Genomic DNA, 58,306 nt, shown 5'->3' on the forward strand with positions numbered 1-58,306 from the left:
AGTCCCCATCTCTGGCCCAGCCCCAGGGTAGCCTGCACCCCAAACCCCTCATCCCCGGCCCCATCCCACCCCACCCCAGAGCCCACCCACCCAGCCGGAGCCCTCACCCCCGGCCCAGCCCCAGGGTAGCCTGCACCCCAAACCCCTCATCCCCGGCCCCATCCCACCCCACCCCAGAGCCCACCCACCCAGCCGGAGCCCTCACCCCCCCACCCCCACCCCAACCCCCTCATCCCCAGCCCCGCCCCGCCCTGCCCCAGAGCCCACCCTCTCAGCCGGAACCCTCACCTCCCCCACCACAATCCCCACCCCCACCCCACCCCAGAGCCCCCCCTCCCAGCCGGAGCCCTCACACCCTAACCCCCCACCCCAAACCCCTCATCCCCAGCCCCGCCCACCCACCCAGCTGGAGCCCTCACACCCCAACCCCCACCCCAAACCCCTCATCCCCAGCCCCGCCCCGCCCTGCCCCAGAGCCCACCCTCTCAGCCGGAACCCTCACCTCCCCCACCACAATCCCCACCCCCACCCCAGAGCCCCCCCTCCCAGCCGGAGCCCTCACACCCTAACCCCCACCCCAAACCCCTCATCCCCAGCCCCGCCCACCCACCCAGCTGGAGCCCTCACACCCCAACCCCCACCCCAAACCCCTCATCCCCAGCCCCGCCCCGCCCTGCCCCAGAGCCCACCCTCTCAGCCGGAACCCTCACCTCCCCCACCACAATCCCCACCCCCACCCCACCCCACCCCAGAGCCCCCCCCTCCCAGCCGGAGCCCTCACACCCTAACCCTGACCCCAAACCCCTCATCCCCGCCCCCCCGCCCCACCCCAGAGCCCACCCTCCCAGCCAGAGCCCTCACACCCCAACCCCCACCCCAAACCCCTCATCCCCAGCCCCGCCTCGCCCCGCCCCAGAGCCCACCCTCTCAGCCGGAACCCTCCCCCCCCACCCCAACCCTCACCCCACACCTGAGCCCCCCCTCCCAGCCGAAGCCCGCCCCCCTTACCCCCTGCCCCACCCCAAAACCCTCATCCCCAGCCTGCCCCACCCCAGAGCCCGCCCCCCCGCACCTCAACCCTCTGCCCCAGCCCTGAGCCCCACACCACCCCAAACTCCTCATCCCTGGCCCTGCCCCACCCCAGAGCTCACCCTCCCAGTTGGAGCCCTCACCCCCACACCTGGAGTGCAGGACCTGGTCCAAGAGGTAACTATAACAGGACAGCTTGGAAATAGTGACCATAATATAATAACATTTAACATTCCTGTGGTGGGAAGAACACCGCAACAGCCCAACACTGTGGCCTTTAATTTCAGAAAGGGGAACTATGCAAAAACGAGGAGGTTAGTTACACAGAAATTAAAAGGTACAGTGACTAGAGTGAAATCCCTGCAAGCTGCATGACACTTTTCAAGGACACCATAATAGAGGCCTCAACTTAAATGTATACCCCAAATTAAAAAACACAGTAAAAGAACTAAAAAAGAGCCACCGTGGCTTAACAACCATGTAAAAGAAGCAGTGAGAGATAAAAAGGCATCTTTTAAAAAGTGGAAGTCAGATCCTAGTGAGGTAAATAGAAAGGAGCATGAACACTGACAAATTAAGTGTAAAAACATAATAAGAAAAGCCAAAAAGGAGTTTGAAGAACAGCTAGCCAAAAACTCAACAGGTAATAACAAAATGTTTTTCAAGTACATCAGAAGCAGGAAGCCTGCTAAACAACCAGGGGGGCCCCTGGACGATCGAGATACAAAAGGAGCACTTAAAGATGATAAAGTCATTGCAAAGAAACTAAATTAATTCTTTACTTCAGTCTTCACGGCTGAGGATGCGAGGGAGATTCCCAAACCTGAGCCGTTTTTTGTAGGTGACAAATCGGAGGAATTGTCACACTGACGTGTCACTGGAGGAGGTTTTGGAATGAATTGAGAAACTGAACAGTAACAAAAAGAAAAGGAGGACTTGTGGCACCTTAGAGACTAACCAATTTATTTGAGCATGAGCTTTCGTGAGCTACAGCTCACTTCATCAGATGCATACCGTGGAAACTGCAGCAGACTTTATATATACACAGAGAATATGAAACAATACCTCCTCCCACCCCACTGTCCTGCTGGTAATAGCTTATCTAAAGTAATCTTCAGGTTAGGCCATTTCCAGCACAAATCCAGGTTTTCTCACCCTCCACCCCCCACACAAATTCACTCTCCTGCTGGTGATAGCCCATCCAAAGTGACAACTCTTTACACAATGTGCATGATAATGAAGTTAGGCCATTTCCTGCACAAATCCAGGTTCTCTCACTCCCTCACCCCCCTCCAAAAACCCACCCCCATACATACACAGACTCACTCTCCTGCTGGTAATAGCTCGTCCAAACTGACCACTCTCCAAGTTTAAATCCAAGTTAAACCAGAACATCTGGGGGGGGTATCCATTTTTGAGAGCTCATTCTTAATCTTTCCCTGTTTGCTGTAGAGGATGTTGATCAGGTGATTCCGCAGTTTCTTTGAGAGCGTGTGGCACAAGCTGTCAGCATAGTCTGTGTGGTATGTAGATTGTAATGGATTTTTTACCTTCAGTCCTTTTGGTACAACGTCCATAAAAAACCAACCTTCCACATAAACTTCCTCGTGGCTGGATTTTACTAAAACTAGACAAGCCATTTACAACACACACTTTGCTTCTCTACAAAAGAAAAAGGACACTAAACTTTCTAAACTACTACATGCTACAAGGGGCCACAGCAATGGTTCCCTCAACCCACCTAGCAATATTGTTAACCTCTCCAACTATACTCTCAGCCCAGCAGAAGCAGCTGTTCTATCTCGGGGCCTCTCCTTCTGCCCCTCCACCCCCACGAACATGATACAGTTCTGTGGTGACCTAGAATCCTATTTTCGACGTCTCCGACTCAAGGAATATTTCCAAAATACCTCTGAACAACATACTAATCCACAGAGGTCTCCCTACCAACACTACAGAAAGAAGGATTCTAGGTGGACTCCTCCTGAAGGTCGAAACAGCAGACTGGACTTCTACATAGAGTGCTTCCGCCGACGTGCACGGGCTGAAATTGTGGAAAAGCAGCATCACTTGCCCCATAACCTCAGCCATGCGGAACGCAATGCCATCCACAGCCTCAGAAACAACTCTGACATCATAATCAAAAAGGCTGACAAAGGAGGTGCTGTTGTCATCATGAATAGGTCGGAATATGAACAAGAGGCTGCTCGGCAGCTCTCCAACACGAGTTTCTACAAGCCATTACCCTCTGATCCCACTGAGAGTTACCAAAAGCAACTACAGCATCTGCTCAAGAAACTTCCTGAAAAAGCACAAGATCAAATCCGCACAGACACACCCCTGGAACCCCGACCTGGGATATTCTATCTACTACCCAAGATCCATAAACCTGGAACTCCTGGGCGCCCCACCATTTCAGGCATTGGCACCCTGACAGCAGGATTGTCTGGCTATGTAGACTCCCTCCTCAGGCCCTACGCTACTAGCACTCCCAGCTACCTTCGAGACACCACTGACTTCCTGAGGAAACTTCAATCCATCGGTGATCTTCCTGATAACACCATCCTGGCCACTATGGATGTAGAAGCCCTCTACACCAACATTCCACACAAAGATGGACTACAAGCCGTCAGGAACACTATCCCCGATAATGTCACGGCTAACCTGGTGGCTGAACTTTGTGACTTTGTCCTTACCCATAACTATTTCACATTTGGGGACAATGTATACCTTCAGATCAGCGGCACTGCTATGGGTACCCGCATGGCCCCACAGTATGCCAACATTTTTATGGCTGATTTAGAACAACGCTTCCTCAGCTCTCGTCCCCTAAAGCCCCTACTCTACTTGCGCTATATTGATGACATCTTCATCATCTGGACCCATGGAAAAGAAGCCCTTGAGGAATTCCACCATGATTTCAACAATTTCCATCCCACCATCAACCTCAGCCTGGTCCAGTCCACACAAGAGATCCAATTCCTGGACACTACAGTGCTAATAAACGATGGTCACATAAACACCACCCTATACCGGAAACCTACTGACCGCTATTCCTACCTGCATGCCTCCAGCTTTCACCCTGACCACACCACACGATCCATCATCTACAGCCAAGCTCTGCGATACAACCGCATTTGCTCCAACCCCTCAGACAGAGACAAACACCTACAAGATCTCTGTCAAGCTTTCTTACAACTACAATACCCACCTGCGGAAGTAAAGAAACAGATTGATAGAGCCAGAAGAGTTCCCAGAAGTTACCTACTACAGGACAGGCCTAACAAAGAAAATAACAGAACGCCACTAGCCGTCACCTTCAGCCCCCAACTAAAACCCCTCCAACGCATTATTAAGGATCTACAACCTATCCTAAAGGATGACCCAACACTCTCACAAATCTTGGGAGACAGGCCAGTCCTTGCCTACAGACAGCCCCGCAACCTGAAGCAAATACTCACCAACAACCACATACCACACAACAGAACCACTAACCCAGGAACTTATCCTTGCAACAAAGCCCGTTGCCAATTGTGCCCACATATCTATTCAGGGGACACTATCACAGGGCCTAATCACATCAGCCACACTATCACAGGCTCGTTCACCTGCACATCCACCAATGTGATTTATGCCATCATGTGCCAGCAATGCCCCTCTGCCATGTACATTGGTCAAACTGGACAGTCTCTACGTAAAAGAATAAATGGACACAAATCAGATGTCAAGAATTATAACATTCATAAACCAGTCGGAGAACACTTCAATCTCTCTGGTCACGCAATCACAGACATGAAGGTCGCTATCTTAAAACAAAAAAACTTCAAATCCAGACTCCAGCGAGAAACTGCTGAATTGGAATTCATTTGCAAATTGAATACTATTAATTTAGGCTTAAATAGAGACTGGGAGTGGCTAAGTCATTATGCAAGGTAGCCTATTTCCTCTTGTTTTTTCCTACCCCCCCCCCCCCCCCCCCCCAGATGTTCTGGTTTAACTTGGATTTAAACTTGGAGAGTGGTCAGTTTGGATGAGCTATTACCAGCAGGAGAGTGAGTCTGTGTGTGTATGGGGGTGGGTTTTTGGAGGGGGGTGAGGGAGTGAGAGAACCTGGATTTGTGCAGGAAATGGCCTAACTTCATTATCATGCACATTGTGTAAAGAGTTGTCACTTTGGATGGGCTATCACCAGCAGGAGAGTGAATTTGTGTGGGGGGGTGGAGGGTGAGAAAACCTGGATTTGTGCTGGAAATGGCCTAACCTGAAGATTACTTTAGATAAGCTATTACCAGCAGGACAGTGGGGTGGGAGGAGGTATTGTTTCATATTCTCTGTGTATATATAAAGTCTGCTGCAGTTTCCACGGTATGCATCTGATGAAGTGAGCTGTAGCTCACGAAAGCTCATGCTCAAATAAATTGGTTAGTCTCTAAGGTGCCACAAGTACTCCTTTTCTTTTTGCGAATACAGACTAACAGGGCTGTTACTCTGAAACCTGAACAGTAACAAGTCACCAGGCCCAGATGGCATTACCCAAGAGCTCTAAAAGAACTCAAATGTGAAATTGCGGAACTATTAACGATGGTTTGTAACCTGTCCTTTACATCAGCTTCTGCACCCAGTGACTGGGAGATAGCGAATGTGAGGCCAATATTTAAGAAGGGCTCGACAGGTGATCATGGCAATTACAGACCAGTAAGCCTAACGTCAGTACCAGGCAAATCAGCTGAGACAATAGTAAAGAACAAAATTGTCAAGAGACACAGAAGAATACAAATTGCTGCACAAAAGTCAACATTGTTTCTGTAAAGGGAGATCATGTCTTACCGATCTATTCAAGCTCTTTGAGGGGGTCAACAAACATGTGGCCAAGGGGGATCCAATGGACATAGTGTTCTTAGATTCCAGAAAGCCTTTGACAAGGTCCCTCACCAAAGGCTCTTACCTAAATTAAGTTGTCATGGGATAAGAGGGAAGATCCTTTCATAGATTGAGAACTGGTTAAAAGACAGGGAACAAAGGGTAGCATAAATGGTAAATTTTCAGAATGGAGAGGGGTAACTAGTGGTGTCCCCCAAGAGTCAGTCCTAGGACCAATCCTATTCAACTTATTCGTAGATGATCTGGAGAAAGGGGTAAACAGTGAGGTGGCAAAGTTTGCAGATGATACTAAACTGCTCAGGACAGTTAAGACCAAAGCAGACTGTGAAGCACTTCAAAAAGATCTCACGAATCTTGGAGTCATCGTGGATAGTTCTCTGAAGACGTCCACGCAGTGTGCAGCGGCCGTCAAAAAAGCAAACGGGATGTTAGGAATCATCAGAGAATAAGACGGAGAATATCTTATTGCCCTTATATAAATCCATGGTACGCCCACATCCTTGAATACTGTGTACAGATGTGGTCCCCTCATCTCAAAAAAGATAGACTGGTGTCAGAAAAGGTTCTGAGAAGGGCAACTAAAATGATTAGGGGTTTGGAATGGGTCCCATATGAGGAGAGATTAAAGAGGCCAGGACTTTTCAGCGTGGAAAAGAGGAGACGAAGGGGGGATAGGATCGAGGTCTATAAAATCATGAGTGGTGTGGAGAAAGTGAATAAGGAAAAGTTATTTACTTGTTCCCATAATATAAGAACGAGGGGCCACCAAATGAAATGAATGGGCAGCAGGTTTAAAACAAATCATAGGAAGTTCTTCTTCACACAGCGCAGTCAATCTGTGGAACTCCTTGCCTGAGGACGTTGCGAAGGCCAAGACTATACCAGGGCTTAAAAGAGAACTGGATAAGTTCATGGCGGACAGGTCCATCGATGGCTGTTAGCCAGGCTGGGCAGGGAGGGTGTCCCTGGTCTCTGTTTGCCAGGAGCCGGGGACGGGCGACGGGGGCTGATCACTGGGCGACTCCCTGCTCTGGTCACTCCCTCTGGGGCTCCTGGCCGCTGTCGGCCGACAGGACACGGGGCTGGACGGACCCTTGGTCTGACCCTGTCTGGCCGCTCTTATGGTCAGAGCCCCCCTGCGAGCCCCCCCAATCCCCTCCATGAGCCCCTCAACCCTCCGCGAGCCCCTCACCCCCCCCGACCGCCCCGCGAGCCCCCTCACCCCCCAACGAGCCCCCAACCCCCTCCGCGAGCCCATCACCCCCCAACGAGTCCCCAACCCCCTCCGCGAGCCCATCACCCCCCTGAAAGCCCCCCAACCCCCTCTGCGAGCCCATTACCCCCCAACGAGCCCCCAACCCCCTCCGCGAGCCCATTACCCCCCAACGAGCCCCCAACCCCCTCCGCGAGCCCATCACTCCCCCCACAAGCCCCCCAACCCCCTCCACGAGCCCCCTCACCCCCCAGCGAGCCCCCCCACCCCCTCCGCGAGCCCATCACCCCCCTGCAAGCCCCCCAACCCCCTCTGCGAGCCCCTCACCCCCCCGACCGCCCCGCGAGCCCCCTCACCCCCCAACGAGCCCCCAACCCCCTCCGCGAGCCCATCACCCCCCTGCAAGCCCCCCAACCCCCTCCACGAGCCCCCTCACACCCCAACGAGCCACCCCCCAACGAGCCCCCAACCCCCTCCGCGAGCCCATCACTCCCCCCACGAGCCCCCCCAACCCCCCGACCGCCCCCGGGGCGGTGCAGGCGGCGGGTGACCGTTCCCGGCTCCATTTTTACATTATTTTATGGCGGGGGGGGGGGGAACCGTTCCGGCCCCGCCGACCATGATACAGACCGGCCGGGGGGGCGTGTCGCGCTCCAGGCCCCGCCCCCGCGCTAGGGGGCGCTGCGCCTCGGGAGCCCCCCGCCGACAGAGCGGCCCCGCCCGCCCCACAAGGCACCGCGCCGCGGCCGGAAGTCGGGCAGCCGCCGGCGAGACCTGTCCGCAGGAGCCGCAGCCTCCGCGTGAGTGGGGCGGGGCCACCCCGGGACCCCCCAGGCGCCCCCCGGGGACCCCCCGACCCGGCCCCTCCCCCCCGGGGACCCCGCCCCCTTCCCAGGACCCCCCAACCCGGCCCCTTCCCCCCGGGGACCCCGCCCCCTTCCCGGGACCCCCCTCCCCTCCCCTCCTCCCCCCGGGGACCCCGCCCCCTTCCCTCCCCCCCGGGACCCCCAGCCCCCCCCGGGGAACCCCCCGCCGCGGCCCCTCCCCCCCGGGGACCCCGCCCCCTTCCCGGGACCCCCGCCCCGCCCCGCCCCGCCGCGCTGACCCGTCCCGCTCCCGCAGGATGATCACCGACGTGCAGCTCGCCATCTTCGCCAACATGCTGGGCGTGTCGCTCTTCCTGCTCGTGGTGCTCTACCACTACGTGGCCGTCAACAACCCCAAGAAGCAGGAGTGAGGGGCCGCCCGCAGGTAACGCCCGGCCCGCAGTGCCCCCCTCCTCCCGCCCCGCCCGGCCCCGCCCCGCCCTGGCACCGCAGCCCTTGGCAGACCCCGCTGGGCACTGGCTGGGGGGGGGGGTCTCGGCCCCCCGTGGCACAGACCCCGCTGGGCACTGGCTGGGCGGGGGGGGTGTCTCGGCCCCCCGTGGCACAGACCCTGCTGGGCACTGGCTGGGGGGGGGGGGTCTCGGCCCCCCGTGGCACAGACCCCGGTGGGCACTGGCTGGGGGGGGGGGTGTCTCGGCCCCCCGTGGCACAGACCCCGCTGGGCACTGGCTGGGGGGGGGATCTCGGCCCCCCGTGGCACAGACCCCGCTGGGCACTGGCTGGGGGGGGGATCTCGGCCCCCCGTGGCACAGACCCTGCTGGGCACTGGCTGGGGGGGGGGGGGTCTCGGCCCCCCGTGGCACAGACCCCGCTGGGCACTGGCTGGGGGGGGGGGGTCTCGGCCCCCCGTGGCACAGACCCCGCTGGGCACTGGCTGGGGGGGGGGGTCTCGGCCCCCCGTGGCACAGACCCCGCTGGGCACTGGCTGGCGGGGGGGGGGTCTCGGCCCCCCGTGGCACAGACCCCGCTGGGCACTGGCTGGGGGGGGGGGGGTCTCGGCCCCCCGTGGCACAGACCCCGCTGGGCACTGGCTGGGGGGGGGGGGTCTCGGCCCCCCGTGGCACAGACCCCGCTGGGCACTGGCGGGGGGGGGGGTCTCGGCCCCCCGTGGCACAGACCCCGCTGGGCACTGGCTGGGGGGGGGGGTCTCGGCCCCCCGTGGCACAGACCCCGCTGGGCACTGGCTGGGGGGGGGATCTCGGCCCCCCGTGGCACAGACCCCGCTGGGCACTGGCTGGGGGGGGGATCTCGGCCCCCCGTGGCACAGACCCCGCTGGGCACTGGCTGGGGGGGGGTCTCGGCCCCCCGTGGCACAGACCCCGCTGGGCACTGGCTGGGGGGGGGGGTGTCTCCGCCCCCCGTGGCACAGACCCCGCTGGGCACTGGCTGGGGGGGGGGGTGTCTCCGCCCCCCGTGGCACAGACCCCGCTGGGCACTGGCTGGGGGGGGGGGTCTCGGCCCCCCGTGGCACAGACCCCGCTGGGCACTCAGTCATTAGAACCGTGCAGCTGGTGAAGTCTCCCGGGAGCCAAGGACCAAGATGCCCCTTCCCCTAGCTGGCCAGCGAGCCTGGCTGCAGCTGGCCCCAGTGGGTCTGGCTGCAGCTGGCTTCCCTGGCTGCAGGGCCTGCCGGGGGGCACGCAGCGTAGGGGGGGACTGGCTCTCCTCCTGACTCACCCTTGTAGCCTGAGCTGTTTGTTCTTGTTTGCCCCAACAGAGCCGAGCCCTGAGCGCCGCCTGCCATGGCCAGGAGCAGAGCTGACAGCCGCGCTGGGCCCCGCAGCCTGCCCCCGCCTCGCACCCTGCCCTAGCTTTGTACAGAGCTAACCCACTGGACACAAATAAATGGCTGGAACCTCCCCCGTGCGGGCGCCTCGGTGTCACTCTGGTGCCAGCAGAGCCCGACCTGTGGGCAGACAGCATGCTGCTCCTGCCGATAGGAGAGGGGGGGCCCTTCAGCTGGGGGCCCAGGTTAGACTCCTGCGCCAATCACAACAAGGGGTGGGACAGGGAAGCCATTGGCCCCACCCCCAGCTCCCCATGTTCTCTTGCAGAGAAATCTGGGCTTGGCAGCCCCCCAGGGGGAGAGGCAGGTCCCCTGGTGACTTGTGTCAGAGCAGCCCTGGGTACGGCCAGTGCCAGGTAGATCCCAAGGCCAAAAGGGACCCTAGTGATCATCTGGTCTGACCCCTGCCTAGCATGGGCCCCACAGTAATGACCCAGAGCAGAGCTGGCAGACAAATATCCAGCCTGGATGTGAAATTTCCAGTAATAGAGAATCTCCCACAGCCCTCAGCGAATTCTTCAAGTGGTAATTACCCTCCCTGCTAATTATTAACACCTTATTTCCAGTCTGATGCTGCCTAGCTTCAACTTCTAGCCCTTGGCTTGGGTTAGCCCTTCCTCTGCTAGACTGAGGAGCCGGTTCTCTCCCCCTCCCACACACACACAGCCTGGGAGCCCTTAAATCTCCTTGGGAAGCTAATTAGACCCCAGGAGCTCAATCTCTTACTGTGCGGCTTGTTTTCTAACCTGTTAACCATTCTCATGGCTCCAGCAGAGGTCACGCCAGTGCCAAATACAGAAGGAAAATAACTGCTGGCTTCCTACTCAAGCTGCCCCGGTTCATGGCCCCCAGGGCCACACTGGCAGCTCATGTTCAGTCTCCCGCAGACTCTCGCTCACTGACTGAAGGCTGGGGCTGAGCAGGTGTTAAGCCTCAGAGCTGTGCTTATGCGATTCCTTCCTGGTGCCATGGGCGAGGGGGTGCTCACGCAGAGCTTGCTGCAGGCTTTGCCAGCTGAAAACTAGTGTTCTCCACACGAGTGGTGGCTCCTGGCGGTGCTGATGGTCGTATTGTGGGCACAGCATGCAGGCTGCATTAACCCCTTCTCCTCCAAGGGGGCAAAGCTGGCCCATGGCTCTCTTGCCCTTCCTCCATCAGTCCAGCCTTTGCTTTAGGCCTCCCCCGTTGCTCCTGAGCAGCCTGCCAGCTCCTGCTGGTGAACACAGGGGGTTCTACTCCTGCCTTCCCCTGCCCTCCTGCTGCTGCTCTGGGTGTGGCAGACTCCTAGCACAGTTCAGAGGCCTGCACCATAGCTGGGGGCAGTGCCCGGCCCAGACTACAGAGCTCAGGGGACATTTCTTCCAAACAAACTTTAATAGAAACACGTTACAAGACAAACCCTATCTCATAAAAATAGCTTCAAACCCATGAACAACTCTGTAGCCGCTCAGCTGAGTGGGAGGTGGCGAACGGCTGCAGCCGCAGAATGGCTCTGCCTTGGTGGGTGGCTGCAGGGCTCCCCAGCCCTGACCCTGCCCACACAGAGTTGTGGTTAACATGGAGGCGGCTGGCCAAAGCCGCTAGCCTGGGGCCCAGGCACCCAGGGATGGGAGCTGACCTGCAGCTCCGGGGCCTGATTTGGTTCTGCTCATGAAGCAGCCTTTGCAAGAGTCTGCCCAGCTTACAAGCTGTTCCCATGGGGTGCACCGGGGAGAGCCCTGACTGGAGATACCCGGCCTGGGACCCTGGAGCCCACTGAGGTTCTGCTGGCACCGTGCTTTGCCCAAGGAGATGCCCACAGACCCTCCCTCAAGTTGCCTCCACAGCCCTGCTGGGTGTGGGGCAGGGGCCAATCCCTGAAGCAGGACAGCTACTGTGGGGAGACAACACCCCAACTAACTGTGCTTCACTCCAGCAGGCCAGCTCCCCCTAGGCCTCACTGTGGCACAGGGAGCTGCCCATGGGCCGGGTTGTGAGACACACCATGGGAGCTTTGGCTTTGTGGAAGGGGAGTAGGGGCCATGCCCACTGGGCCTCCCTGGCACCAGCTGGCCCCCTGCTAGAAAGCCCTTTGCCTGGGGTTGATTCTCCTGCACCTCAGCACAGGGGCTAGTGCAGCAGCCTGACCCAGGGCCTCGCCCTGCCCAACCCCCTCCACGGCCCAGGGAGAGACACAGAGTGATGATGTCTGCAGCTGCTCCCTGGGCATCACCTCCAGCCCCTGGCACTGTGGCTGCTGTTGGTGCCCCCAAGCTTGTGACCTAAACCAGTCAGCTGGCTGCACCCAGTGCCCTCCACATGGCCATGGCTGGAGGTTAGCAGGGAAGTGGAGGGAACTGCACAGGGCTCTGGGACTAGCTGGAGAGCCCAGCAGGGTCCTGCTCTGCTTAGGCCATGGGCTGTGCAGAGCCCTGGCTGCTCAGCAGGGCAGCTCCGTGCTTACAGGCCAGAGCTCAGCTAGAGGCCAGGCAGGGAGGTGCTGGGCACAGGGAGCCTGCAGGGTGAACAGGGCTGGGTGGAGATTCACCCTCTATCACCCAGCTTTGCAAGGGGCGGCTGGACTCTGCCCCTCTTCCCCGGCAGCAGGGCAGCACGGGGGCAGGTGCTGCAACCAGCTCGAGACGGATGCGAGGGCAGAGGTGGCAGCTGGAGCTGGTGGCTGCGCTCAGGCTTCAGTGCAGAAGGACAGGATCTTGTGGTACGAGCTGAGCTGGGGCGAGTCTGGGGCCCGGCCTGGCAGATGCTGCGACAGAGAAGAGCAGGCTCAGGGGGCTGGGACGGGCTCTGCGGCGGGCCGTGTGCTCGCCCTTAGCGGCGCCAGTCTGAGAAGCCAGCACAGCTCAGAGCGGGGGCAAGGGCGGTGCATGGCCACCCACCAGTGATCTCCCCCAGCTGGCGAGGGAAAGGCCACACTGCAGCTCTGGTGCCAGGGCTGCCTGCCCCAGGAGCAGGGGGGCAGCATCGGAGACATGGGCCCTGCTTGGAGTGGGTTCCCCAGCCCCCTCCCAACATCTATGGGCCTGGTACCTCGCTGAGCAGGCCCTCGGGCTCGTCGCAGATGAAGAGCGGCTCTGTTGTCTGCATCCCCATGCCGAGTGATGCAGTGTCCTCTGGGAATGCTGCAGAGGAACAGAGCCAGTGTCAGCAGCCCAGCCCAGCCCCGCCCCGCCCCCCAGTGCCAGCCAGGGAGTGGGGAAAGTGCCACCCGCTGGCTGGCCCAAGGCCTGAGTGAACTGTGGGTCTGGGCACAGGGGCTGTGCTCCCAGGCAGGCTGAATGCCCCCGGAGGGGTGGCGTGGGCTCAGATGAGGCACCTAGGCAGGAGCTGCTCCTGCTTTGGTGCCCAGGCCTGAGAGTAGCATCAAGCAATTGCCATGCAATGGCTCCCACCCCCAGGTACAGTGCTGAAAGCGGGGGCCAGCTGAGCACCTGCACTAAAGATTGCAGCCACCTGGCTTCCAACCTCAGAGGCAGCCCAGCCCAGCATGCTGCTGGGGCCTGATGCCTGGCAGCTAGTCTGGGGGCCCCAGCTGTGGCAGGGCACACAGCTGAACTTGCCCCCTGCCTAACCCGGTGTATGCTTGCTGCCAGCCTGGGTGCCCGCAGCGCCCTACCTGGCAGAGACCTTTGGGCCAGGGCTCCAGCATGGGTGTATTTCCAGACCTTGAGGGCTGAGGTGCTCTCGCTGCTGAGCCCCAGCAAACTCGGGGTGCACGCTGCTGCCTTCTTGCGGACGGGGATTCTGCTGGGCCGCAGGCTGCAGAGAACCAGAGGCAGTGCTTACAGCAGGAGAGCCAGGGCCAGGACAACGGGCCCCAGGGTGCTGTCGGGACCATCTCTCCTCGGTTCTGTGCCCCTCACGCCTGGCCTAGCTGGAGCAGAGGGTGCCTGCAAAGTTGCTGCTCTATTCCGCTCTCCCAGCGCTGGGACCAGCAGATACTCCAGGGAGGGGCTCAGTCCAGGCTCACTCCAGCCATGGGACAAAGAAACCCCACTGCGACCCCCAGAGCTGGGCCTGGCCACAGGATGAAAGCAAAGGCACATGCCATGACAGGAGCCAGCTGGTGGGGCTCCCTGGGGCCCCAAAATGGACAGCAGTTGGGGCAGCTGCTGTTTAAACACTCCTGGCATCTTGCCAAGGAGGGGCCAATGGACCTGATCTGAAACCCACCCCCTGGAGCCGCATCCCCTCCCTCTGGGCAGTGCAGCACTCAGCAGCACCCCCGGCCCTGCCCCCAGCCAGGGCTAGCCAACTGTGACCTATTGCTGGGTGAGGGGGAGATGTCTGAGTCTGCCCGTGCCAGTCAGTCCCTCCCCAGGGGGGCATGCTCGGCAGGCTGGGAAGGGGCGGTGTCTTGCAGGAGCCCCTGGGAGCCAGACACCTGATTCTGCAGCTGCTCCCGCTGGGCCCCACAGAAAGTGCCGGGGGCGGATGCACCGCAGGCTCCAACAGGTTCCCACCCCAAGGCTGGTACCAGCCGCTGGCCAGGCCCTGCCTGGGAGCACGGGGGCAGCAGTGCGCAGTGCTCCTGGCTGCAGCTAGTCCCCTTGGGCTGAGGCCGCAGGGCAGTATCTGCCGGAGCAGAAAGGAGGAGCCTGAGCAGGTGGCCAGCTCTATTAGCCAAGGTAGGGCAGCAGGGGAAGGGCTAGGTCTCCTCCTGCAGCAACATGCCCTAGCCTGGCACCCGCATCCACACAGCAGGAGGGAGCAAGGGCCAAGCCCTGCTGCGTCACTCAGTTCCCCAGGGTGCGTTACGGGAGTAGCTGAATCCCCCAGGGGAAAGGGCACACCATGGGTCTGCCCACAGAGCGCTGCAGGGTCCAAGGCAGGGCAGATGCTGCCAGTGGGAGCCAGCTGGGCCCTGGGGATGGTCTCTCCAGCTCCAATTCCAATTCCAGGGGCTCCAGGACTTGCTCTCAAACCATAGAAAGTACCTGCAGTGGAAGGACCCAGCCATGGGCGCAGCTGGATCCTCAGCACAGGAGCAGCCCAGCATTCCCAAAAGCCCCCTCTTGCTCAGCCCCCAGGGCAGGACAGAACATAAGAACGGCCACACTGGGGCAGACCAAAGGCCCATCTAGCCCAGTATCCGGTCTTCCGCCAGTGGCCAATGCCAGGTGCCCCAGAGGGAATGAACAGAACAGGGAATCACAAAGTGATCCATCCCGTCGCTCATTCCCAGCTCCTGGCAGAGGCTAGGGACACCATCCCTGCCCATCCTGGCTAATAGCCTCATGTAGTCTGATGGGCTCCCATGTGCCCAGAGGGGTGGAATGAGACACCAGGGAGCCAGAGCTGGGAACATTCTGCCTGGCCAGTGCTTGGTGGGACTCGGCTCCAGGGCGTTGCGGTCAGGGAGCTGCCCACAGCGCCTGCTCCCCTGCCGGAGCCCCTGCCCTGCAGCATTCCCTTCCAGTGCCCTCCCCCAGCGCAGGACACACGGTACCTGGGTGGTTCTAGGACTTTCCTGGGGCTCAGCCTCTTCGGAAGGTTCTAAGCAGAAAGACAGGAGACAATTGGAGAGGGCGGGGGGGGGGGCGAGTTCCAGCCCAGCCAGCTTGGAAATGGGGTGATAGCAGCCAAGTACCATGCTAGGCTCCCTGCCCATCCCCTGGGGCTCTGGCCACCTGCAGCATGAGGGGGCCACCCCCTGTCCATTGGCTTCCAGGGCAGCTCCAAGCCCAGGACCCACACACAGCACAGACAGCGAGTGCTGAGGGGAGCCCACAGGGACTGATGGGAATCCACGGACCCAGCCAGCCCTGGAGCCAGCGGGAGTTGCACTCATCCCAGGGAGGAATCCATTCACTGGGCACAGCTGGAACCCAGAGCTCGGGGAGTGGGCGACCCCTCAGCCTCTCCCAGGGGAGCCTGGGGCCAGCAGAGCCATACAGCAACTCACATGACTGCCAGCCAGAGGCCGGCAGCTTCCTCACCGGCCCAGGCCCAGCCCCAGCCGGCGTGGGGGCTAGCTGGAAGGAGGAGAGGAGCAGGGTTACAGAGGAAAATGTTAATTTCAAAACATTTCCCTTTGGAAACGCTGCCCCGGTGCCCCATGTACCCCTCTCTGTTACAGGCAGGCGCCTGACATCTCCCCTCGTGCAGAGTCCCTGGCCCATCATCAGAGCTGTAGTCTGTGCAGCCCACCCCATCAGTTCCCGGGCGCTGCAGGGGTCCCGGGCACTGGTGGCGCCTTAGACTCTCCTGGTCTCTGCCTGCTGCGGCCAGAGAGGCTCTGGGGGGCCGAGTTCCTGTCTCGGCATGGAAGGGGTTCAGACGGCCATGGCGAGGAGCAGACAGGCTGAGACCGGGTGAACTAATGGGCCCGTCGCCCAGCCCAGAGAATGGGGCCATGAGGGGCCTGGCTCCCAACCCCAATGGCAGGAGACCCACCTCGAAAGGGGCTGTGGGGGGATCCCAGAGAGCAGGCATGTCATAGAATATCAGGGTTGGAAGGGACCTCAGGAGGTCATCTAGTGCAACCCCCTGCTCAAGGCAGGACCAATCCCCAACTAAATCATCCCAGCCAGGGCTTGGTTAAGCCTGACCTTAAAAACCTCTAAGGCTGGAGATTCCACCACCTCTGTAGGGAACCCATTCCAGTGTTTCACCACCCTCCTAGTGAAATTGTGTTTCCTAATATTCAACCTAAACCTCCCCCACTGCAACTTGAGACCATTGCTCCTTGTTCTGTCATCTGCCACCACTGAGAATAGTCTAGATCAATCCTCTTTGGAGCCCCCTTTCAGGTAGTTGAAAGCAGCTATCAAATCCCCCCTCATTCTTCTCTTCTGCAGACTAAACAATCCCACTTATCTCAGCCTCTCCTCATAAGTCGTGTGCTCCAGCCCCCTAATAATTTTTGTTACCCTCCGCTGGACTCTTTCCAATTTTTCCACATCCTTCTTGTAGTGTGGGGCCCAAAACTGGACACAGTACTCCAGAGAGGCCTCACCAGTGTCGAATAGAGGGGAACGATCACGTCCCTTGATCTGCTGGCAATGGCCCTACTTATACATCCCAAAATGCCATTGGCCTTCTTGGCAACAAGGGCACACTGTTGACCAGCTTCTCATCCACTGTAACCCCTAGGTCCTTTTCTGCAGAACTGCTGCCAAGCCATTCGGTCTCTAGGCTGTAGCAGTGTGTGGGATTCTTCCGTCCTAAGTGCAGGACTCTGCACTTGTCCTTGTTGAACTTCATCAGATTTCTTTTGGCCCAATCCTCTAATTTGTCTAGGGCCCTCTGTATCCTATCCCTACCCTCCAGCATATCTACCTCTCCTCCCAGTTTAGTATCATCTGCAAATTTGCTGAGGGTGCAGACCACGCCATCCTCCAGATCATTAATGAAGATACTGAACAAAACCATCACCACAAGGCGCAGGGAGGGGCTGGCTTAGAGGCTTCAGGGGGTAGCAGCCAGGTTGGTTTCCACCTTCTTCCCAGCTCTGGGCATTACCTGCACCAGCGCCATGCCATAGGGGGGCTTCGGCTCTTCCCGGCCGTGATCTGCTGCCTGAAGTCCACGGCTGGTAACCACCAGAGCCCCGGCCTTAGTGTCTGTGGGCGAGGTCCCTAGGTGACAAACAAAAGAGAGCTGAACTCCATCAGCCCCATGCACCAGGAAGGACACGTTGTGGGAGCAGTGCTTACGGGCTTTGCTGGCTGTACCTCCATGGTACCAATGGGCCGCCGTGCGGGCAGAGGTGGTACGTGTGCACAGGGAAAGCAGTGTGACACTGTGTGACGAGTGACCAGTTCTTGGGAGTTGAAAGGGAAGCAGAAAGCCCGCAGAGTCCAGGCCCGAGTGTCCCCAGGGCACACCCAACTGGCTGGACTCCAAGGATCTAGTCACTGGGAAAGTCCGGTGCCCCCCCTCAGCCATAGAGCAGTTCCAAGCCCTTGTTCACCAGCTGGGCTCTTGGCTTGGGTTGCTCACGCCACGGAGCCATGAGCACAGAGCGCACGGTCACTTCCCTGGGACGGGAGCAGGACATCCTGGTTCTGACCTGTGGGCACTTCCCGGGGCCCCACCCCACCCTGCCAGGGCCAGAGTGGTGCAGTCACTGCACTGACAGTCAGAAGCAGCAAAGGCTAATGGCTAGAGAGCACTGCTGGGGAGCTGGGCTCGATCCCTGCCTCTGCCCTGTCTCCCCCACGGGGAAGTCACCCCCTGGCTGAGTGCCTCAGTTTCTCTACTGGCAGCATGGAGCAACGCTGGGGTGCTGGGAGATTTCGCTGTTTGGCCATTGCTGGCTGGAGAGCCCCTGGTCACTCACCTCACCCCCCTGCCCACCAGGAGCCAAGGGCCCCAAGCCCACCTCCAGGCAGAATGCAAGTGCCTGGACTGTCCTGAGCGGGAGGCAGGGGCCGTACCCTGATCGGTAGCCTCGCCCGCTGGTTTCCCGGCAGTGCTGGGCCAATGTGCTCGGCCAAGAGTCTAGCCGCAGGGGGCCAGCAGCAGGGCTGCCCAGCTGCCAGTGTGCTTAGAGCACCCTGGGAGTGGCCCTGGCATGGAGCTGCATGGGGACCTCTGAGAGGAGAGCCCAGACCCACCATCTTTGGAAAATCTTTATTCCTCCCACCAGTGTGGCTAACACAGGAAGGCCGGGAAGCGCCGCCCCAGGCTCCGGCAGCAGCAAAGTACAACCGCGCCCCAGGGCAGCCACACGGACCCTCCCATGGCCCCGGGAGGCAGGGCAGGGTAGAGTGTGGGAGGGAAGAACAGGCAGCCAAGGCACAGCTGGGCTCAGATGCAGGAGCTCCAGGCTCCCAGCTCCCTCCATGGCCTGTGGGGGCAAAGCCAGGTCTGGCATCTCCTTGGGCACTTCACTTCCTGCAGCGCCAGAGCATCCCCGCTTCCCGCCCTGCCTCGGCCCCAGAGCAGCGTCTGCCTGCACGGCCCCGGCTCTAGCCCGCAGGCTGCTCTGCTCTGGGGCGTAGCACAGGCTCACAACACGCTGCACGCCCCAGGCCCGTGGAAGGGCCACCGGTGCGCGTCACAAGGAGGCTGTTTCAGACGGGGGCCCCGCCGCTCCTGCCACGCAGGCCACTGCCTTGAGAGGGTTGGGCCCGTCCTGAGCCCGGCGCTGCCTTGCCGGGCTGGTTCTGGCCGGGCCTGGCCCTGCTAGCATAGGTGGCATATCCAGCTGCCTGAGGGAGCCGGGAGGAGCCTGCAGCACAGGGCCTGGGGACAGTACCAGCCCACGCAGGCCTCGCTGGGGAGCACGGTCACTAGGACAGAGGCCTGGGCACAGGCCTGGGCTGGCGAGAACAGTCTGGGCGCAGAGATGCTGGCATGCACGGGGGGTGCATGGAACAGGAAGGACCCCTTGGGCACCAGAACCAGCCTCCCAGCAGAGCTCGGGGACCGGCCCATATTTCCATGGTGTCCCACACAGCAGGGTGCAGCGCGCACTGTGTGAGCTCCATGTCCAGGCCTCCCTCTGCTAGCACGACTGCCAGGCGACCTTGGTCCTCCTCGGGCGGGGAGAGCCTCTCGCCTAAGGCCTAGGCCTGGGCCTGGAGAGACGGGCTGAGCGTGGAGCGGGCAGACACAAACCTGACGTGAGGAGGGAGGCTGGCAGGGAGCAGGGGCGCAGGCTGGCGGGTGGCGCAGGCTGGGACAGGCGCCTGGCACAGGGAGGGAGAGGCGCTGGCGGCTGGATGCTGTTGGCTGCTGCTCGCAGCAGAGTCAGCTGCTGGTGGCGCTGCTTGTCCTGCACGCAGGGCTCTGGGAAGGAGGGAGTTGGAAAAGGAAGTTCAGGAAGGGGCTGGTGGTATTGCCCCCTCAAGGCTCCCTATGCCCAACCCCTCCCTCACACAGCACCCCAGGCCCCCCGTCAGAGCGCTCTCCACACCAGTACTCCCGGGTCCCACAGCCTCCTGCCAGGCAGAGCGACTCATCTCCCTGCTGCAGGCTCTGCCTGATGCCAGCCCCTCCAAACCGTGGGGGCCCGGCCCAGGCTACACCATGCCACACGAGCAGGGGCTCGGCCCATTGAAGAGCAGAAGGCGTGAGCAGCCCCCTTGGGGACCCCCAGGGACAGGACAGTCTGCAGCCGGGTCCATCAGCCTACTGGTCAGGCTGTCCCCTGACTCCAGATGGCCCTGGCAGAGACACCACTCCCACGAGGCGCTCAAAGCACAGCCAGGCCGCCACACCTGGGTGCTAGAGCTAGGCTCTGGAACAGGAGTGGCCGGATCTGCAGCCCCAGCTGCCGCTGGAGCCAGAGGCGTAGGCACCAGTCAGGGCACGCCTAGCTCGGAGCCTGACTAGAGCACCAGGCTGGGCCATTAAGTCAGCTCAAGGCAGCCACTCGTGTACGGCGCCTTCAGTCACCTAGCATGGCAGAGAACAGGAGCGACAAGCCTCCCTCCCCCTCCAGCTCTTTCCACACTCTGCAGCGAGGCCCTTGGGGGAGAGCAGCATTGAGCACACAGGTCACCCTTACACACCACCGGAAGGGAGGAGAGGGATTGCTTCACCAACCACTGAGAAGCAGCCACCTCTGGGGAGGAACACAGCAGCTGCTAAGCAGCACATGGCAACCCCCCACAGCAATTTAGGCCAGGAAGTGAACAACAAGCGGCGAGGGAATTTTAAGGTGACAGTTTAAGGATCAAGTAGGAACCAGGCCAAGGTACTGGGGTTAAACTCTTCCCAAACGCCATGGCATCAGGCCGCCCTTTGACATCTGCTGTGACCACGAGCACAGCGCCTCGCACACTGACTGGCTCACTTGCTGGTAGGCCACACCCTGGCCCTGACCCTGCAGGCGCGGTCTCTCGCGCTGGTGAGCTCTTCGGGTAGGTCACACAAACGGGCCCTAATCCCATTTGGTGCCTTTGGGCACATGTTTTTGCTGCCCAATTCCAGTGCCACAGCTGGGGGGCCCTGGAGCCCACTGGGAATGAAATGGAGCTGGCAGCAGCCCCGACTTGGCTCCACAGGGGCAGCAGGGCTCAGCACACAGCAGGGGGAGGCCTCCCAGGGACTCACCCTATGGGCTGAAGGGTGTAATAGGGGAACAGTTGGCCCGGCAGGAGGCTCCTGCCTGGGGGAGCCCTCCTGCGTGGGTGCTCTGGGGGGAAGCTGGCTGGTGTTATTTCTGCAGCAACGTCTTATGGGGAGATAAAGGAAATCCTTGGCCCTCCCCCAAGGAGCCTTGGCTCTGAAGTCAAGCGCACGGAGATGCATAGCAGAGCGAGGTCACGCGACGAGACTTACAGGCCTCTCTCCTGCTCAGTTCCTACAGCCCCTGGAGAAGGAGCAGCAGGCAGCCGCCTAGTGAACATGCAGGGGCTTGCCAGAGTCCCACTGGCAGTTCACTACTGTGTCACCAGCTTGTCAGGCCTGGCACACTCACTACACCTTGCACACTGTTGTCCATCTGTATCCGAAAGGCGTGATGTAAGGCATACACAAACTGGTGACACTCTGACGGTTAGAAGCTGGGAATGGGCGATGGGGTGGATCACTAGATAATTGCCCTGTTCTGTTCATTCCCTGTGAAGCACCTGGCACTGGTCACGGTCAGAAGACCGAATACTGGGCTAGATGGACCGTTGGTCTGACACAGTGTGGACATTCTTTTGTAGGACATGAGCTCCCAAACTGGGGGTTGTGGCCCCAAATGGGGTTGTGCCATAAGCAGATGGGGCAGCAGGTCCAACGGGCCTGAGAGATGATACTGGCAGCCCCTGAATGTGTCTGGACCAGCTCCACAAACGCCATGCCAGGTGGCGGCAATGTTGGTCTACAAACTAGCAGCCTCTGCCCAGTGTGATCTTGCACATGCTGTACAGGTGAGGCTGCGCTGTGCGGAGGCCACCGGTTTGTAGATCAAAACGGCAGCCTCCTGGCGCAGCGTTTGTGGAGCAGTTCCAGACACACTGGCTGTGCAGATTCCAGTTTGGCCATTTGCACCATTCCAACTGTGCAAGCATCCAGCTGAAGGACTTTGAATGCAGAAGATCCTTAGCTATGGGCATCCTCTCTGCTTGAGCTGGGAGGAGCTTGTGCTGGCCTCTCCTGGGATGGGAATCTGCAGTGGTTCGTTAGCTTCTTAAGGCAGGGCCTGTATCTTCTCGCACCCCTGTTGGCACGCACGGAAAGAGAACCATTGTGAGTCACTGTCTCCATACTGCCCTAGTATCACCACACAGGGCCTTTCTACGTCCTGGCCTCACTTGCTTAACGGTGAACTGTTATGGTAAGAGACCTAGTGAGCTCATTTTTATGCAAAGCATCTGCATCTCCAGCGGAGAGTCTAGTGATGCAATTAGGAACAAAAGACAAGAGTCCAAGAAATGTGCTCCCAAATTTGACGGGCTTTCTTTGATAATGGAGACAGACTACACCAGTGTTTTGGTCAAGAACGAAGAAAGGCCAGAAATGCCTGCTACATCCCACAGTGCTATCTAAAGACACCATGACACCTAACAAACTTAAATGACACTTGGAGACCTCTGACAAGGAACGCAAGAAAACCAAGGTCATCTTTCCAGTGCTGGAAAGAAGAACTTTTGTATCAACAAGTGCAATTCAAGAGAGCCAAGTCTGGCTCTGACCAAGCTCAAAAAGCATCATTTGAGGTGAGTGGCTGCATTGATTTTGCCAGCTGCAATCAATATGGTGAACACAGCATGTGGGGAACCGGACAGAATGGATTTCCCTAATTCTTCCTCAGACGGAACCCTCAGGGGCCAATTGTTTAAGTCAGGGGAAATGAAAATCCCTTGTCGGCTCAGATCTACTGCTGCTGGAGCCAGACACTGGCTATGAACTCTGGGTGTGGTGCTCTGAACCAAGAGTAAAAGGTGGGTATTTGCAATGGGAAGTCTTATGGAAATACGCATCTGAGATCGAGAGCAGTGAACCAAACCAGAGTAGACAGGGAAGGAATAATCACAGCCAGGGTTAGCATTTGGAACTGAATCTTCCTAATGTGCCTGTTTAAAGCTCTGAAATCAAGAGTTGTTCTGAGCCCTCCGTTCTTTTTGGCGATTAGAAAGTATTGGGAGTACGACCCTTTGTTTCTGGAAGTTAATCATACTTTTTCTATAGCTCCTGCTTGCAACAGAGCTTGTATTTCTGTCCTCAATAACCTCTCCAGGAAGGGTCCCTGAAAAGGGTGGGGAGGGGCATTTGAACGGGATAGTATCACCTTCCTTTACTGTGTCTAAGATCCATCTGTTGGAGGTGACAGTTGTCCATGCAGTGCAGAAATGGGACAAGTCTCCAATAATGGTGGTAGGATGGTCTGAAAGGGAAGCTCTCAATCTTCACGTCAAACTGTGGCCTGACATTAGGCAGAGAGGATAGCCGAGGCATTTTATCCTCATCCAAGGCTTATAGGCTTTCTTCCTCTTCTGTGGTGGAGAGGACCTTTGGCCGTGGTGGTGCTGCCGACAGTGTGACTGTCTCTGTTGATTAGAAGCCAAAGAGGAAGAGGGTGCAAAGTATTTCCTGTGACACCTGAACACAGGCGTAGGTGCTTTCCTTCTATAATGAGGCAGTAATCCCAGAGATCTCGCAGTGGAACGGGTCTTTTCCAATAGCTCATCAGTTTTCACACTAAAATATCCATCCCTTTCAAAGGGCAGATCCTCTATTTAGATTTTGTTTCCATTGGAAGAGAGGATGACCATAGTCATGCATGCCTATGGAGAGCTACTGCTGATGCTACAGATCTTGAGGTGGCATGGGAGACATCAAATGCTTGACGGCATGCTTTAGCCTTGGCCCTTTAGTTGAGAGCTGCTGTTAACTTTTTCTAATCCCCTGGAAGAATCTTGGTGAAGACTGATATCATCTCCCACAAGGGTGAAATACCTGTGGCCACAACTGCTTGATAATTGACCACATGCATGTTTAAGGAAGCCAAAGAAAACAATTCTCTCTATAGAAAATCCAACTTTCCCCCCTCTTTGTCATAAGGGATAGAATGTTGAAGACCTGACCTAAACCTTTGAACTGCTGCTGTTACAGCAAGAAATGAGAGGGAGGTGACAGGTGAAAGCAGGAGAATCCTTCATATGTGACCTAATACAATCTGTCAGCCTGTTTTGAAACTGATTGACATGAAGACAGACTGGACAAGAGAGATTTTGCTGGTTGCCAAAGACCTTTTAACATAGGCAAGGAGACTTTTCTCTTTGTAGTAGAATCCAAAACATCAAACACTGGATAGGTGGTTTCTTCCAAAGCTACTGATTTTCAAGTTGATGCTGTCCTGTCCACAGGCTCATGGAACTGAATTGCGTCCTCAGAAGGAGATGATGCTGTAGCTACACCAGCATTTTCATTTGGAAACAAACCATTTTCTAGTTCCATGACTTCTTGTTGGAAGTCATCCCAAGGAGACCTTTCCTGGTACCCTGCATCAGAGACAGTGTCTTGCATTAAGGTAAGGCAATGTTCCCTGGCTGTTGGTCTGGGTGTCTTGGATCTGGACCCCTCAGATCTGTAGGTTCAGGTGAAAGTTGTTCTGGAACCAAAGAATCAGGTTCTCTCGACTGGTATTAAGAAAACAGGTTGGCCAGATCTCCAAGACATCCATGGTGGCATGGGCCAGTCTTGCCAATTACCCAAATCTGGCATTACATTACTGGTTTGCACATAGGATGTCCAAGAGTGTTCATTTGAGGAGGGAGACTGTTTCACACTAAAAGGTTGAGTCTTAGATGTGTCGGGGTGAGCACAATGTCTGCAGATCCAATCCTGGATCAGATACTGAAACAACAAGGAAGATAACTGAAGTAGGGATGTGAAATACAGAGAGTGGTGATATGGTGTTTCTTGATGAGCCAGTTGGAGTGTAAGGCGGAGGTAGCAGGGGACCCTGGAGAGATCTCCTGCTCAGTATTGTCTCGGTCTCTTATCAGGAGAACAATGTGATGCGGCCGGACCCGGTATACGATGCAGGTCCGGATCAACATGCGCTATGATACTATGAGGCTGAGCTGCTATGATTCGATCCGATGGCCTCTTTTTTGGATCAGTATCCTCTGAAAGATCGAGGTCTTAAATCCTTAGGTCTTGTATCTGCATGCTGCGAATTGGCTAAAGAACCATCTGAGATGTTCTAAATTTAGCCTCTTTTCTTCAGAGATAATGGAGTTGGGCCCAATAAATTGCCCCAATCCTTAGGGTCTCTATCCAGTTCTGATGGAGACCATAAAACAGTTCTGGAGCTGGATTGAGGCCTTGGCTACCAGAAGCTCTGTTGACTTGGAACTGGAGCTTGATGCCATGGTCGAAGCTGTCATGATTGACACTTTCTTAGATCTGGAAATGCTTGGAGCAGGTTCAGGTCTCCTAGCCTTCCTTTCCACCCTTTGGAATTATCAGATCCCAGAGGCTTGACTGATGAGGCCTCTTGTAACAGAAGGGTCACAAGTCTGTTCTGTCTGTCCTTCTGGGCTTAGGGAGTAAGTGTGCTGCAGATGGCATGGGCTGCCAGAGAATGATTCTCATCTCGGCATTTCAGGCATGACGCATCTCTCTTAAACCCATGCTTCTTCATGCTGGGACCCACCACGTCAGCACTGTAAGTATCTGTACTCAAAGCAAAAATCCTAATCTAAACTAGCCTAAAAACACAATAACTAGGCAGTTTTGGTCTTTATTATGCTGTGTAGCCTTGTGAGGTTGCCTGCTATGCTCATTCACAGCATCAACGACCAAAGAATGAGGTGCTGGGGAATGACTGGCAAAAATTCAGAACCTTTATGAGGAACATAATCTGCTCTTTTACGAGTTGGAGGTATGGTGGCCAGGGTCTGCCAGATTGTTTTGGGAGGTTCAAGTGAAGTCTTGTTTACAGGCAAAGCTATTGGACTCAAAGTGGCAGTACAGAGAACGTCTCAAAGTTCATGGTGGGTCTCATGGACCTCCTCCAAGGGCATTTGGAGGGAGACAGATCCTTTTCAGAAGCTTCTGGAACTGCTTAAAATAATCTGTGTATGAGGGGCAAGCAGGAGAGGTTAGTTTTTGGTGTAGCTTCCTCTGAAGGTGGAGAGACTGGTGTGGAGGGACAGGAGGAGTGGGTGATCGCTCCTCTGGTGGTCACCACCAGGGTAGCTGGCCACTCTGGAGAATTCTTGCCAATAAGCACCCCCCTGAGTCCCAATATAGCAACTGAGGGGGGCCAAAAGGAAAAAGAGTGGCATCCAGGATTGAACATACCACGAGGAATGTGGAGTGACAGCAGGCTGCCAGTGTCTTGGAGTTTCTCTCTCAGAAAAGATGTCAGGAGAAGTAGCTCTGGGCTGGGAACTAAGTGAACCTCACATGGAAACCAGAGTCCGAGGAGCAATCCTGCTCATAGTCCATAGGAGGAGCAGAAGCGCTGGTGTTGAGGCAGGTTGCTTGTCCTTTCTAGTGGGTACCTGGGAACAAGGTGGTGCCAGAGAATGATGCAGTAGCAGTGACAGACAATGTTCTGGTACAGAATCTCTGTGTACCCGTTAGTAGGAAGGAGGTGGGTTCATGTGAGACAAACAAGTCCCTAGAGAACTTGACTTGCATGCGGTACCAGTGAATCTACACAGAAATCTGGCGAAGCTCTGCAGTGGGAAGTGGTGGCATTGACGGCACCAGTTGATCAGTTTGACATGTCAACCTGGGTACTGCAGATAATGTGGAAGCAGGACCCGCCTTCAATACCAATTTCTTGGATGCAGAGTCCTTAGAAACCCTTGCACCACGATCATGCCTGGGCATGATGCTGGGTACCATGGGACTTAAAAGTACCTAAAATCTCTGTACCTGGAGAACTTGGAACCTCAGTGGTACCCTTTTTGAGATGTGAGGTCTCTGGAAATGCAGGTCTCTGTGGTAACCTAGGCTTCTTGGCATCGAGTTCTCTGTGACAGGATCTGGAGCTCCTCTTCCTGGAAGTCATGGTGCTAACCCCCACAAAGGTCTGGTGGGTGAGTGGGCTGCAGAGGTCAACAGGCGCTGTCCTTGCAAGACCACTGTATATGGGCGGGAAGGGAGGGGATCAGGGCCCAGGCATGAGGCAGGCAGAAGGCAGTACTCAATCATGAGAAGACTAAACTTAATCTTCCTGTTTTTTCTAATCCTACTCTAAAATTCTCAAAAAAAAAAAATAAAAATCTCACACTTAGCTGGGACACAAGTGTCTCCTAAGCAGCAGATACAGAGAGTGAATCCCACCATGTAAGGCAAAGTTTAAATCCAGGGCATTTAACCATGAGGAGACAGACTACTTCAAAGGCAGGAAAGGCCCCTGATGGGGTAGGGGGGGAAAAGAAGCCTCCCGCCCCCCCCTGGCAAAAGTTACTAAAAACTGCTCTAACTAGTAAAACTTAAAAGTGCTAACTACAACCTGAAACAAGAAAAGCTAAATGAGCTGTTCCCGAAAGGAAAACTAGCTACAAAGTGGGCCCCCTAAACTGCTGTGTCTCCGGCTGAGGGCGGTTCCTCCGTCACTGCCCCATCCATCCTATGAGGCATGAGGCTAGCTGCGGTGCGGGTGTGGACCGAAAGGGCACTGCTGCCAAAAGTCTCTGGTCAAAGGCGCCTGGGGGCGCCCACACACCTGATGCGGAGCACCCTAGGGACGTTACTCAAAGAACAGTCGTTGCATGGTGTAAATACAGATACACGGGCAAAGCAGCCAAGGAAAGAGATTCACATTGGAAACCAGGGGCTCTTGTGCCCAATCCCCCATCCGAGGGTTTTGTATGCTGCCCAGTGAAGTTACCAGCCCTTCGGGGCAGGGACCACATGTGAGCGAATCCACGCAGCACCCAGCCTGCTCTCGGGTGGCGTATAAAGCTGTTGCTGCCATGGATGCAACTCAGTGAGCCGGCTGAGCCCATCACTTCTGGGTTTGCCACGCATTGGTGCCCACATGCTGGGATGTCTCCAGGCAGAGGGAACGGCCTCTGAGCTCAGTGAATTGTTTGGTGCTTTCTCGTTGTGCTAGACGCTCTGTAGAACACAGGATCCTGCGGCCAGGAGCCATCTGAATGGAGAAAGGCCGGGGGTCCGGCCAGGATCAGGTGGTTCCACTCTGTGGCCTCTGAGATGGGGCTGGCTTTGATTGTAAGCGTACACATCCTTTCTGTTGGCAATGCTGCAGGGCGAGGGGGCCCTCTTTGGAGTCATCTACAGGAGGCAAAGGTGGTAGCTCAGCAATTCACCTTAGAAGGTGTTCCAGGCAAAGGGCGGCAGGTGATAGGCTGTGGGGACACCTGTAGGAGGAGACCAACAGGGCATCGCAGATGTGAAAGGAAGGAAGGAGCCCACAGCAGAGCAAGGGAGGGCAGCGGCATGGTGCAGCATGGCACCGCATGACACAGGAGCTTGAAAGGTGCTAGACAGAACCTGGGGCTGGACTCCTGGCCCCAAGTGCCCGGACAGCAGCAAGGTAAGCATCCATATCCCCGGTATCTCAATGCCGCCCTGCCAAAGCCAGGTCTAGTGGCGGGAGCAGCTCAGACCCTGCCTGTGGGGGGTGCTAATCATGGGGATGATGTGGCTTCTGGGACGTTGTTTAAAAATTAACACCCCTCCCCCCAATTTCACACAGGCTGAGAAATCAGGTGAGGGAGCGACAGACACTTCTGACTGGTGTGGGACTCACTGGAGGCCTGCACCAAGCCAGGGAGAAGGGGGGACAGCCCTTGCCCAGGCTAGCTCAGCCTCCCCTGGCTGTTACCCATGCAGGGCCGTACAGCAGAGCTGCCCCGTTGCCAGCATGCCCAGCACTATCAGGGACAGGGAGGGGAGGTGCTCACAGCATGGAACAGGCTCTTCCTCACTAACCACTAGCCCAAGTCCCCAGAGCAAGTCCCACCTTGGCTCTGGCAGCCTTGGTAGGGGCAAGTCCCTGTGGCTCAGTGCCAGCGAGGCAGCAGAGGCGGGCCCTGGCATCGCCAGCACTGCCTTGTCTAACACTACACCCTGAGGAACCAGAGCAGCCAGCACTGCTGGGCACGGCTCCCCAGTCTCTACCCCGGGCTAAGCCTCCCTCCCTTCACATCAACGGCTGGGAAGCACGAGGAGCGGAAGGTGCTGAAGTCAAGTCGAGAGCCGGAACTGCAGTCAGCGTAGTCTGCTCCTCTGCACTCGAGGATCAAGCCTCGGGCCAACTCCTGCGCCAAGCAGCGCACACATTTGACTTGCTCTGGCCCCCTCCCCTGCCCGTCTCACTCATTGCAGGTGGCTCTGTAAGCGCGGGAGGCAGAGATGTTACTGCCAGGCAAACACAAAAGCAGAGCGTTACCTCCCCAAGAGGCCAATACGCGCAGGCGGAGAGTCGCAAGCCAGCACAGGACGCCCCAATTCCCGGGCTCAGAGCAGTACGCTCAGTGCAGCCAGCCTTCACACTGGGTTTGCTGTCTCCAGGGCGCAGCCAGGGGAGCCTGGGGTCACAGAGCCCCGGAAACACGACAGCATGGGGGAGGGGCGATTGTTACCGAGCCAGCAGGAGCACCCTCCTTTCCCAGTTTCTCCTGGAGTGTTTCCCTTCTCACCAGCCCACCACAAAACTGACCCTGCTTCCGGACGCCAGGCGGGGACGAGCACTACGGAAGTGAGAGGACGACTGGTTTGCTTGAAAGGTGAGTAGGAAAGACGGGGCCTATATTTTTCAGGTCCCAACCTGCAAAGGAGACTGGGTGCTCCGCTCATCCCCACGGTTGCAGGCTGGGACGTGTCGACCCTTCAGGCCCCAGCTCTAGAGCAGAGACTAGTAAGTCAGGAGTCTCATCGCCCCACTCACCTCCACAGCAAGCTCCGGGGAAGCGCACACTCTTGCTCCAGCACTCTGAGGACAGCCTCCGGCGTCCACACTCCTGGGGGGACGACACCTGCACCAAGCCCTGTCTGCTCTCCCATTCCCAGCACTGCCATCACTGGCAACCTTGGGAGGGCTTCCCGTGAGCTGCCAGCACTGCCACGGCCAGAGAGAGCCACTCAGGAAGCGACCCAGCCGCCCCACACTACGCTGAAGCCCAGGGTGTGCACACAGCATAAGCAGAGAAAGGATTCTTGGGATATTACCTAAGCTTCACCGCTAAAGCGGGCTCCCCCGAACCCCAGCCTCTCTCTCTCATCTGGCCTCGGGGATGTCCCAGGACAGCTCCCAGCCCTCACCAGACCTGGTTTCACTCTAGCCATGCGACCTCAGGCCAGCAGGCTGCTTTGCCAACAGAGGCAGACAAAACCAGCAAAGCAGAAGAAACAGACCTTACAACATGCCCATGGAGACACAAGCCTTTTATTGGTTCCCATGGAGGCTGCCAAGGAAAGCTGGAAAGCAGATGCACAAGGCGAAGCAAAGGCAGTGTGCAGGAAGCCAGGCCAGTCGGGAATTCAACAATCTCTTCCGGGAGAACAGCATCTGGTACCACGAGCCTTTACCCGAGCCGTAGAATCCCACAGACAGTGCCTGGCCCCTGAGAACACTGCAGCCCCAGCAGTACATGGCAAGCATAGACACCCTGAGGCTTTGGGACATGCTTCAGGGCAGAGATTCCACACTTGGCTGCTAGCCACTGGGACCAGCCCAGAGCAGCAGGCCCGCCTAGTGGAGCTGGCTGGGGAATTACAGCATATGGGCTGATCATGTCCTGAATGTCCTCGGCCAGCCAGCTGCACCCCACTGGGGTTTCCTAGTGGTCTCCAGTCCGTAGCCAGGCAAGCAGCCTGCCAGAGGCTCTAAACCCATCTCAAGTGTGTGTAGCAGGTGAGACAAAGACAGAGAAGTAAGTGCTGTGCACGGCTAGGGCTTTGGCTAGGAGGGGTAGTCACCACCGAGAGTGCTTTGTTTCCATGTCAGGGCACCATAGGACCAAGATGTGGTCCAGAGAGGTACTCGGTGGCCAGAATCCCCCAAGCCAGGCAGGTCTGAGGTTAGCGTGGGGTCAGTAAACCAGTCTGAGCAGCTGCGTGGCCTATCGCTGGGGCTCAGGCGCTGGTTACATATCGTGACTCTGCCATCCAGCCTGCACCACTGGGAACACTGCAACTCCTACTGCTTCTCAGCACTTAGCCTGGGAGCGAAGAAGGCACTTGTGTTATGGCCCGAGCACCCCCCGGGCCTGGGAATGCTTGTGAGCGCAGCAATGGCTAGGGAACGGAGCTGGAACTCCCCCTGCCAGCTTCTCTAGAAGCTGCAGTCTCGAGCTGTTTCCCATCACAGCAATTCAGTGAAAATGTGGCCTCCTTTGCGTGGCTTTGGGTCCTGATCTAGGATTTGCCAGGCTGTGGGATTTGGACAATATCAAACTGCCCCAGAAAAGCTCCATGTAGCTGGGTAGCTAGCCCACCACTGCAGCAGCCACAGATCCCTAGGTCTTCAGGAGCAGCTGCTGACCTAGCTGTGTCCAGCCACCAGCTGCAGGGGAGGAGGGCAGGAGCCAGAGGGCAGCCCACACTCCCGAACGGGAGCTGATGGAAGGTGGAGGTGTGGCCTGGGGAAGCTGCAGGGTTCAACCGGCGGGGAGCATTGCAGCTGGACTCCGTAGTCTCGTGGCTCCGTACCGCGCTTGGCTGCCCAGAGCACTGCTGAAGACACAGCAGGCAGCACCTCACGAGAAGTTACTGCTCCACGGCAAACCACTTCTATTAACTTCGCGCAAAGCACAGGCGGGCGCAGGGCCTTCCTTCAGGGGCGCCGCCTGACACAGCAACTCCACAGGTACTGAATGAAAGCTAGGAGGGGCTCCCCGCCCAGCTTACCTCTCACTGGTGCCAGGACCCTCGGGCTGCCTTTCTGAGGGCTCTGACTCCCGCCTGCGGGGCCACCAGCCCTGTTACAGCTGAAGGTGAAGCTGGGTGCGGCTTTGATCTGGGGCGAGTTCTGCTGGCTGCCGCTGCTCCCACTTGTGCCATGGCTGTAGCTCCTGGCCCGGGAGAGAGCGTTCTCGGAGCTCAAGGCGGGCAGCCCGCTGGAAGGGACGGGGAAAAACAGCAGTGAGAGTTTGGTTCTGACCAGCATTTCCTCCTAGCTGGCTCCTGAGCCCTCACCCACATCCCCTAGGTTGCACTAGCTTGGTGCAGCATACGCTCAATATGGTCTCCCACGACTGGCAGCATGAGAAGGGCCATGCGGCCTGGCTGCTGCCTGCTGAAACGCTATGGTCTCCTGGCGGCCTGATTTCAGGCCTCTTCTCCATATGGCCTGTGAGTACTTCTCGGCAAACGCCAGCTCCCTTTCCAGAGGGCTTTAAAAAAGGGGTTTTCAGGAGGGACAGCAAGCACTGGCCCCTCTGAAGCCCCGAGCCTACTGCAACGCAGAGCTCCAGGTACCCATGCCATTGGTGCTGTGCACATCTGAGGGTCCTGCCAGCTCCTCGGGGCAGTGGCCCCTTCTTTCCTGTTTCTGAAACACTGTGCACATTTCTAGTGCTATGAGCTGGGCAGGGCACCCCGTGATCTGGGTGGGTAGGGTTGCATGACCGCCAGGAAGCCGCTCTCCCTCTGGGGCAGCGTGCTACATCCCAGCCCAGCTGCTGCCTGAGTTTTACAGGGGTGGGATCCAGAGGTGTAGTGCTGCTGGGATCCGGCCACCACGGTTTGGGAAGGCAGTGAAGAAAGGTGCAAGGAACGAATGTCGTCACTCCCCCGGAGCCTGGCTCAGATGCTGAGGGAAGGGTCCTGGGACCTTCAGACCCCAGGAGAAGGCTGCTCGGGTCTGAAAGATGGGACCTCCAGTAGCACAGCCCCTCTCCACACTGCTCGGGGGCAGCACTAACTCCTTCGAGTCGCCCCACCTCTCTCTGCCAGGTCAGCACTAACTCAGAGGGGTGCCCAGTCTTGATCAGTCTCTAGCGCTGGCCATGTCTGGCTGCCCCATGGACACAAGGCTGGAATTAGCACAAAGGCTGCAGGAGGAGCAGGGTCCCAACCATGCGGCATCACGAACCTGCCTTCCACAGGCCCTGGAGAGCTGTGCAGATACGCTCAGCAGAACCGCAAGCCCGATCCCAGGTCCCCTCCCCGCTCTGCCCAGGGGCGAGGCAGGCAGGGCCTTACTTGGAGACTTTCTTGCGGGAGAACGCAGCTATGCCCTTCAGGTTGCGCACGTGCTTCAGCATCCAGGCTCGCAGGTTGCCGAGGCTGCTGTGCTCAGACAGGACGAGCCGGGACCAGGGGTTACACTCCGCCATGTCCAGCGCTGCGATGGCCACCGCCCTCCCAACCTGCGGAGGCAAGAGCCGCTCAGCGGGGAGAGCCCAGCTGGGCAACGGCACGACGCAGCACATAGGAGAGGTCAGAGTCCCAATCCCGCAGGCCTGCATTCTCAGTGGGCAGCATGCAGACAGGGCAGACAGGCTAATCACACCCAGGGGCTCCTGGTCCACAGCTCACAGTGCTGCTGATCGAATCTCAGCCATCCCAAAGGCAGCCAAGAATGCGCCTGCAGCGAGGCCAGGCCCGCGTACTAACCCTTCCAGGTCAAGCACCCTGGCAGCTCCCTGGCACCCCCACCCCTTTACTGGCTCTGCACTGTCAGCGCCGACGCCTTTTACAAAGACTTTACAGCAAACAGCAGGAAATTGCGAAACTCTGACTCGCAATAAGGAACCAGTAAGGTGAAGGGTGCAGAAACACTGGCCTAGCTGGGCCCCCAATGGCGATTCCACAGGGCTGCTCCCAAGCCTGGGACGAGTTTACAGCTCACAGACTTGGTGCTCAGCACCGCGCCCGCCGGGTTCCCCGCTCGCACAGCTCCGCGAGCGACCACGCCTGTTGTGTTACCTGCTCATACAGCTCCACGGTGTACTTTGTGGGGAAGGTCTGGGGGGGCGGAGGGCTTGCCCGCCCATTGTCATGGCAGGCCAGAGGGATGCTGTTCACCGAGCGCCCGGTGTTATAGTTGCACTCCAGCGTGTAGCTAGGAAACACAAGGGAAGCCCATGTCACTTCATCCACACCACGAGGACCAGCACTGTCCCCATGACTATTCCCATGCTCCAGAGACATGCACCCAGAGCAAACGACACGACACCCCTCTCAGCATCTCCAAGCAGGGGCACCCCACATCTGCATCCCCTTGAGCTGGCAGCAGGACAGCCAGGACCCCCATCCTCATTGCAGAGGTGAGCAGTCCCTTCCCAACATGTCTTGCTACAAATCCCTGCACTGAGCTCATCAATCTTCGGAGAGGGAGCCACCACCCCCTGCATCAGCACCGCTGGGGCTGGGGCCTTCTCTCGGGGCGGAGTGGGAGGGGGTGAGGAGCAGGCAGCAGACGTTCCGAGAGCCCCATTGCGCTGGCTGCTGCACAAACACACAGCCCCTCTGGACTAATTACACAAGACAGAGATGCTCAGGGAGGCAATGGGACTTGCCCAAGTTCACAGCTGGGCAGTGACAAAGCAGATATCCTGTCCACACAGCTTCCCAGTGCAGACCAGCTCTCTACTCCCTCCTGCAACCAGACAGCCTCCTCTAAAGAATGGAGGTGGTTCCCGCTAGGAGGAGCCAAGCTGAGACCGGGACTGGTTTCCAAGCATTCCAGCTCTGCTGACCGCTCCCCGCAGGAAGCGCATACAGGGAGCCAGGATGGGGGAAGCTCACTGCACGCTCCATCACTGCACTCTAGTTGCAGCAGGAAAAGCCAGAGCCTTTTTTGGGGCTCCCGAGCCTCCCCGAAAGCAGCAGGTCTAGCAGCAAACGGCTCCGAATGCTCAGGGCCTGCAGAAGCAAACTAAACAGACAGGCGAACTTCAATGCCAGCAACCCACAGGGAGAGGGGAAGCTCAGCCAGCCCACAGGGTGGGGGCAGAGCACCCAACACAGCACCCGCTCCCACCTGGGCTTACAGTGGGGGTGACTGAGCTCATCACAGCAAATAGCCAGATCTCAGCTCCTGGCCGTCACTATGGCCACTGAAGCCATATGGTGGGGAGCCCTAGTGCTGGGATTCCCCTGGCTGGCTCCTACTAACACTGAGCCTCTGTGCTGGGCCCCACTGCTGGCCAGCCCACACGGAGTCGCTGCAGAGGCCAAGTGGGTCTCTCAGCATGCACAGGCAGGCAAGGGGTGGGGGCATGGCAGGGCACCAATCCTCGCTCTCGCCTACGCCGGGCATCCAACGGAGTTTATGCCTTTCTGGCGGAGCCTGTACAGACCCCAGGCTGGCCCCATATGTTGGCCATGGAGCATTTCCTCTACAGCCACAGCACTGGCTTCAACTCGGCTTCCTGCCCAGTGTCCATGCAGCTGCCGCGTGGTGATGGGCATGGGGGGGAGCCGCTGCACTAAACCAGGAGTGCTGACACTACACAAGCAAGCTGAAGGGGCTCCTGCGAGGGGCCCGCAGACCTGTGAATGATGCCCGAGGCCTTGTAGATAGCCACTCGCCCACTGCCCTCTTTCGACTGCCCGTCCCGCTTGTCTCTGGCATACATGTTCTTCTCCGAGAAGTTACATCCCATGAAGTCAAAGTGAGCTGAGTTCAAGGAGATGAGTTTGGGGAACAGCATATTTTCCACCTACAGGTTGAGAGAGGCAGTTGACAGAGGTCAGGCAGTGCCCACGCAGTGTGGGCACACTGCTGGCTCCTGAGGCAAGCGACAAGTGACCGGAGCACCACGAACTCCAGCTCACTACAAGGCTCTCAGGCCCTGAGTTGTATTGCCCGTTTCTCCTCTTCATCAGCCAGCCCAGCCCCCCACCCCAGCCAGAATGCACTTCTCCTGCTTCCGCCCAGCCTGCACACATGCAGCTGCCCCCCTCCAGCATGCACACGCCACCACACACCAAGCCCCCCCTCCCAGCCTCCACACACGCCTCCCACATGCCAGGCCACCCCCTGAGCCTGAACCTGCTGCAGCCCAGGAACCCCCATGCATCTATGCCAGCTTTGTGCCAAGCCCCCAAATCCTCCCCCTCCTGCCTCACCCCCATGCTGAACTCAGTTTGTGTCTGGGTTTAAAGACTAGGACTCCCCCTTTTTCCAGCCCAGGGGGAGGCAATAGGCGCCAGGGTGGCAGAATTCCCCCACTGCTTTGCTGAACTTCTCGTGCCCTCACCTGGGCGTTCTCCTCGCTGAAGCTGTTGCCATACATGAAGCAGCCGCGCTTGGAGGCGTGCCCATGCAGATCCACGTAGTATGCCAACCCGCTCTCCTGGGGCAGGACGGCTTCCAGGGGGGCCACTGACGGGGGTCTCTCGGCTTCCCTCTCACAGTGCTCCCCGGTGGGCTCCGAAGGCAGGATCCACATATCTTGGTCCTTGTTCCCCAGCTCGGCGGCGGGTGCTTCCAGCGGCTGGGGGTCCTGAGAAAGCGTGAGATGGGTGCTGGCGTCCTGGCTGCTGGGATGGTTGAGGAGGTTGTTGGCTTTCTCCAGCTCCGACAGAGGAGCCTCCGGGGCCAGGGTGCAGTTGCGGATGGAATGGTAGGAAGATTTTGTGTTTAGCGAGCTGGAGGTGAGTGGGGAGGCGTGTGCCCTCCAGTCGGGAGCACCGGGTGCGCCCCGGCTGTGGACGTGATGGTAAAGGAGCACAGCTTTGGCTCCGTACACAGCAGGGTGCAGCTCTGCATCAGGGCTCAGATACTGGCGGTTCAGGTTCACCCCCCGGGCGTCGGTTCTGCAGAAGGGAAAGGGGAGACATGAAACCTGCCTGTCCCCAGCTGGATGCTCTCTGCTGGCCACTGCTGGCCTCAGGGCATGCTGCCGAAGGCAGGGGCTGGGCCCAGGGGCCTTCCCATGGATCCCCCTCCCCACCCTGCTGTTGGCCAGCAAAGGCTACCCTCTGCCCCCCGACACAGCATGCAGCAAGCCACTGGAGGCTCCACTGAGGCTGACGGAGCCATCATCAGGCCTTCACAGGCACGGAGGCAACGCAGAGGGGGCAGCGCTGCCCCATCCAGGGAGATGGGGGAGTTACTGAAGGAGAAGGCCTTCGGGCCCTCCCCCCGCAGGACTCACTCCTTCAGCTTAAGTCACTGCAAAGAGAAGCTGCAGGGGTTCAGACCATGCTGCGGGGCCTAATACTCAGATACAGACACCCTGGCCTATTCACCCATCCCCACCCACCTGTACCGGCTCGAGGGGGCCCCTGGCCAAGAGACAACCCACTGCTACCAGACTCTGGAGCGTCTCCCCTTCATGAGTGGCTGGTTGTGCTCACAGACAGTGGGGCTGCAACTCCTTCAGTGGCCAGCAGGAGCTGCTGTTGTGACACCACAGCTCAGAGCCCAGCTACCAACTAACTCAAGCGCCATGTGTGCATCAGACACAGCCCTGCTCTCTTGCAAGGCCAACAAGGCGGCGAGCTGCAGCCCTCCCACCGACAGGGTCTGAACAGTCTGCACCTTGGGGTCAAACAGCAGTGTCTGGCGCCGACTGGAGCCCTGTTCACAAGCACCACGTCTGCCCCTAACGCAGTGGCAGGCACTAGGGAGGTCAGCCACTCAGGCAGGAAAACCCAGAGCTCCACACCGGGCCTGTGATTTTTGCCCCTTCACTCTAAACTCTGCACATGGTTTGGCAAGTAACCGAGGCTCCCAAACACCTGGGTGGGATCATGGACTTTAAACCTATTTTTGTCCCTCTGGAGATTCGTAGCAGGCTCCAAACTAGAGCTGGCCCTGACCTGCAGGTCACTGGCAGAGTTTAGAGCCCAACTCAACTTCTGCCTGACTGGGAGGTTCTGATGCAAACAGAACCTGTCAACAGCTCAACCCAGGCTGGTTAGCAGCTGCCCCAGAGCTGGCGTCTAGCTCTGTTCGTTACCGCCAGCCCGCCAATGCTCCTGCCACCACGCGAGCCTAGCCTCTGCCTCCAGGGAGGTATTCAAGAGAGAAACCCACCCCAGCAGGGCCGGGGCAGCATCTGCAGCCAGCGCAGCTCTCACCGGTAATGGCCTCGCACCACGCCATCTGGGTTCAGCATGGGGATGAGCTTGAAGACGAACATGCGCCGCAGCATCTGGGCTCGGGGATCGTCCTCCCGCAGGATGAACTCCAGGAAGCCATTGAAGACAAAGCTGGAGGGGGTTTCCCCTGGGTGAACTCTGCTGCTCAGGAAGAAGACCTAGGGGAGAGATACACAGAGCTACCGACTGTTCCTTCCCAGCCTTGCGTGACACCTCCTAGCCCCTCTGGAGCTCCAGGGACTGCACATTTCCCAGGGCTCCGCCTGACATCCCACCCCAGGAACCTGGCCCACCAGTGCAGGGTGCAAGCCCAAGCTCACCGCCTCTGAACACTCCAAGCAGGTTCCATTTCAACGGATGTTAGCAGTCAGAAAAGCTAACAGAGTGTCAGGAACAACTAGGAAATATCATCCAGCCACTACCTAAATCCAAAACCACCTCCTCCACCACCTCAGTCTGGGACTCCTCAACTCCTCAGATTTGTCACCTAAAAAGAAAATGGCTCAGGTGGGGCAATCTCCCTCTGCAGTGAAGGTCAATGCAAAGAATTTGTTTAGCTTCTCTGCAACGGCCTTGTCTTCCTTGAGTGCTCCTGGGTTCCCTAGGGAGGTGGTGGAATCTCCTTCCTTAGCAGTTTTTAAGGCCTGGCTTGACAAAGCCCTGGCTGGGATGATTTAGTTGGGGTTGGTCCTGCTGTGAGCAGGGGGTTGGACAAGATGACCTCCTGAGGTCCCTTCCAACCCATATCTTCTATGATTCTATGATTGTCCACTGGCCGCACTGACTGACTGGTTTTGCTGTTAGTTTTTGTGTCTTTTGCTAGTTACTCTTCAAATTCTTTTTGGGCCTGCCTGATTATTCTTTTACACTTGACTCAGAGTTTATGCTCCTTTCTATTTTCTCAGTATGATCTGACTTCCAGTTCTTAACGGATGCCTTTTTGTTTCTAACCACCTCTCTTACTCTGTTGTTTAGACATAGTGGCATTTTAACATACAAGACCATGCTGGGTCAGACCAAAGATCCATCTAGCACAACAGTACCCTGTGCCAGGTGCCCCAGAGGGAATGAACAGAACAGGGAATCATCAAGTGATTCATCCCATCGCCCATTCCCAGCTTCTTGCAAACAGAGGCTAGGGACACCATCCCTGCCCATCCTAGCTAATAGCCATTGATCGACCTATCCTCCATGAACTTATCTAGTTCTTTTTTTGAACCCTGTTATAGTCTTGGCCTTCACAACGTCCCCTAGCAAAGAGTTCCGCAGACTGACTGCGCATTGTATGAAAAAATACTTCTTTGTTTTAAATCTGCTGCCTATTAATTTCATTTGGTGACCCCTAGTTCTTGTTTACTTTCTGTACACCAGACATGATTTTATAGACCTTTATCATATCCTCCCTTACTCATCTCTTTTCCAAGCTGAAAAGTCCCAGTCTTATTAATCTCTCCTCATACAGCAGCCATTCCATACCCCTAATCATTTTTGTTGTCCTTTTCTGAACCTTTTCCAAGTCCAATATATCTTCTTTTGAGACGGGGCGACGACATCTGCAAGCAGTATTCAAGATGTGGGCATATCAGGGATTTATATAGGGGCAACATGATCTTTTCTGTCCTATTATCTATCCCTTTCTTAATTATTCCCAGCATTCTGTTTGCTTTTTGACTGCCGCTGCACATTGAGTGGATGTTTTCAGAGAACTATCCGCAGTGACTCCAAGATCTCTTTCTTGAGTGGTAACAGCAAATTTAGACCCCATCGTTCTATACGTATAGTTGGGATTATGTTTTCCAATGTGCATTACTTTGCATTGATCAACACTGAATTTCATCAACCATTTTGTTGCCCAGTCACCCACTTTTGTGAGATCCTTTTGTAGCTCTTCGCAGTCTGCTTTGGACTTAACGATCTTGAGTAGTTTTGTATCATCTGCAAATTTTGCCACCTCATTGTTTTTTTGGTTCTCAGTTTTTTTTATTTGGGGGCTCAAATTAAGTGTGTACTTTCTTATGGTGTTTTTAAAACATTTCCATGCAGCTTGCAGGCATTTCACTCTTGTGACTATTCCTTTCAATTTCCGTTTAACTCATGTCCTCCTTTCTGTGTAGTTCCTCTTTTTGAAGTTAAATGTGACTGTGATGGATTGCTTAGTATTACCCCTCCCCTGCAAGGGTATTAAATTTAATTACATTATGGTCACTATTACTGAGCGATTCAGCTGTATTCACCTCTTGGACCAGACCCTGTGAGCCACTTAGGACTAAATCAAGAATTTCCTCTCCCCTTGTGGGTTCCCGGACTAGCTGCACCATGAAGCAGCTATTAATGGTGTCTAGAAAGGTTCTCTCTACATCCCATCCTGAGGTGAATCAGTATGGGGATAGTTGAAATCCCCCTTTATTATGGAGTTTTCCAATTTTATAGCCTCTCTAGTCTCCCTGAACCTTTCACAGTCACTATCACCATCCTGGTCAGGTGGTCGGTTAATACACCCCTACTGCTATATTCCTGTTATTTAAACTTGGATTTTCTATTCATGGAGATTCATTTAAAATTTTCACTATATGTGACTCTACGCTTTCTTTCCCATATAGTGCCACTCCCGTACCAGCGTGACCTACTCTGCCATTCCTGTACAGTTCGTACCCTGGTATTACTGTGTCTCATTGATTAGCGTTCCACCACATTTCTGAGATGCCTATCAGCATTGAATATCTGGCACTCAAGGTCACGCATCTTGGTATTTAGACTTCTAGCATTTGTATACAAGCACTTACAACATTTGTCACTATTTAGTTGTCTGCCCTCATTTGATGTCATTAATGGGACTCTCTTTCATTTGATGGTTTCTCTTCAGATCCTACCTGTACTTTATCAACTTCTATCTTCTCCTCTTTACTGGGTTATAGGGTATCCCCGTTAATAGGTCCTCCCCTCAGGGATGCCTCCCACCATGAGGACAAGGCTGTCCCCTGCATCCTCTGTGCTTGGATTCAAGGAACTGCCAGGGGCAGACATGCCAGCAAGCAGAACTGGCAGGCTGTTGGTCCCAGGCAGTCCAGTCCCCATCCCCACCCAGAGGCAGCCAGTGACTCACCCTCTTCCCTGCAAAGCAATGCGGCCGAGGAGTGGCTTCGTCAGGGAACAGGTTGTCCAGCCTAGGCTCGTGTTCCTCCCTCATACCGTGGCACGAGGTGACAGTAATCAAGTCCACCCGCAGATTGTCCAGGGAGTGGCACAGCAGCTCTCGATGGTAATAGATGGCGTCGAGGGGACTGCGGGGGGGGAGATGCAGAAAGGCCCTGAAGAGCAGTTGTGACAGTTGAGGAAGGAAAGGCAGCTCCCCCCACATACCAGCTGGGCACTCCAGGAAAAGCGAATCCCAGGCCTCAGCACTAGGGAGGGGTGCCCACCTTTCCAGCCAGGGGACAGGCCCCACCAAGGAGGACTATCAGAGTCCCACCTGAGTTTGGAAGGTGGCCACCAATCCAAGCAGCGGGTCTCCTGCCAATAGCCTCCCCTCTGCAGGCTCCATTCTGCATTCCCTTTAGGAGGAAGTCCCACACAACAGTTACCTTCTCCTGGCTTCCCTCAGTGCCTGCTCTGCTCCCATCCCCCAGAACGGTTCTGGGGCCTTTGGGTGAGGTCTACAGCTGGCTTGGCTATCCAGTCTAAGTGCAGGAAGCCCTAAGCCACCCTGCTCTCATCTAGTTCCGAGTCTTGCCTGGAATCTGGAGCCTAGTCCTAGGTACCACTTCTTTATTATTTCCACTCCAGCAACACTCACAGGCCCACTCAAGACCACCATGGGTGAAGCACAAACATGTACGGAGACACTGCCCTCACCCCACGGCAGAGCAGACACCCCAGCTGGTGTAACCTGCAGGTGGAGGGAGTGGGCGAGGGAGGCAGGCACTCAGGATGATGGGGCCATGGGCATGTGTTGCAGGTTTGAGAGTAGTGGGTTGTGTCAACAGGAAGCACTGGACTCACTGGTCCCTGCCAGCCCCCTACCAGTTCAGCTCACAGATTGCCACAGGTGTATCTTGGGGAGGGTGTTAAGGCAGGACCCAGTTGCCTCTTTACAGATCAGTTCAAGGAGGGCATTGCCTATGGGAGGGGCAGGTGGATGGGTAATAATGGCTGGCGCTGCTTGCAGGAGGAGAGGTGCCCTAGTGAGACAAGAGCAGGCACAAGGAAGGAGCAGAGTTGTGCAAGGAGCAACAAGCAGTTTGCACCAGGTTCAGAGGCGGCAGTGCAGGGCTCCCCAGGGGCTGACATGGCCAGAGCGATGGCCAGGAAGATGAGCTCACAGCAACATGGACAGATCCAAGAGGCACCCAGGAGGCCAGAGAAGAGGCAGCAATAACCAAACAGGGCAGACGAGGAATGGCCTATAGGGACAAAGTGGATATTTTTGAAATATTTTTATGAAGCCTGTGAGTGCCTCAGTTTCCCCTACAAGTAGCAATGTTGCCCAGTGAGGGGAAAGGGACTGTTTGCTCTCAGGGAGGCTGAGACATAAGTGTGAATGGCACCCAGTGGTCTGAGCCGGGATGGGACACTGGAAAAGGACTGGCTGAGGCAGACCCCTATCCACGGAGAATCCGAGAAGACAACAGCAGATCCAGTCCCCAGGACATTTACATCTGGCAACCCTTGCCCCAGAGGCAAATGGATTTCCTCATCTCTCTGCAGCGAGGTTCAGCAACTGTTCCCAGCTCGAGAGCAATGGACTGAGGAGCTGTGAGGATAAGAACTGGGGGCCAGAAGGAGACAGGGGCAGGGCTCTCACCTGGAGTCTGACCAAGGAGATCAGACACCGAGATAGACAAAGCTTGACTCAAGGGGGTCGCCACAGCTGGGCTGGGTGCTGACTGCCCAGGCTGGGCTGTAACCGTCAGTTCTCTGGACCATCCAAGGGACTGCCTGGGCCATGTGCCAGGTGACTAATAAACCCGCCTGGTTTCACAGCGCTGGGTGAGTGTCCCCGCAGACACTGGGTGAGGGGCGTTAATTCCTGAAGAGAGGACATGTCTCCCACAGCGTCTGGCTCAGTGGGACTCCCTAAACTGGGCTCACAATGTGAAGCAGGGGGTCTGCAGGCTCAGAGACCCAGTCTCAGGATGGGGGGAAGCCTTGTGGCTCACCCTGGAGGAAGAGTGGGACCCCTGGGGGTCTGGCATACTGTAGGGATTCCTCCCAGAGACCATGCCAAAGTTGGGGTGTAGCACGGACCCTGTAGCTCCCTGACACCTGTATGAGGGAATCAGGGGGTGATGAAAGGCTGCACCTTGGAACGCTGTACAGAAAGCGCCAACAAGACCTGGCCTGGATATGCAGGTTCAGAGACAGAGGAATCACAGATGATGCCCACATCACAGAGGATGGTGGTGCTGGCTGATTAGTGAGTAGGAGCAGGGAGGTAATCTTCCCTCCTTACATGGCACTGGGGAGACAGACAGTGGAACATGGTGTCCAGATCTGGAGTCCACATTTTAAGAAAATATTGAAAAATTGCAGAGGGTATAGAAAAATGATTCAAGAGCCACAGAAAATGCCGTACAGTGAGAGACCTGACGAGCTCCATCTGCTAACATTATCAAAACGACAACTGAGAGGTGCCTTGATTACAGCATGTAAGTACCTTCCTGGAAGAAAATCCTATGTACCAAAGGGCTCTGGAATTTAGTGGGGAAAGGCATAAACACGAACCACCAGCTGGAAGACAAATTCAAATTAGAAGTAAAACACATTTTTAACACTGAAGCCTTGTCTACACTTGGGGACGGGGGAGAATCGATCTAAGTTACATAACTGCAGCTCTGTGAATAACGTAGCTGAAGTCGACGTACTTGGATCGACTCACCGCGCTTCTTATTCAGATGGAGTACAGAAGTTGAAAGGAAAGTGATCTGCGGTCAATTTAGCGGGTCTGCACTAGACCTGCTAAATCAATGGCCAATGCATCGATCGCCAAGCCTTGATCCCTGGTGATTAATCCTGGGAACAAGCTGCTGAGGGAAGTCTCCTGATGGCTTTCTGGAAAATGCCTGAGCCAAACACAAGCTGTTGGGCTCATTTTAAGGGTAACTGGTGATGTTTAACAGCTTGTGATACACAGCAGGTCAGAATAAATATCCAATGGTCTCTTCTTACCTTAAACTCTTTCCCTGAGAGAGTAAAGGATGCAGTTACAAGAGTGGGGAGAGCGGAGGGAAGATCACGAACCTGTTACAATTCAGCTGACAGTGAGAGCTGCGAGCAGAGCTGAGCAGTCAACTTGTGAGAATGGGATGACCCTGGTAACTATAGGCCTGTCGTTGGACATAGATCCTGGGCAACATCATGGAGCGGCTGGTATGGGGCTCATTAATAAAGAATTAAAGGAGGAGAATATAATTCATGGGTTTATGAAAAACAGATCCTTACCAAAGAACCTGCTCTCTTTCTCCGACGAGATCACAGGTTTGGCTGATAAAGGTCATAGTGATGACCTCGCAGACTTCTCTAAGGCGTTTGACTTGGTACCACGTGACATTAAAAAACTAGAACAATATAAAATTAACCTGGCCCACAGTAAATGGATTAAAAATTGGCTAACTGGTAAGTCTCAAAATGTATCTGTAAGCAGAGAATCATCATTGAGCGGGAGTTTCCAATGGGTTCCCAGAGGGATCAGTTCTTGGCCCTATGCTATTTAACATTTTTATCAATGACCTAGAAAAAAAACAAAATAATCATTTATAAAGTTTGCCGATGACACAAAAATTGGGGGAATGGTAAATAGTGAAGAGGAGAGGTCACTGAATCAGAGCAATCTGCATCACGTGGGAAGCAGTGTGCAAGCAAACAATATTTACATTTGGCTGTATTAAAATGCATGTGTACATCTAGAAACAAGGAACGTCAGGCATTCTTACAGGCTGGGGGACTTTATCCTGGCAGCAGAGACTCTGAAAAGGATTATGGGGGTTGTGATGGATAATCAGCTGAAGACGAGCTCTCAGTGCAAAGCCGTCGCTAAAAGAGCGAATGCCATCCTGAGATACATAAAGAAGGGACTTGAGTAGGAGTCGAGAGGTTATTTTACCTCAGTACTTGGCTCTGGTGCAACCTCTGCTGGAAGCCTGTGTCCAATTCTGGTGTCTCCAATTTAACGACATCCTTCTTGAATTGTGGAGTGTGCAGAGAAGAGCCACAAGAATGATTCTATCATTAGAAAACCCGCCTTATAGCCATAGACTCAATAGACTGAGTTTATTGAGTCTAACATAGAGAAGGTGAAGGGGTGACTTGATCCCAGTCTGTAAGTACCTACAGGGGGTACAAATCTTTGAGAATGAGGGCTCTGAAATTTACCAGAGAAAGGTCTAACACCATCCAAGGGCTGGACATTAAAACAAACTCAGACTGGAAACTCTAGACAAACTCAGACTGGAAATAATGTGTAAATTATTAACAGGGAGAGTCATTCACCACTGGAACGTCTTTCCAAGGGTCGTGTTAGGTTCTCCATCACTGACAATGTTACGACATCTCCCTGGCTTCAGGCTCTTTCTGTTGAGCCCTTTCTCACTCTGTGTGCCTGGCCATATCTCTCCCTCAGCCCCTGCCCGCTAACTGCTCTAGAATGTTTAACACTTCTGTAAACATCAGTTTATGTCTCTTGTTTAGCCTTCCGTCTCCCCAACACTCTCTTCCTCATCTGGTCTATCATCCCCCTGTCCTTCCCCACCCCCAATTCCATTTCACAGCAGAGACTTATTCTTTCCCTGAGCTTTTTGATCTCAGCAATACTCCCATCCTCCGTGACCCTCTCCTCCCCCAAGGAGCATCGAGGCACCAGCTGACCTGAAGGATTCTAAGAAAAAGGCTAATGTAGTGCCAATCTTTAAAAAAGGGAAGAAGGAGGATCCTGGGAACTACAGGCCAGTCAGCCTCACCTCAGTCCCCGGAAAAATCATGGAGCAGGTCCTCAAAGAATCAATCCTGAAGCACTTACATGAGAGGAAAGTGATCAGGAACAGTCAGCATGGATTCACCAAGGAAAGGTCATGCCTGACTAATCTAATCGCCTTCTATGATGAGATTACTGGTTCTGTGGATGAAGGGAAAGCAGTGGATGTATTGTTTCTTGACTTTAGCAAAGCTTTTGACACCGTCTCCCACAGTATTCTTGTCAGCAAGTTAAAGAAGTATGGGCTGGATGAATGCACTATAAGGTGGGTAGAAAGTTGGCTAGATTGTCGGGCTCAACGGGTAGTGATCAATGACTCCATGTCTAGTTGGCAGCCGGTGTCAAGTGGAGTGCCCCAGGGGTCGGTCCTGGGGCCGGTTTTGTTTAATATCTTCATAAATGATCTGGAGGATGGTGTGGATTACACTCTCAGCAAATTTGCGGATGATACTAAACTGGGAGGAGTGGTAGATACGCTGGAGGGCAGGGATAGGATACAGAGGGCCCTAGACAAATTGGAGGATTGGGCCAAAAGAAATCTGATGAGGTTCAATAAGGATAAGTGCAGGGTCCTGCACTTAGGACGGAAGAACCCAATGCACAGCTACAGACTAGGGACCGAATGGCTAGGCAGCAGTTCTGCGGAAAAGGACCTAGGGGTGACAGTGGACGAGAAGCTGGATATGAGTCAGCAGTGTGCCCTTGTTGCCAAGAAGGCCAATGGCATTTTGGGATGTATAAGTAAGGGCATAGCGAGCAGATCGAGGGACGTGATCGTCCCCCTCTATTCGACATTGGTGAGGCCTCATCTGGAGTACTGTGTCCAGTTTTGGGCCCCACACTACAAGAAGGATGTGGATAAATTGGAGAGAGTCCAGCGAAGGGCAACAAAGATGATTAGGGGTCTGGAACACATGACTTATGAGGAGAGTCTGAGGGAACTGGGATTGTTTAGTCTGCAGAAGAGAAGAATGAGGGGGGATTTGATAGCTGCTTTCAACTACCTGAGAGGTGGTTCCAGAGAGGATGGTTCTAGACTATTCTCAGTGGTAGAAGAGGACAGGACAAGGAGTAATGGTCTCAAGTTGCAGTGGGGGAGGTTTAGGTTGGATATTAGGAAAAACTTTTTCACTAGGAGGATGGTGAAACACTGGAATGCGTTGCCTAGGGAGGTGGTGGAATCTCCTTCCTTAGAAGTCAGGCTTGACAAAGCCCTGGCTGGGATGATTTAATTGGGGATAGGTCCTGCTTTTGAGCAGAGGGTTGGACTAGATGACCTCCTGAGGTCCCTTCCAACCCTGATATTCTATGATTCTATGATTCTTCCCTCCGAACTCTACAGAGAGCAGCGCAGAGACCCTCCCATCACCTAGCCAACCCCTATGGATGGCCCAGCCCCAGTGCTCCTCCATCGGTTGCGCTCATTTTGAGGCCTCTGCTGGGGAGGCTGTAACTTCTGCTAATGCCTGAGAGCAGTGAAGTGGAAAGGTCAGGTGAAGTCTCTGCTTGGCTGTTGCCCCAATGCAGGGATGCACCGAGAGGCCAAAGACCAAGTCAAAGGGAAGGGCAGCAGCTGGATCAAGCTGCCCCAGGCCAATCCTCTGGTGCCTCTCTTTTGGATGTCTAGATGATCTAGGTGAGTGTGGAACACAACTGGAAGCATGATTCAAAACAGACTGAGCTACTGAATTCAAAGGAAGGTGTGGAGAGGGAAATCCGGATGGGCAGTGCAGAGCCCTGGGGAGGGAGCCATCAGTCCAGAACACATGCAGAAGGCAGGAAGCCCACCATGCAGTCATGCATACAAGCAGTGTACATGCCTAGGGCCAGCTCTGGCTGCTGGCCTCCAGCAGGACTCAATCTGAAACAGAGCCATGACATGAAAAATCCCAGGCAATAGAACACAAGGGATGTGGAGGAAGAGCTGGTACCTAAGCATCAAAGTGGTATTTTCCCCCTGCTACTGGTTTGCCACTATCCATTGTATAACAAGACCGGGGGGGAGGGGGGGAATGTATGTGAGTGGTGGTCTAATGTCCCCAGGATCCTTCAGGCGGGGGGCATCAGGCATCTAATACCCAGCCCACTTGCTTCAAAACAGAAGGGGGGTGAGGACAGGAAAGAAATGAAGGCAGTCACCGTGACAATGCCATGAACAGCCTGACAGATCACGTGTTGCCAAGGACAATAGATCACATATGAAAGAAAACAAATCCTTAACAGCAAAAGGGTCCACCTCATTGCAAGGGTCCAATCAGAGGGCTTAAATTCAGCCCAAGGTTCTTCAAGGAATCCAGGCCAAAGGATCAGCATAGGACACAGGAGCATTCTGCCCTGTGGGTGCTGGCTGACACTGCCTGAAAGGGCTCTTTGCAAGCCGCGCTCCAAGAGGAGACGTATTGAAAGTTGCAGACAGGCTCTCTCAGGAGGGCTGGATGTCAGCTTCAGAGGCTGGAGATATGACATGAGCACAGGGAGAGAGGGTCAACACACACTGCTCCGAGAGTGCAGAATTCTCCCCCCCAACCCCCAGCACGTCCATTCAAGAGATTCCCAACACACAGATGAAGTCAGGAATCCAAGGAAAATACGCAGAATGTCTGAATTCGACAAGCCTGCCCACCACTGGTTCTTCAGGGAATGCTCACCATTCTCTGAAAGCACCCAGGGCAGGCTGAGACTGGTTCCCTCCAGTGCGATAGGAGCAGACAGGTTGCTGTTGGCCCTTCTAGTCAGGTGTCCTGCCATGGGCACCGCCCCAAGACCTGAGCTTTCAAGAGGACAGTCACTCTTCCAAAGCAGCAAAGAAGTCTGGTCTGGGATCAGGAGAGAGAAAACTTGCTCAGCCAAAAGGAAAAGGCTGCTCCAGATTCCCAAGGAGACCCCCCACAGCCCCAGGGAGGGAGGAAGCACAACCAAGTATCACACCGGGATTTCCCACTCATCGGCCTGGCAGAGCGGGGAACACTGGTGTTATGAGGCCAAATTCATCCCTAGTGCAATGCCATGGACTTCAGCAGCATGGAATGAATTTGCCCCAGTGAGCGTAACTCTCAGGCTGGGTATGTAAACACGGAGCAAGTGGCTGGATTCATAGTCCAGTTTCCTCTCTCTTCCTAAAGCGACAAGAGAGCTCTCTGCGCCTGCTGATCCAGCTCCTGCACACCCTGTCAAACCAGGGCCTAAGGCAGGCCAGGGGCTGTCATGGAACTGCAGCTCTTTGTGCTCAGAGACCAAAGGCTTCATGTGCCAACATCAACTGCCTTTTCATAGCCAGCTGATCTCTTCTATTCCCTGAAACCTCCCTGGGAAGCCATCAGCAGAGGAATGAAATCCACAAGTACACAGAGTGAATGCCTTTGATTTGCCTTGAGATAAAGAATTACTTTCTGCTTGCCTAAGGAAAATGATTTAGGATTGTAACAGCAGAGTATGGAAGAGCCTCCGGGCCAGGAAGCAATGGTGGTGGGAGAGACTGCAACACAGAACAGCTCAGCAGAGATCAGAATTAGCTTCTGAGAAAGGGAGCAAAGCAATTCCCAGAAACTGGGGAGAGTCTTTGGTGCGAGCACCATGCAGCCAGAATACCTGGGGCTGACGATCAGACCCAGGAGGTACGGACCTCCCCTGTGATCGGGCTGCTGAGGGAAGGGAAAAGGTCCGTGTGAGATGATGTTCTGCAGCCAGGAAGCTAAAAAGGAATGAAGCCTTTGCCTAGCCAGGTCTCCTAGAGCACCTCTCAAAAGGCAACATCAGTCACCTCTTCTCCTCAGTCTGAAACGACACCGTGGCTGCGAAACCAGGGATGCTACAGAACCCCCGCTGCCTGTCCCCTACACTTGGGTCCCAGACGGCTGAGAGCTATGGAAATTAGTGATCAACTCAGGACCCACCCACAGGAATGCATGGAAGCTGGTCTGATCTTGGGATAATAGAGAATGCTGTTCCAGGAGGAGACCCAAAATAAAGCCAAAAGGGCACCCTCTGCTCACTTGCCCCTCACCAAGAACCACTCATTTGGGAACCAAGCGGTGCAGAGAAAACGCTTGTGGCTGCTCATTTCTGAGCTGGAGAGGAGAGACATGAGCCCACGGCAGCTAACAAGAGGGCAGCTGGCACAATTACCCCAACTCCCCACCCAGGCAAGAACCACTGCAAAAAGGGTGGAGGACACCGTACATTTGAACAGAGACAAAATATCAAGGCTGGGGGAAGACAGGCAGAGAAAGAGGGGGTAACAAGGGGGGTCCGCACCTGCTGGGTGACATGTATTTACACTCCTCAAAGCGGCTGTCCAGCTGTGCCAGCATCTCCTGGCACTCCGTGTATGAGAAGGGGTAACAGAAGGCAAAGTAGGTGGTGGCGCCACGGTACTCCAGGAAGCGATGCACAAAGGACAGCACAAACTGGGTCTCCATCATCTGGGACAGACACACACAAAGCAGATGCTGAGCGGCTAGCATAGCTCCCAGGAGCAGAGAACCACGAGTCTGCACAGTCATCCCCCTGGGGGCACACGGCATGAAATATATGGCTACTGGCTGGCATCCTACAAGTCATCTCATTGCACCTAAAAACATGCCCATTTTACCCCCGGCTCTACCATTATAACTAGTACTATAAGCACCACTAAACAGTGACTGCAGCTTTGCAGTCAAACCCACAATCAAAGCAGCTTCCAGTCTATGTCTGCTCTGAATCCCTGAGGAGCCCAGACACCACCGCCTAGGAAAACAGGCTCTGCCTTACCGGATCAGACATTTGGTCCATCTAACTTTGCTGCCTCCCGACAGCAATGGCCAAGACCTGAGACTTCAAAGGAAAGTGAAAATCCCCAAAACGCACCAGGCCATTTGTGCAAAACTGTCCACGAAAGTACAGGGGACTCCTTCCTGTCCCCTTGGTGATCTGCTGAGACCCGAAGTCTGAAATACTGAGTATTCTTAATGTTTTGTCTGAATACTGCATATGTGCCTCAGTTTCCCCCATATGTTACTCAAACATCTAGATGGTGGGACAAGTGTGTGAGATCACTGCAGAGACCCTTAGAGGGCAGGTGTGACTGCCTGGGCACAGACAAAGGCCAACAATCTGAATCCTGGCAACTGATAGCCAGGGCCCATCCTCTGCAAGAGCCAGCTGGAGAACAAAGTGAGAGCTGGAGGCCAGGTGCCCTGTTTGCCCGGGAAAGAGACAAAGGCCAGAGGATGGGCAAACTGGGCATGACAGAGGCTGGTCAGTCGGCAGTTGAGGGACTGAAGAGGGGACAGACCAGAGTTCAGGGTTGCGCCCTCCCAGGATGGACTTTGACGAATGTTTCTAATTTCTGTGCTAACAAGTTCTGTTCTACGCTGTGTTCCCAACAACTAATAATCCTTCTGTTTTCCACACTGGCTGAGAGTCACTGCTGGCTGCAGAGTTGGGGTGCAGGGCCCCTTTGGGGGTGTGTAAGGCTTCCCCAGGTGTCCCATCCAGGTGGACTCACTGCAGGGAGCTCACAGTGTGAACAGGGGGCTGAACGCTCCGAGGTCAGACCCAGGAGGCACTAAAGCCAAGGCGGTTTGTCCTAATGAGAACGTGCCTAGAGAGGAGACATTCTGCATTCAGAGCCGTTCCAGAGCACCGAGACTCAGACCCCATGACGCCATCTGAACCTGTTCAGCTGCAAATGTTGATGTCCTCTAATTATCCAGCTCCAGTCTAAATTCAGCTGCAACATCCCACCCCTTCCATCAAATATTTTCTGACAAGGTTAAATGCCCAAGTATTTGGGGTTGGTTTTTGGGTGGAAGGAAAGGCACAGAAATGGGACAGGCCACCTCAGGAAATCTGCAATGGAATTAAGAGCCTTTCAACTCTTGGTTGGTTGCTAAAACAAACCAAGCCCAGAGTAACAGTCACCAAGAGTCACAATCCAAGGGTTACTGGTTTTCAATCCATCTCCAGCAACAACTGTACACATAACAAAGACAAGCCTCTCCAAAGGCCAAGCGCTGGATGAGCCAAAAGACCAAACTCCCTGCAAAGGGGTGCATTTCACGGCAGGGGCACGGCATGCTAATGAAGCAGTGCGTATGTCAGTGTGATTGCTGTCCTGCTGCTACCCAGGCTGTATCTCCACCAATCCTCCAGGGACTCTCAATCTAGCAGTTTTCAATTCATGTTTTTTTCTTAAATATGGAACTATCTTAATCGCATTTCAGTTCGGAAGGCTGTTTCCCAGCTATTGTTACAACTGAAGAATTGAGAGAAAAAATATCTTCAGTTGCAGAAGGAGTTTCCTGGGCGTGACACTGGTAAACCAGGTGCCAGCTCTTGCCAAGACTGTAGGCATCGGCTGAGCACTGACAAAATTCATAGCTGGAAACCAGACCAGCTCACCTGTATATTAATATTGTTCAAGATGGGTGCTGAACGTGTAAGAATGTGTTTAGTCTCTATTAAATGCTTGTGAGTTGCTGCCTGCATTAGCCTGTCTCCTCTGCTATAAGGGAATAAGTAAGTTTTGCTTTACAGGTATAAAAATGCCTGCTCTGAACTTGTGAACCTAGACAGGAAAAGTGACCCCCACACCATCCAGAACTATCAAGACTAAATGGGCCACTGTGGAACATCACAACACAAAGACTCATGTAATGGCTTTCTTGCCACCATGAGGGTCTACATGCGTCCCATCAGCTTGAGTTCTGGAAGAGGGAACTAGAGATAGCTGACAAGAAAATTTTTCATCTCTTTGCTATTTGAACTCTTACAAGGGCTGAAGCTAAGAAACAAAAAGCAGAGATCCCCAGGGTCGCCCTGGGTTAGCCTTAAAAAGACATTTCAGTTCTGACAGATTACTACATCTCTGTCACCTTGTGGAACCACAGAATGAACTCATTTGTGTATCTATGTTGCCTGCTTTAATCTGTAAATAACTTTTTTCCTAGTTAATAAATCCTTAGTTAGTTTACTATAGGATTGGCTACCAGTGTTTTCTTTGGTGTGAGATCTGAAATACAAATTGATCTGGGGTAAGCAACCTGACTATTTTGTGATTTTTGGTATAAGTGATCATTTATCACTAAATCCATCTTAGGTGGGTGGCAAGATAGACTGGAGTGCCCACGGGGACTGTCTGTGACTCCATGGTGAGACTGTTACAGAGACCCAGGAGTTCACATTTACCTTTATGAAGTTACACCCTCTCTTACATGCTGCTCACTGAGCCAAAGAGAATGCTAAAGAGTCACAAAGCTGCAGACAGGACCTGACCCCAACGCACCAATCCACCGTCAACTCCAAGCAGCATCATCCCCCGACGCGCTCACTGCACGGATACCTCGAAGGTGGGCCGCTCCCGGATCCGCTCCCAGCGGGGCCTGACAGGCAGGGTCCTAACGAAAGGAGACATGCCTTGGGAATAGAGTTTGCTCTGCTTGTTCATGTTCACAATGTTGATTTTGATCAGCTTGCCTGGAGCTCCTCCCTTCACACTGAAATAAAACCAGGATCTGAAAAGGACACACAGAGGGACCAGGTCAGTCTGTCAGCTGAGTAACTGAGCTGACATTCTCTCCCACAGACAGACTCTGTCTGCCACCCCACAACAACTCTGGTGCTGGGGCACGAGCACTGGCAGTAAGGTCAGAATCCGAATGGGTCTCCAGCATTAAGTCACCTCAGCAACCTCAGGCCTCCTGGAGTAAGAGTGCAGCATAATCAGAGAAGTGGGCATGTAAAAGTGTCTCCCTTTTCTACAAAGCTACCCATAGCAGCTCAACCACATGGGTCTCTAGGGACTTGAGGGACAGATTCTTTCCCCATTAGCCCTGCAGAAGCCGACTGTGCTACAGGAGAACCTGAATACTAGCCTGCCATAGGTATCATCCCCAGAATTGCCTGCTAAGCATCCTCCTGCGAGAAGCTTTACTATTAACCTGGATGCAAGAGGCAGTGAGGCCCCAGAGGGATTCTCAGAGTGCCAGAGCAGGAGGCTCTCTTTGGTTTCTCCGTGCTCTTTATGCACTTTGCAGTAGAAAGGTTCATGCTGTCACCAGCACCGCACATGGGTAGAAGGCAAGGAATGGCCAAGGAACAGAGCCACATGCTAAAAACCTGCCAGGATTGGCATGGCTCCAGCTGTTAGCTCATGTTGGCCTTGTCTCCTGGCACAGGGACAATGAAAGGAAGGCTCATCAGGAGATGCTCCACCATCCTCGCAAGCCCCTTTACCTGTTCCCGTTTTCATACTCCGTTTCGGCACAGTCGGGCTTGGTCCACACATTGAATTCATAGTCAGCCGTGGGCAGGGAGCTGCCAAACACAGCCGACACCGTGCTGCTGCTGCTGCTGCTGTTCCCAGCTATGTCCCCTTCTCCTTCCTGGTGTTCCACCTTCTCCACATGAGCCAGGTTCCCTGAGTCAAACTTGGAACTGAACAAGAGGCCGCCGCAGCGTATCTCCATGTTTAGCCCGCCCCTGAGAGTGCGATTTCATCCTCTTGTCTGCACCAAGGCTGCTGCGGGGCTGTCCCTGAGCTGAGGAGTGCAGAAAACAACCCAACAATTAGAAGCCCCTCTCTCGCCACCGCTAACTTGTGATCATTGTATCGTACCTTCCGGGTTCCAGGGCCTCATTCTATGCCCTCTCGGAGACCCACAAGGATTTGCTACAAAAACATAAATTGAACTATCAAGTTATACCCCTACACAAATTGCGTAGCACACCACTTCTTGTCAGAATATGTGGCCACCCACACACCTTCCCTTGCCTCCAGTTTGTTCAGCTCAGGCTCCACATGGGGCCTGACGTGAGACTGGAGGCTCTCTGGGGCAAGGACTGTTTTTCTATTTGTCCTATACACATGCAGCCCACTATTCAGCACTGTAAAAGCAGTCGGTATGCTTCCACAGCACCTTTTATCCTGAAGGGTCCCACAGCATTTAGCAAACTTAAATTGACACATAGCAGCAGGAGCTGCTGAGAACTCACTGCTTTGGAATCTCAGTCCACTTATTTAGGTGCTTAAATATGGATTTAGGAGCTGAACTTTAGGCACCCACTTTTGAAAATCTTAACCAAAGAATAACAATAACACCCGTTGAGAGGGTGTGAAGAGAAGGTAGAAAGAAAGAAAACAGTTAACAAGGTTGCCAAGCCTAGGAAAGACAAAGAGCTTAATTATAGCTCCTACAGAGAGGGACACCCTCAAAGATAGAGAGGTCCTCTCTTTTCTCCTGACAGCAATCTGAGAGGAAACCATTGACAGACTTCTGAAATGAACACAAGAAATCAATCCACCGCTGAAATCACCAGGAATGGATTTAGTCTAAAGGCTTTATACGCTGAAGACATCGTATATAAAAATGACTTTTTTTTTGTGTGCGCAGAGGTGGGACAGGGGAGGAGAGTAAGAATCTAAGAAGGTTTCTGGCCATCATATTTCCACAAATGAGCAGATCATTCACACATTTGCAAGAGACAGCACTAAGCTCAAAAACTTCAGGATGAAATCAAAGTTGAAGCTACATGGTTTACCTCCCTATGAACCAATCAGCTGTGCTGCAGCAAATGGGCCAGGCCAGTTAGAGGTCAGCTCAAGGTATCCCATTTGTTACCTGCTGGATGAAACAGGCTTCCAAATACAGATGTTTTGCTAGTGGATCCTCCTCCCTCCTGCTTTTTACGCTTCTAAGTACAAATCATTGTTCAAGCTGGCCAACCTACAGGGTGAAACACAACACGATTCAAAGGCACTCAGATATTATGGTGCTCGATCTTACCTAATAACCTAGATCAAAAGGCAGCAACCCGATACTGATGAAAAAGGGAGCACTCTTCACACTGGCTCTTTGGGAAGGGGGATACCTACTGACGGCAGGGGACACAGACGTCTCCCTGCGGTGCAGAACAGTAGGTGGAAGGCGTCCTGGTCCACCGAAGCGTCCCTGCAGCCCGCACAGGGAAGACACCCCATCCCCGTTTGCCAGACGACGTGCAGGCCACTCCCTCACACCTGGGGAGAGCTGGAGATCGATGCCGTACAGGTTTCCCTAGGACGCCGCGCTGACTTCAAGCCCAGCCCAGCTCCGGCTGCAGCCAGGCTGCTCCCGACACGGCGCCGCTCCCCGGGGGCCGGGGTTCAGCAGCGCAGCCAGGCGAAGGACAGGGCGGGGCGCGCTGCAGGCTCCAGCCCGGGGAGCAGCGCGGAGCCCCCTCTCCGGGGCGGGATTGATCCCGAGACCCTCGGGCCCGGGGGCTCCATGGCCCTGCTCCGGGCCCGGACACAGCAGGGCGCGGGCCTGGCGCCGGGGTCCCGCGGCCTGTCACACGCGCGCAGCGCCGGAGCCGCGGGGACCGGAGTCTGGGGGGGGGGGGAGGGGGGGAAGGGGGGAGGCAGCGGCTGGGAGGAGCCCAGAGCGCGAGTCCCATTGTCACAGACGTGCCGGGGGGGGCGGGGCCCGCGGGGCAGAGGCGCCGAGCGCGCGGGGGGGGGGGGCGGGGCCCACGGGGCAGAGGCGCCGAGCGCGCGGGGGGGGGGGCGGGGCCCACGGGGCAGAGGCACCGAGCGCGCGGGGGGGGGGCGGGGCCCACGGGGCAGAGGCACCGAGCGCGCGGGGGGGGGGCGGGGCCCACGGGGCAGAGGCACCGAGCGCGCGGGGGGGGGGGCGGGGCCCACGGGGCAGAGGCACCGAGCGCGCGGGGGGGGGGCGGGGCCCACGGGGCAGAGGCACCGAGCGCGCGGGGGGGGGGGCGGGGCCCACGGGGCAGAGGCGCCGAGCGCGCGCGGGGGGGGGCGGGGCCCACGGGGCAGAGGCGCCGAGCGCGCGCGGGGGGGGGCGGGGCCCGCGGGGCAGAGGCGCCGGGCGCGCGGCGGGGGGGGCGGGGCCCGCGGGGCAGAGGCGCCGGGCGCGCGGCGGGGGGGGCGGCGGAGGCGCCGGGCGCGCGGTGGGGGGAGGGGCAGAGGCGCCGAGCGCGCTACCAGGCCCCGGCAGAGGAGCCACCGGCGGAGTCTCTCACCTCCACCTGCCGGGCCCCGCCGTCCGCCCCTCTCTGCTCCCCGGAGCCCGGCCCCGCTCGGGACCCAAACAACGGCCGGCCCGACAACAACAACGCGCCCGCCCATTGGTCGGCCCCGCCCCGCGGAGCAACACGCCCACCCATTGGCCGGTCCCCTGCACGTCAGAGCAACGCGCCCGCCCATTGGCCGGCCCTTCCCCTTAGCGCAACGCGCCCGCCCACGGGCTGGCTGCACGAAGGGGAGGAGCGAGCCGCAAAGGGGCGGGGCGGGGCGGGGCTCCGGGGGGCGCTGGTTTAAGGTTCGGCTGCGAGGGGAAGGAGGGGTCCGCAGGTTCGAGCCCCGCAGCGCCGGAGCAGCGGGACCGGGACCTGGTTCCGGCTCCGCCCGCCCCCCTCCAGTCTCGGGTGCCCCCGCTCGTCCACGCGGGAAGAGGTGCGGGATCGATTAGAGGCGGGTCTCGCTCAGGTGGGGCCGCCGGGGGCCTGGCCGTGGGGCGCGGAGCCCGGGGGAGCCGGAGGCTTGTGGCGCCGTAGAGCCCCCGCCTCGGGTGCGCCCGGGGGCGAGTGCAGCGCGGGGGCCTCTGTGCCCGAGACCGGGGACGGGGCCCCCCCGCGGCTCCCCCGCCGCCCCCCCCCCTAGGCAGCCTCAGCGGTCGGGGCGGCCCGGGGGGAGCTGGGGCTGGGGGGGGCCATTTCCAGCGGTTGACATGGCAGGGGGCATTGCGGGCCCACGATGGCATCGATCACATTGGTAGATGTGCAGGGGAACGAGCCTCTGATAGTGTGGCTGATGTGATTAGGCCCTATGATGGGGTCCCCTGAGTAGATCTGTGGACACAGTTGGCAACGGGCTTTGTTGCAAGGATAAGTTCCTGGGTTAGTGGTTCTGTTGTGTGGTGTGTGGTTGCTGGTGAGTATTTGCTTCAGGGTGGGGGGGGCTGTCTGTAGGCAAGGACTGGCCTGTCTCCCAAGATCTGTGAGAGTGATGGGTCGTCCTTCAGGACAGGTTGTAGATCCTTGATGATGCGCTGGAGAGGTTTTAGTTGGGGGCTGAAGGTGACGGCTAGTGGTGTTCTGTTATTTTCTCTGTTGGGCCTGTCCTGTAGTAGGTGACTTCTGGGGACTCGTCTGGCTCTGTCAGTCTGTTTCTTCACTTCAGCAGGTGGATCATTACACAAAGTAAAACTATTTCCCCATGTTTATCCTCCTCCCCCCCTCCGCCCCCAACTGTTCTTCACACGTTCTTATCAACTGCTGGATGTTAGGCCTAGACTCTAAGAATTTAGGTGTATTCTGATCACTTGGCTAGTTCTAGAGGTATAAAAGAATGAATCAAAATCACTGTCCGCCGGTGTAATGGCCTTCTCTCCCTGTGACAGTCTGGGGCCCTGTGCTTAGGCTAAGGCCTTTGGCTAAGCAGCAGAGGCAGCCATAAGCTGGGAAGTGAAAGGTCACCTCCTCACATCCCAAACTAGTCACGTTGACAGAAAGTGCTATGGGGCTGTTAGCCATTATCAGGACAGGATTGTGTCCTATCGCCTCCAGAGAAAGGGAAGTGCCTAGAAGATGTAAAAGGAAACTTAGTTTGATAGCATCCTGTCTGGCAAGAACTCACTTATCAATAGCTGGGATGTGAAATCCTCATTTCTGTATTGTTTTGTCATTATAGT

At 55.9% G+C, this 58,306-nt stretch overlaps 2 protein-coding genes across 14 annotated transcripts; one reads left to right on the forward strand and one right to left on the reverse strand.

Moving 5' to 3' along the window:
- The first annotated feature begins 7,847 nt into the window (after window positions 1-7,847).
- On the forward strand, window positions 7,848-9,876 carry OST4 (oligosaccharyltransferase complex subunit 4, non-catalytic). The gene is made up of 3 exons (XM_077811477.1): window positions 7,848-7,923; window positions 8,246-8,374; window positions 9,728-9,876. Exon 2 carries the CDS (start codon window positions 8,247-8,249, stop codon window positions 8,358-8,360), a length of 114 nt encoding a protein of 37 aa, XP_077667603.1. The 5' UTR covers window positions 7,848-7,923; window position 8,246; the 3' UTR covers window positions 8,361-8,374; window positions 9,728-9,876.
- Window positions 9,877-11,147: 1,271 nt separating this feature from the next.
- AGBL5 (AGBL carboxypeptidase 5) lies at window positions 11,148-56,750 on the reverse strand. 13 transcript variants are annotated; one of them, XM_077812249.1, is made up of 18 exons: window positions 56,637-56,750; window positions 55,235-55,339; window positions 53,850-54,154; window positions 52,957-53,011; window positions 49,890-50,056; window positions 40,773-40,977; window positions 37,649-37,827; window positions 35,821-36,379; window positions 35,111-35,280; window positions 33,542-33,677; window positions 32,816-32,982; window positions 31,520-31,728; window positions 19,361-19,531; window positions 17,258-17,373; window positions 15,243-15,289; window positions 13,459-13,552; window positions 12,824-12,915; window positions 11,148-12,539 (listed from the first exon to the last, which is right to left on the reverse strand). In XM_077812249.1, the coding sequence occupies exons 3-18, from the start codon at window positions 54,080-54,082 to the stop codon at window positions 12,320-12,322; spliced, it is 2,820 nt and encodes a 939-aa protein (XP_077668375.1). In that variant the 5' UTR covers window positions 54,083-54,154; window positions 55,235-55,339; window positions 56,637-56,750; the 3' UTR covers window positions 11,148-12,319. The 13 variants fall into 13 exon arrangements, with proteins under 13 accessions (XP_077668375.1, XP_077668371.1, XP_077668368.1 ...); XM_077812245.1 differs by having other exon boundaries at window positions 40,773-40,950; window positions 52,957-53,128; XM_077812242.1 differs by having other exon boundaries at window positions 52,957-53,128.
- Window positions 56,751-58,306: the final 1,556 nt, after the last annotated feature.

The sequence above is a fragment of the Eretmochelys imbricata genome, chromosome 3 (assembly GCF_965152235.1).
Source record: "Eretmochelys imbricata isolate rEreImb1 chromosome 3, rEreImb1.hap1, whole genome shotgun sequence".
NCBI classification, from domain to species: Eukaryota; Metazoa; Chordata; order Testudines; family Cheloniidae; genus Eretmochelys; species Eretmochelys imbricata.

Bases quoted from the DNA above. Each gene is read 5' to 3' on its own strand.
- OST4 (XM_077811477.1), top strand. From the start codon at position 8,247: ATGATCACCGACGTGCAGCTCGCCATCTTCGCCAACATGCTGGGCGTG.
- AGBL5 (XM_077812242.1), bottom strand. From the start codon at position 54,082: ATGGAGATACGCTGCGGCGGCCTCTTGTTCAGTTCCAAGTTTGACTCA. The intron at 13,553-15,242 runs GTACCGTGTGTC...GGTTCTCTGCAG, and splicing joins AAAGTCCTAGAACCACCCAG to CCTGCGGCCCAGCAGAATCC. The intron at 12,540-12,823 runs GTACCAGGCCCA...TCTCTGTCGCAG, and splicing joins CCGAGGGCCTGCTCAGCGAG to CATCTGCCAGGCCGGGCCCC.